Consider the following 56,356-nt stretch of genomic DNA (forward strand, 5'->3'; position numbering starts at 1 on the left):
CTTCAAAAGCTTCAAATGGTCATCCATCATCAAATGGTCATCAAAAACTTCAAATGGTCATCCATCAATAAAAAAACATTAAAAACCACTGAAAAACAATAGAAAAGAAGTGGATTGGATTGGAATGGGAAAATGCATTCTGTGTGAATGAACACTGATTTGCACAATATTTTTAATAAGAAAGTGTCTGATGCATATGGAGAGGAGAGAGTGTGTCACCTGCAAATGGTTTGTGAAACCTATTGACCAGAGTGAAGCACACTTACACATGCTTCCCTAATGGCACACTATACACTATGTGCATTTAAACACTGAATAGCATAGTATTTGAATTTAGTGTCATTCCAAATGGAATCGAACTAACCGAAAGTTTTAATTGTTTCCCAGACAATGTTTGATGGCTGCCATGAGTTTAACCACATTCACAATCGGGAGGCGGCATAATCACTCATGTAAGAGAATTCTGTATGCAAATTACAGAATAAATAAAATTTGTCAACCTAGACCCCTGATAGCTCCGTCTCTTCCGCTATATGAGCAAAATTGCAACTGGTGACTGCGTCAAGTTTCCAACATTTAACACTTTTTTTTAAAGATTGAATTAGTGCGTCATTCTATGATTTAAAGCACATTCTTTTTAGAATAAAAATAATAATTCAGTGTGAATGCACTACTTATACTATTTGCACTACAAAATGGTGTAGAATAGTGAATTAAGTATTAGGTTTGGGACACACCTTAAGAACTGTACAATGTTTTTCTAATAGACAAAATGATTTTTATACTGTTTGGATGCCAACCTAACTGTAAGTAATCTGTGTTTTTACATTTTTTAAATACTTCATTTTAAGATTTCACAGCCATTTTCCTCATGGGGATCAAAAAAATGTCCCCACAAGGTAAAAATTTACTGGTACTGCTATACCTGTAAAACATACAAAAATACACAGACTCCTCTAAGCAATTTTATAATGTCTCTTGCAAAATCACAATAAAATCACATTTAGGTTTTACACAAGTAAAAGTTTTATCTGTAATATTTAAAAAATAAAAATGCTATTAGAAATGAGACCAACAGGGGGTGCTCAGCCCTAAGGGCATTCTTTGTGTGTGTGTGTGTGTCTACAAAAATAAAGAGGGAAGGGCAAAATTTGCATTTCATTACAAATGACATCTTAATTTACAGCAGCTTGTTTATTGTTGTCATACATGTTGGTTTTTTTTTCAGAAACTGCATCAACAGCACGAAGCATCCAGTAAGGACAACCATCTATAGAGATCCAGGAGCAGCTCAGAGCACCGTAAGGAAAGAGTTGACACAAACAGAATTCAACCTGCGATGACAGCTGCAAATGTACATTATAAGAGTTTGGAATTCTTCACTGACAAGGCTTCACTTCCACCTTGACGACACTTACATAACATGCATCATGTTCATCTTTAGAGGAGAACCTCTGGGAAACAGCATGACAAGTAGACCGCTAACTATTACAGATAAATCCCAGAGAGCTTGTAAAAATTCTTTTTGTGATTTACACCACATTTCTTTTAGTGAAATATTTCTCATCATGACACATAAAAATACTTCACGTGGACTGTTGTCCAATAGCTATTCCATTACAAGGTACTTGATGGATTATGAGAGTCCATGTTTGTCTAACATTCCTTTGGAATACCACACAGACCTTCAAGTTCACTTCACTTGTTAACACAGAACGAGATGAAGTGATTCATAAGTGCTTATTCAAAGTGCTTCAATATTTCCACAGCTTTTCCACAGGATGTCTTCAGCAGATGTGGAAAATGTCCAGAACACCATTTTAGCAATTATGGGCAGATGTAGAATAAATGTTAACCTTTTGCAAAGCAATTATCATTCATTAAAGCCAACAAAACACCTTGAATTGGTTTTCACCATAAGCGTTACAAGGCAAATATATTCTAATATCATTGTAGCACTACAACATACACTAAACAATCGTGCGTGTACATACATACATACATATAAATTCGACTTGACATCTCAGTCACACATTTAAGCCAAGTATGAACAAAAAGAGCAGCAATAAAAATGATCCCAAAAAATATTTTACTATCTGCCTTGTAAGAATTTTGGAATATGATGATTATGGAAATACAACACAACTGTGTTGATGTGATAATGTAGTTTGGCTTGCCCTCACTGGGCAAAAACCATTGTGCTCTTAAGACGTCAGAAACAGCATCTTCCGAAGCTTTGCTGACTCAAAGTGTATTGGTTTCAGTCGTTCAGATATTCCTCATGGAATCAGATTAAGTAATTAAAAGAAAAAGACCAAAAAGTATAGTTGTGTTCATATATATATCACTCAGAAATGTCTGCCGCTTTGAAGTTTTTTGTAGTAGTTGTCCTGTTCAGTGTGGTTCTGATTGCCCTCCCTATCCAGTAGAACTAGAGGGGTCTTGCGGCGCAGACTGCGAGCCTCTGAGGTGTGCCCCACAGGTGGGAGTTGAGGGGGAAGTGGTGGCTGGGGAGGTTGTGGGGGTTGGGGCGGCCCGTGGTCAGCCTCACTGGCAGAGGAACAAGGAGAACCACTCCTGACATGACGGTAAATGCGGGAACCCTCACGGTTTACATTTTTCAGCTCGTAAGACTCAGCCATGTTTCCATCAGAAGACCCTCTCCACTCCCAGGGATTATTGGGGTTGGAGGTCATACGAACTACAGGGTGATGGGGAGCATGGGCATCAACGGTTATGATGCCTGGACTGCCGTCACGTTCCGAGCGATTGGGCGATGATTCTGTGCCCGTGATGGATGAAGTACCAGAAGAGGATGAAGTTTCTGAGGATTTTGCAGATCCAGACAGGAGTCCCTGTTGCTTTGACATGGCGATGACCTGCATGATCCGAGGCTGATTTCCTGCCTTGAGAACTGGAATATTGGCACCACTTTTCTCAGTGATGGATAGCCATTTGGCTCTGGTGCTGGCACTTTTAGGGGATACAGGAGGGGGAACTGAGGGCTGTGCGGGGGGACGAGGGGTCATCACTGCTTTTGGACCTGTAGGCGGGTTAGCTGGTTTAGACATATGTGGAACAGATGAATAGACTGAAGAATGGATGCTATCTTCCTCTGTGGTTGTGTCATCTCCACCGTCTGAGCCCTGATCACTGGTGTCCTCATCAGGCAAGCTCCCACCTCGCATCTCCATTGACTTTTGTTTCCATTCAGACACTAATTGTTGTGACCGCATTGGGTCCAGTGGTACAGGAACAGGTACTGTCACCAGACGCCTTGTTGGCTCCTCTGGAGCTGTAGCACGGGGTAATGTGTTACTGAATGTTACCATGGTCTCTTTTCCCATTGGGCTGCGAGGCGCAAGTAGCTCCACGTCCACACTGGCCCTCTTTAAGCTTCCCAATGAGGTTTTTTCTCGCTGCACAGGCCTGTTCAACCCATCTAAAGATGCTGGTGATGTAATTTCCTCATTGCTCTCAGATGCATGACCTTTATTATATACAGAGTCATGACCTCGCTGGGCCAGAGCCCTCAAAGCATCTTTCTGCTGAGGAGGAGGTTGCAGAATCACAGCGTCCTCTGGAGATTTGAAGTTGGCAACAGCATGGAAAGCCTGAAATGAAATAGAGTTTTATGCTTAAAGTGGCATGTTTATATACAATAAAACATTAGTGATTTCTAAATATACTTTGACTTGTATTTTATTGCAGCAAGTACAACAATCATTATTTATTGTGATTTTTCTTGTTTTATTCCCAACACATTTTAAAATAGTAAAAGAAGAAAAGCATTCATCACTTTGTAATGTTGTCAGTCCTTTCAACAACACTTAACAGATGTTAAGGGACTGAAGACACCAAGTGATGAAGTGTTTCAGGTGTAATTTTGTCCCATTCGTCCTGCTAACAAGTCTTAAGGTGTGCAACAGTATGGGGTCTTTGTTGCTTTGTGCTTCAAAATGTGCCACACATTCTCTATTGCAGACAGGTCAGGACTGCAAGCAGACCAGTAAAGTACCTGAATCATCTTCCTCCACAGCCAGGACTTTGTAATGTGTGCAGAATGTGGTTTTACATTGTCTTGTTGAAATATGCATGGGTGCCCATGGAAAACATGGCAGCATGTTGTGCTCCAAAATCTCTATGTATTTTTCAGTATTAATAGTGCCATCACATAAGTGCAAGTTACCTTTGCCAAGGGCACTGACACAGTCCCATCACAAACCCTGGCTTTTGGACTAGTTGCAGTAGCAGTCTGGATAATTCTTTTCTTCTCTGGTCTGGAGCACAGCGTACATATCTTCCAAAAACCACAGTACACATTTCCACTGTGTAATAGTCCATTCCATATGTCTCAGAGCTCACAGCGCTTCTGGACACTGTTAACATAAGGCTTCCATTTGGCACAGTACAGATTTAACTAGCATTTGTGAATGTAACTACGTATTGTGGTACTTGACAAAGGTTTGCTAAAGTAGTCCTGAGCCCATGTAGTGATATCGGTAGTTCTTCTGCCCATCTTTCCTCCTAAAGGACTAGACCTTTCTTTGATGCTTTTGTACCAAATCATAATTACAATCATTGTTGACGTCACCTGTTTCAAATCACATCATTATTTAACCAATTTACCTGCTTTCTAGCCCTAAATTGCTCCTGTCTGAACTTTTTTGGAATGTGTTGCAGGTTTGAATGACAGGAAAAGATGTATATTTCCAAATGAAATTAAGTTGACCAGACAAAACATGAACTATTTTGCGTTCATATTGTCTGCAATGAAATACAAGTCAAAGTAAATTTGAAAATCAATATTTTTTATTTACCTTTTTTTAATACTTTCCAAACTTTTTCTCATTTGGGGTGGTAGTTCAGTAATACATTAAAAACAATTCTTATTAACTGGTTTTGGCTTAATATGGTATGGTTTCTGAAGGGCTACATTTCTAAAGACTGTTTCCAACCCTGCTCTAACTCTAACTGTGGTCCAATTAGGGCAGGATATGAATTCTGCAGGATGCAGCGTTCCCACCACTGTTCATTTTTGGTGTACATAACCCAGATAAATTCACTTTTCACTCAATTTGTGGAGTAGTCTATGACTTAAACAGTACTTCCTGACTGAATCTAAAAGTAGATATGGATCAGTGCTGTTTGATGTAAAAGATCATACACAAAAAAGTGTTCATGTAGCTCAAATAGTAGCGCATGACATTAGCAATATTTTCATGAGTTCAACTCCCAGGCACTAATTTTTCCAAACTTATATCTTAATAGGTACACTGGCATCGTTGTCCTATGTCTGTCGTCGCATCATCCAAGTGAATGCTGCACACTGGTGGTGGTGTGGGGAGACCCCCCTCTCATGATTGTGAAGTGCACAATAAATGCACTATATAAATGCACTATATAAATACACATTACTTACTTACTTAAAGGCAATATTCATTGCATCCTGTTTTAGTGAATGTAAACTCTTACAACCTTGTTTTTGCCAACTGTAAACTCTTACAGCCCTAATTTCGAGAACAGATTTGGAACAGAAATTTTCTGAATGTTGTTGATGCTCCTAAAACTCAGATAAAGTCTCTTCACAAACCCTAAAATAATAAAACCTTGTTGTAAAAGTTGCTCTAGAACAAATAAATAAATAAAAAACACACAATATGTGCTTAACATCAAAATGACTAAAGCCAAGTCATGACGGACGGTTTTCAAAAAACACGTCTGCCAATATATATCAGCAAATAAATCACTCACCAGGTACGCTGCAATCCCGGCACCAATACAGAACCCAACATAAACATCGATGGGGTGACTGCGGTACTGGGTGATCTGAGTGAGTCCTGTCAACGCAGCCGCAATGGCAAAGGCGAACACCAGAACAGGCTTGAGCAGCTTGGTGCTATCTGAGATTGTTGAATTGAAGTACATCTAGAAAAGCAGAGAGAAGCAGAGGTCTTCAGCTGTCATGTGCAAATTAATAACATGCTGCCTTGCAGCTACTTACAGTCTGACAAGCACAAAGTGGGAAGCAGTAACAACTTATCTTCATGTCTTTCGCTTCAAGTGGATCCTGCCAAGTACCTAGACATGTGAAGCGCTTACCTATTATTAGATGTTCACTAATCTAGTGAACATATAATGCAACTGAACATATTAAATCACACCTTTCTGAAAACAAAAATGTGTTGAAATCTATTACTTGTGCCAACGCATAAGTGAAATCTAATCCATGCAGATCTGAATAATAATATAATACTTTAATGCTTGCTTATTATTTCTATTACTTTGAATACTCTCCGTTTATACCCAGATAGCATACGAATGTGGGCCACTTTAGGCAGTTATGCGGCACTGGTGGTATTCCTTCGGCCCAGACAAAATGAATGTGAGCCTGAAGTGGCCCACCTGTACATTGGCAAAGGGGGGCCAAAGATTCAAAATCATATATGGGCCATTTAAGGCAAAGATTTGGCACTTATGGCAAAAAGTAATCTGAATGTGAGCTTAATGTGGCCCATGTGGAAAGTGGCTCACATGTGTAAGTGCAAATGTGGCCCAGTTATTTTAAGACATATGTGTGCCACTTTTGGCAAATATTCGGCACAGTAAACTCTGGCTGATGCAGCCGTTAGCCTATAGTGGCCCAGAGAAGATATGGAAAATGTGGCCCAGTTATTTTAAAACATATGTGGGCCACTTTTGGCAAATATTCGGCACAGGAAGCTATGGCTAATGTGGATCTGAGCCTATAGTGTTCCAGAGAAGATATGGCAAATGTGGCCCAGTTATCCTAAAACAAATGTGGGCCACTTTTGGCAAATATTTGGCACAGTTAGCTCTGGCTAACATGGCTTTGAGCCTAAAGTGGCCTAGAAAAGATTTGGCAAATGTGGCCCAGAAAAGTGTTTGCTTTAGTTGGTCTCATAGCCCTGAACCTCTTAATATAAATTTTCTTTGCAAACTATGGCCCAGAATAGCTTCAGTTCTGGTTCATTTGGTTGAATTCTGGGTAATATGTGGTATTGCGTTGCTTTATTTGTGGCCCAGATATGACAAACAGGAGCAGACCGCCCAAGAGTCATCGTTCCATTTAGTATGTGGTCCAGATGTAAGTGTCTGGTGTGAGCCGGATCTGGGCCAGAATAAAAGCAAACTGTGGCCCAGAATAGCTTCAGTTATGGTTCATTTGGTTAAATTCTGGCTGATAAGTGATATTGCTATGGCTTAATTGTGGCCCAGTTCTGGCAAAGAGGAGCAGACCGCCCAAGTGCCATCATTCCATGCGCTATGTGGGCCAGATGTAAGTGTCTGGTGTGGGCCGGATTTGAGCCACATGAATTTTGCTAGCTGGGTATAGAGGAACACACCACAAAAGTCTATTAGGTTTATATATAAATAGTATTTTCTGTTAACACACATTCAGAAAACACACACTGAGACGGTGTCGAAGAGACTTACTGAAATATAAACAGCAGCAAAGGAAGAGAGGGTTGCATGCTGGGAAGGGAAGGTTTTCCTGTCACAGAGGAAAGCAAACATCTTGTCTAGACCAGAAATGCAGCAGAAGTCAAAGTTAAAGTCAAATGTTTACATTTTCAAAATGGGGTGAGTAGGAAGTGATTTACAGGAAGAACGTCACAAAGGGAGAAAGAAACAAAACGTGATTGTGCAAGGCTTTAATCACAGTTAATCACATAATGACATGTTATTTAGTATCTAAACATTAAATTACCTGGCGGATAGAATAGCATGCTGATCCTGCCCAGCGCAAATGTCTTTGGTGATGTAAGGGTTCTTGTCACAAGACACACCTGGGACAGTGTAATTGGGTTTGCACACTGTGAGAAAAAATGGCGTGTGGTAGCCAGTGGCTAGCTGGATGACATCAGTAACCAATGCTGTTGCACAGAGCCCAAACACATGAACACCTAGAATGAGAGAGAGATCATGAGGAAGAATGAAACACTGGTGACTCATTTCATTCGTTTCATGTAACACTGTGCCTGACTCACGTTACATGTTTATCTGCATCATTTTGTGCTGCAGTTTTGTTTTGCAGTTTCAATATTAATAGAACTACAACTTAATTTAAAAAATCTCACAATAAAAATGCTATAGCCATATAATTTCATGTTCTCCCTGTGTTGGCATAGGTTTCCTCCAGGTACTCCGGTTTCCTGCACAAGTCCAAAGACATGTTGTATAGGTGAATTGGGTAAGCTAAATTGTCCGTAGTGTATGTATGTGAATGAGTGTGTTTGGATGTTTCCCAGTGGTGGGTTGCAGCTGGAAGGGCATCCGCTGCATAAAACATAAGCTGGATATGCTGACAGTTCATTCCCCTGTGGCAACTCCAAATTAAGAAAGAGACAACTCAAAACTCAGATAAAAATGAATGAGCTTTACATTTCAGCTTAGTTCTAGATAGTTTCATCAGTGGTTTTGTTTGAAATGCCAACTGACCCAGCCAGGACTCGAACCAGTGATAGTGCTAACCACTGAGTCACCAACATTTATATTTTGGTTATATATATTTAGTTTCAGTTAAAGTTTTAGTATTTCTAGATTAGCAGAGTTTAACATGTCCTAACGAGCAAGGGTTATTGTTTGAACTGCTTACACTAACTCTTTTGCAAACCTCTTAGTAATAAAAATTTAGTATTGAACAAGCATTGAATCCAAAACCACACAAATACAATGCAGACAATCTTCTTCATATTAAAGCTCATACTGTATATGTAGTTAAACATGCCTACTTCACTTTTTTGCAAATGAAGAAAAGTTTCAACGCTTTATAGAAAATATGTTTTTGTATAGCGACATGGAGGTGTAGTGGATAACACTGACGCCTCACAGCAAGAAGGTTGCTGGTTCGAGTCCCGTCTGGACCAGTTGCCATTTCTGTGTGGAGTTTGTATGTTCTCCTCGTGTTTGTGTGGGTTTCCTTCGGGTGCTCTGGTTTCCCCCACAATCCAAAGACATGTGCTTTAGGTTAATTGAATAAACTAAATTTTCAGTAGTGTATGAGTGTGTAAATGAGTGTGCCACTAGAAGGGCATCATTTGCGTAAAAAAACATATGCTGGAATAGTTGGTTTATTCAGCTGTGGCGACCTCTGAAATAGAGACTAAGTCGAAGGAGAATGAATGATGTTTTTGTATAATAATTTGCTTGACTGATGTGTTAAGCTGTAAAATCTGTTTTTCTAAACAAAGATCACAAAATTAGTGCTTATTAATTCTGAAAAATGTATTTATTTTTGATAATCATTATTTTATTTTAGTTCGTTTTTAATGACTGTTCTTAGTAAGAGAGTAAGTAGTAAGTAAGTTATGTGTATATATATAGCGCATTTATCGTGTAAGGCCATACACCCAAAGCACTTCACAATCGTGAGGGGTCTCCCCACTCCACCACCAGTGTGCAGCATCCACTTGGATGATGCATAGGCAGATACAGGACAACGACGCCAGTGCCCTCACCACACACCAGCTGTAGATGTAGTGGAGAGACAGTGATAGTGCCAATTCGGTGGATGGGGATGATTGGGAGGCCATGATGGGTAAGGGCTGATGGAGGAATTTAGCCAGGACACCAGGGTACACCCCTACCTTTTACAAGAAGTGCCATGGGATTTTTAATGACCACAGAGAATAAGGATCTCGGTTTAACTTCTCATCCAAAATATGGTGCTCACTGAAAGAATAGTATCCCCTTCACTTTACTGGGGCATAAGGACTCACACAGACACAGGTTGAGCACCCGCTGCTGGCCTCACTAACACCACTTCTAACAGCAACCTAGTCTTCCCATGTGGTCTCCCATCAAGGTACTGACTAGGTTCAGCCCTGCTTAGCTTCAGGGAGTAACCGGTCTCGGGCTATAGGGTGATATTGCTGTGGCTGTTAGTTCTATTTAATTTTTCATTTATTGTGAACTTTACATTTATTTTAGAAATATTTTTTTTTACCAATAGTTTGTCTTAGTTTTCATTTACTAAAATAACCTTGAATCCACCTTAATATTCTTAGTTCACAGTTCTTATTTGTGTAAATCTGAGATGCCCAAACTAGGGCCTGCAGGCTAAAGTTGGCCCATGGTAACCTTTGATTTGGCCCATCTGAGAAGAGAGGGAGAATGATGGAGATGGTTTAGAGTTTGTAAACTCAAATTTAATGTAACCTTTTAGTGGTTTGCTTTATTGTTAAGCTACAGAAAAGGCTAACTGAAAATAAATGTTTCAATTTAAATGCTGTTATTTAGTTTAAAATGTACATACTGTCACCTGACAGATAGAGGACAATGCAGAGACTTTGGTGAGGGAATCAAGGCAAAGGCAGATTTGGCTTGATTCGTGTATGTCGCACAGAACTTCATTGTGTAATAAATGTGATTGTTTATGTTTTAATTGCAATAAGTTTATAATTTAAAAGGTTATACTTCATTAGTTATTATGATTCAAAGTAATGTTTTCTTGTTATTTTTAAATATTATGAAATAAATGAGGAAATTACCCATGGCAACTTTAATGTAAAATAGTTTGGTATATTTATCTTCGGCCCACACCTCTCAATGATATTTAGTTTTTGGTCTTTCATACGAAAAAGTTTGGGCACCACTGGTGGAAATATACATCTTATATAAAATTGCCTTGCAATAAAAAGAGTGTTACATACCAACAAAACGAACAGTTCTCCGCAGGAAAGAGTTAAAATTACATCCACCAGCATTGATGCTTCCCTCAATCCCAGGTCGAACCTTAAGTTTGGACTGCATACAATACAGTAGACCTTCACCCATCATAATCTGGACATAAGACGATGAGAAATGATTTTGGATGGTTCAATATTATGCACCTTTTTCAGATATCAAATGCATAAAACTCAAGTCTAAGACCATTATTATTATAGTATTATGATTATAAGGATAGCTGTCATCTCACAGAGGCAGCAGGGCCAGCAAACGCCAGACTCAGGAGCATGAGCAGAGGTATAAGCTCATCGCCGCTGTCCACGTAAGGCATGCTGAGAGATCTGTCATGGCAGCGGAATCCCACCTGCGCTGGCTGAAGCACGTCTGTCAGTTCCAGAAAGTACAGCGAAACCATGGAGGATGCCACAATGGGTAACTAAGATTTACAAGGGAAGCAGGGGTGTATAATTTTAGGTAATTTCTAATTTATTACATTGAAATAAATGGAAAAGCCTTTATCAATTTTAAAATGTACAAAACCGCCTGCCAATGTTAAGTACAAAAAGATATAAAAGATTGATAATACACAAACATATCAACATCTGAGCACAGTTTAATTACTGCTGAGCAGTTGTAGCAGATGGCTGTTAAATGTCAACGGAGTACTATATTCCAAGACTAACAGTGTGGTGAAAGGTATACTAACATAGTCAAAATGACTGCTATTATGGATTTTCAATAGTGCATTTAAGAAATTTAGAAGGCTCAATTGTATAGAACTTAATTTATTTAATCTTTTAACAAGCATCATAACCACACGGTCGACCTTTTATCCATATGCTATCATTATTTTTTTAATAGCTTATTACTATTTATCAGAGTTGTGTCAGTATATTACTCAATGCAAGCAAGGAGTGCAGTATTAAACTAAGGGTTAAGTATTAAACTGGTAATGAATGATGATGTACCTCTACGAAATAGAAGCAGGGTAGCAGTGTCAGACTGTCTTTGGGGGGTTTCTTCTTGAGTTTTTCACGTGCAGTTATCATGGTGGTGATCTTCCGAAGATTTTCTGTGAACAAATGCATTTTTTAATGCATCATAGCCATAAACAATGATTTGCTACTTAATTTTAGTCACACTGAAAATAAAGATTTCTGCAAAATGGTTGCAATCAATTTATATGGGCTGATTATATGCTAACAAATCAATTTTAGGCGCGTCACGATGGCGCAGTGGGTAGCACAATCACCTCACAGCAAGAAGGTTGCTGGTTTAAGCTAAGCTAAATTGTCCATAGTGTATGTGTGTGAATGCAAGAGTGCATGAGTGTTTCCCAGTGTTGGGTTGTGGCTGGAAGGGCATTTGCTGGGTAAAACATTTGCTGGATAAGTTGGTTCATTTCGCTGTGGCGACCACTTTTTTATAAAGGAACTAAGACCAAAAGAACATGAATGAATGAAATTAATTATAGTAATGTTCAACTTAATTTGTTTGTTTAAATTCAGCCCAAATCAATTTAACGTAAAACATTTAGTCTAAATCCAAATAATCATCTTTCAATCATTATTTCAGTGCATGATGGTGGTACTAAGAAGAAGGACAATCTCATTCTAAAGAGTATTTGACTGCACAAAATTAAGGTGATCAATAATTTTTTTCCAGAAAGATCACTATATTATAATGTGTGTGTGTGTGTGTGCGTGCGTGTGTGTGTGAGACAGAGAAAACTTTTGTTAAATACTATCCGCAGGAAAAGGACTGCGCAAAAATGTTCAAATTATTATTTTCTTATCTGAAACAAAATGAAGTCTCCTTGAATAAATGGATAACAGACGGTGTGCCTGAGGAAAAAAAAATTAAAATTAAATAAACAACTCCTCTCAGAATAGTCTCAAACCAGCATAATGAACAAATGTTGATGTGGGTTACTGTTTGAGCAGGCATTGAGAGAATAGTGTTTCGTGCTCTGCCAAATCAACAGTGACTAAACAAGGCACTTGTCCTGAAGACACTCTCCCAACTCTCGAGTGGGAGTGAGCGAGGTTCAGCTGAAATTAGCAGAGAGCCTGTTTTCAAGAGTGGGAGCTCTGTTTATCTCGAAGGAGCCACATATGTCTCACAGGCAAAGATTTCTGAGAAGAATCCATAGGCGCTGAGATCTCTCCTAAAAAGGCTGTTTGTGCTCACACATACTCACAGCGTGAGGCTCTGACTGAGGATAAAGTTAATTAAACTTGACTGGGTTTCTCACACAAATCTGTTCCCCGTGAAAGTGGGGTTAAATAGTGTGCTGTGCGACACAGCTATTTTTTTGACTCTGGTTTGTCTGCAGAAATCCAAGCAAAACTGACCCACCATGTTCCAGAACAACATGAGTCAAGAAAAAATTTAATGCCGCAACAACCAGTCAAATTATACACTTAAAGTGAAGAGGACCTGCAAAAATCAATAATGTAATCAGATAAGAATGAGCTAGTTCAGTCTCACTAATGGTCACACATGAGAAAAGTCACTGATGGAGAGATAACTTTATGATTTCAAGTACACTGACAATTTCTAGTACACCGACATTGTATCACTATGATTATTGCTCACAGAATAGACTTTAAAACCACAGACAGATCAGATCAGATAAATAGATAGATAGATCAGATAGATAGATAGATAGATAGATAGATAGATAGATAGATAGATAGATAGATAGATAGATAGATAGATAGATAGATAGATAGATAAACAGTAGCCTATAGCCTATACATTTTTAAGTAAATCAGTGTTATAACCAAACTGACTGTATCAAATGAAGTAGGCTTTTAAATGATTAAATAACTAGGCTAAAGGGTAGCATAATAATAATAATAATAATAATAATAATAATAATAATAATAATAATAATAATAAAAATAATAATATGATGATGATCATACTAATCATAATAATTTTAGTCACTTAACAGTTAGCAGTTTTTCAGCTGTTGACTCACCGAGTAGGTGTCAATTTGAAACAGTGCTTGAGACAATCACTTCATATCACTGTATGCTGAACGACCTACAGTCGATAACAACATCCATACATGTTCATATAGATTTCACCGGCCAAATCAATTTAATTAATCCTGTAGAGTGACACTGAGGTGGCGTTTATTATGTAAGACTAGATTTGCGTCCGTACAGCAGCATCACTGCGACATTCTCAGTGATCGTTTATCTTAATAATACCGCATCTTCGCAGGACGCGACGCGACCGTATCCCTCCACGTAATTAATTGGCAGCGTTCTGGTCGTGTCGCGTCATGTTGTTTATTCAGATATGTTTGCTGCTCACCGTGTAGGCAGAGAAGTGGAGAAAATCTCACCTTCACTGTAAAAACAGGCGATTCCCTGTATATCCCAGTTGAAAATTCTAGTGTATTCCTTCCTCACGATTTTAGACTGCGGCTCTTTCAGTTCATATTCCTCTTGCTGCTCACGTTTTCCACGGAACAATCACGCAGCCGTGGACTCCAGTTATGTGGAGCCAACCACAATATTCCTCAACTCACCGAGCTGCTGTTACTGCTCTTCTACAATCAGGGGTCTGATATCTGAGGGGCTTCGGTAGCAGAAGGAGCCCACAGTGAGATATAAAATGATTTGTCAGTGCTGCATCCACTGATGTAGTGTGTATAAAATCGGTCAATCATCAGCAGTCATCAGGTGTGGCAGCATTCCTGAGCATCTTCTGAGAGTGATTCGCACTGATCTCCTCCAGCAGTGGAAACATGGTACTGCACAGGTAACGTGTGTTTAGATAACAGGGTTTTGGGGTGGAGATTAGATTTTTGGATAATTTATGGTCAATAAAAACGCTCATGAACATCCCATGCATATCATAATGTCCCGCCCGCTGTAGGTTTGTCGATTGTTGCCTTTACAGCCTTTAATGCAAAATAAAAAAAATAACTAAAATAAAATTATAAAAAAATAAATCCATTATTAAATACATAGAAATAATTGTACATTGTAATTTTTATTCAATTGTATTTATTTATGTTTTCAAGATGTAGACAAATAAATAATGTAAATCTGGATTAATCATGTAATTAATATAATTTTTTATATTTAGATTTGCTCATCAGCAGTCACTAAATAAAACACAATACATATTCATCATGGCAATTATATATTAAATAGATGGAGATTGTAAAATTTGTAAAAGCAAACTCTCTTGGCCTAGTATTTTTATTTTTCATTAAATACAAAATTATATTTATAAATTTATATATTAAAAATATTTATGAAATTATTGATATATTAAAGACCTCCCCTATTTATAATTACATTTCAAGTACTTTGAACAAACTACACAAGTTTGTAGGCAGTAAAATTTATTCAAAAAATTTTAAATACATTTTCTATATATGTTTTATTAACAGCTGTTTTAATACATCCCATCATACTTCAGACATTATATACTGATAGCATAACTAATATTCTAACTTAATAATAATAATAATAATTATTATTATATGCACTCACCAGCCACTTTATTAGGTACTAGTACCGAGTTGGACCCACTTTTACCTTCAGAACTGCCTTAATCCTTCTTGACAGATTCAAAAAGGTACTGGAAATATTCCTCAGAGATTTTGGTCCATATTGACATGATCGCATCACACAGTTGCTGCAGATTTGTCAGCTGCACATCCATGATGCAAATCTCCCATTCCACAACTGGGTTGAGATTTGGTGACTGTGGAAGCCATTTGAGTACAGTGAACTCATTGTCATGTTCAAGAAACCAGTCTGAGATGATTCGCGCTGTATGACATGCTGCATTATCCTGTAGGAAGTAGCCATCAGAAGATGGGTACACTGTGGTCATAAAGTGAGGAACATGGTCAGCAACAATACTCAGGTAGGCTGTGGCATTGACACGATGCTCAATTGGTACTAATAGGCCCAAAGTGTGCCAAGAAAATATCCCCAACACCCTTACACCACCACCAGTCTGAACCGTTGATACAAAGCAGGATGGATCCATGCTTTCATGTTGTTGATGCTAAATTCTGACCAATTCTGACCCTACCATCCGAATATCGCAGCAGAAATTGAGACTCATCAGACCAGGCAATGTTTTTCCAATCTTCTATTATCCAATTTTAGTGATCCTGTGCGAATTGTAGCCTCAGTTTCCTGTTCTTAGCTGACAGGAGTGGCACTCGGTGTGGTCTTCTGCTGCTGTAGCCCATCCGCCTCAAGGTTTGACATGTTGTGTGTTCAGAGATGCTCTTCTGCATACCTCGATTGTAATGAGTGATTATTTGAGTTACTGTTGCCTTTCTATTAGCTCGAACCAGTCTGGCCATTCTCCTCTGACCTCTGGCATCAACAAGGCATTTGCGCCCACAGAACTGCCGCTCACCAAATATTCTCTCTTTTTCAGTAGATCAGCAGTTTCTGAAATACTCAGACTAGCCTGTCTGGCACTAACAACCATGCCATATTTAAAGTCACTTAAATCACCTTTCTTCCCCATTCTGATGCTCGGTTTGAACTGCAGCAGATCGTCTTGACCATGTCTACATGCCTAAATGCATTGAGTTGCTGCCAGGTGATTGGCTGATTAGAAATTTGCATTAACAAGCAGTTGGACAGGTGTACCTAAAAAAGTGGCCGGTGAGTGTACACATTTGAAACAGCTGTGCTAGTTAAATTCTTATGTGTGTAAAAAAAAATATTGTAAAAATAAGATCCTCTGATTTTGAAATGAATTTTCTTTGCTTGCCTCCAGATGGTCTGAATAAGGGTAAACACTCTGGTTTCATAGAGGCGAAAAGTGTGAACCTCCTGCAAGCTGCTACCACTGAAGGTCTGGAGAAATGCCCAGCGGCCCACTGGCCATGTCTCTGCTGAGCAGCCCGTGCCGTGATGACCTCTTGAGTCATAGCCAAAGCTCAGCGGCTGGCCAACCAATTTTCCTCTCGATTTCCCATGCACACATCCTCATACTGTCTTTACAGTTAAATCACGCAGTATTAAAATGGCTGTCAATAGGTAAGTGGTCATTCTAATGAACAGTTGTAGACAGAAGTGTTATGTATTAACAGAACTAACACATGATACTGTTTTATCAGTGAATAAGGACGATGTATTATACACCAGAGCAGGTTTGTCAGGTTTCGCACCTCCTTATGGATGTCCAATGATTCTTAATTTTATAATGACATTTGTCATTTTATTTATTTCAAAAAACCATATCACATATTACAAAATTACAAAACAAAACACAATTCATATTTACAATTGCAAAAAACTACACTCTCAGACAAATTGACTGGAAAATATTTCTATATGTTGGTTTATAATAGGAGACCCATGCTGCTTTAACATTTCTAAATGGTGCGGTCTTTAGCTTAACGTGGAGGGGATTCTTCTCCAGAGACCTCCACACAGACAGTTCTTGATCCAACGCTGCTCCCATTGTCTCGTGGCATTTGTTTTATTTGGAGATCTTAACATGGTGACACAGCCACACCTAAACAGTTCAGAGAGACAAGAGCTCATTGGCTAATGCTGCTATGCTAAATATAGAGTCTTCAAGACAGTCTCTCTGTACAAGCATTATATGATTATTACAGTTTCAGTATAATTTACAATTCTTAGAATCAAGCCAAACTCTATTCAGCAGTGCTATTTTTTGTTGTTGTGCACACAATAACTCAGAATGAAAAATATACAAAATATTACAATGTTGACATCACATCCATGCATATTTGCAGAAAAATCATCACAGACATTAAAACCTGAAGCGTTAAATAAAAAATATTAATGAATTAATCTAAATTAAATCAAGGAATTCTAAAGTGATACCTTGTGCAAGCTTTGCTATCCTCTGTTGGAGAGATGCCCAGATGTAAACATCGCAGGTGATCCACTCTCTGTGACGCTGGACTTCTGTAAATACACCACCAAAAACGACACTGAATTATCCAGTAACCACTGGCAACAATTAAACTTTCAAAAATCTTTTTCACTGTCCCAAATAGTACTGCTTTAAAAGACTTGCACAAGTGCACAAGCAAGTGAGTACTGACAAGTATGGCTTTACCCATGCTCGAAATTGGTCCTTGTTTTTGAGCCAATCAAAGTGCACACACACATTATGGGTGAGTAGTGAGAGCACACAAACAAACTAGGAGCAAACAACCAGAGCAGTGGGCAGCTATTGCTTTTACCACCCAGGGAGCAATCAGTGGTTAGGTGCCTTCCTTGTGTATTACAGATGCAAAGGATTCTTATAGTTAGGAAACTTAAATTGTGTCATCAAGTTTGACAATTAACTGTCAGGTCTGTTTCAGAGCAACAGGCATGTGATCAGCTGAGGACAAAAAAGAAGGAAGACGAGTATGTATGTGTGTGCGTTTAAATAGTAAATAATAATATAATTAATAATTAAAAAAATATTAATAATATTCATTATATAAATATTTGTTATTAGCCACATAATTTAACTTAACTTTTTTTTTTTGGTTTTATCAGTTTAAATGTTTAGCACAGTTTAATAGTCACCTAAATAATGTTTAATAGGTTTGTAATTGTACCGCAATGTCGGGACAGATTCACACACTGCAGCTAAATGGCGCCACTGATGCGGTTAGTTCTCTTGTGTCCAAAGAATATAATTTTCCCTGTAATTTAGTCAACTCTTTATTCCACGTAATAAATAAAATACTAGTCAGTCAACAATTCGAACTGTAAAAATATTAAGTTCAGTTGAATTGAGCAGCCTAATAACATTCCACCCTGAAAAATATATCATGCATTGCTAACAAGAGTTTATCACTTTCACTTTCCTTCGGCGTAGTCCCTGCTTTTTAATTCATTTGCTTTAATTCATTGTAAAATATATTTTTATAAATAGATATTATTATCTAAACAATTTCATGACAATTTCAGGTATTACATTTCAGGTGTTAAGCTGTAGCACTGAATAAATGAAGACATCTTGACAGATGACTTGCAGAAAATAACAAAAGTGCGTCCAGGTTTTATTTATAATGTACATAAAGCGCATGTGGTCATGACATGGAAATGTAAGCGTGGAAAAAGTGCAGAGCCGAGCACACATTCAAAGCTGTTTCATAATCTTGCATAATGTCAGAGGCTTTGTCATACGAGCACATTATAAGACTACACAATATCATTATGCCTAAATGACATCCGGAATGAAGCAGTTAATGCTCCTTCTTGTGCACAATGATGAACAATGAAGGTGCAAACCATCAATCAGGTCTTCTGCTTTGATGACGATGAACCCCGCGGAGACCCCCCCCCCCTAAAAAAAATAAATAAATAAAAAACTTCGGAAGAATCACAACCCTGGAGCAACTAAAGGCTGATTTATACTTCTGCGTCAATCGCACACATATGCTCCGGCGCAGCCTGTGTGAGGTCGCATTGCCCTCGCCATGGCTGTAGCCACGCACCTCTCAAAAAATGTAACTACACGTTGCAAGAGCAACACAAACAGCGTGCAGAAGAATAAACGCATGACAACGTGCAAGGCATGCACCGTGGGTCACGCTGATCACTCAACGCAGAAGTATAAACCAGGCTTAAAGGCTGATTTATACTTCTGCGTCGAGCACATGCGTATGCTTTGGCGCAGCCTGCATGTGGACGCAAAGCCCTCGCCATGGCTGTTGCCGATGCACTCCTCTCAAAAAAATGTAATTACATGTCGCAACGACGCATATTGCAAACTCTGTGATTGGTCGGCTTGGTAGCGCTGACGAGTGTGGGCAGAACTGAGAGCTGCACGAACCCGTTGGAGCGAGTTCCATGAAGGAGCTCCAGATGGAAAGTTTTGATATGCGTTTACCTTGTGTTAAGTTATTGCACGGCGGCCGGTTCCCGCCTCAAAATGAGCGAGATTGAGCTACATGTACATTAAGGTAGTTTTCAGAAAAAAACAAAACACCAGCGAAAAAACTCGACACAGAAACATAAAAAAACTCACTGCCAACTAGAGTTTTGGAAGTGTTACTGCAGAGCAACATAAACAGTGCGAAGAAGTATAAATGTACAGCAATGATTAAAGGCTGATTTATACTTCTCCGTCAAGCGCATGCTCCGGTGCAGCCTTTACATGGACGCATAGCACCAACGCTGACGCGCACCTCTCAAAAAATGTAACTACACGTTGCAACGACGCATAGCGCAAGCTCTGTGATTGGTCGGCTTGGTAGTGCTAATGAGTGAGGGCAGGACAGAGAGCCGCACGTAATATAATACATTAGGTTAGTCAGTGCTGAAGCCAAATCTTGAGCTTATCTAACAAAATAACTTACGATAACAGTCCAAAAACTAGTACACCCAAATTTATGTGTTATAGAAAAATATTAAATACAAATATTGAAAGGGGAAGAATCAAGAAAAGCCAAAAAAAAAAAAAATTTGTAGGTTTAAATTTTATTTTTTTGCTATATTTTGCTTGAATTAAATTGTATTATCTTTTAATTTCTAAATATATTTGGTGAATAAAATATTCTTTTTAATAAATATATCCGTTTAATAAATCTGATTTGTTTAAATGCACCAAAAATACTATATTTTGATTCCTACTCAAAGTTCAGTTTTGCATCCCTTCCTTGTAGGTAAAGACTTTGCAAGTTTTATATGGAACACCAGACGTGTCTTCGGCAGTTTGTAAATCTTCAAATGGAACAGTGTACTTTATTACATTCACATCACCCTGGCTATGTTGTTTCACTATCTCATCAATAAAATGAAAACATGATATAACCTCCTAGGGCTTGAGTGTCCACATACGTGGACAGCACATTTTAGCTCTTAAGTTGCTATTTAAAATACTTTGAATGTTTTATATTTTGTTACAGACATACAGTTTGATCCAGAAACTGTTTTGCAGCATATGAAATGTCCCAAACAATATTTTCACTGTCCAAAATGGGAAATATTTTTTTCGACTCTCTGATAGTCAAAGCAAGTTAAAAAAATGTTGCTATGTTAAATATGCATTAAAAAATTCAGGAAAAAGTGTTATGTAAATTCGGACCACGAGTCTACATATATGGACAACATAATTTTTCTCTAAAAGTACATCATATCAAAAGATGATACTTTAGAATAATTTTATTCTAATGAGGTTCTAGTAAGCCCAAATAGCAAAAAGAAATAAAAATACATGTAAAAAAACACCTTGGGCCTTAAAAGGATAAGGAACTGCCTATTTTCATTTTGCTATTAACAACTTAACAGACACCAAAAATGTTTGTGTAGCTACATAGGCTATTTATATGACCGTTGTCATCACTGTATGCATTTTTATAACAGAAAACGGAGCCTATAACATAACTGCCTCTCATTTTCACAGAAAAATACGAAACATACCCCGGCTCTTTTGCTGAATATCAGTTTTAAAAATCAATAATGGCAATCAATAATACAATAAGTTTATACAATATTCACCTTATTCTCCACGTACGAGCGGGCTCAGCCATTTTAACCTGTTTGGCTTGATACTTCTGGCCTCATTCACTTCCATTGATTTTTAGACAATAAAAACAGTTTGTTTTGCTGCTTCATGTTACAAACAGATCTTTTCTTATTATATTATTATATTCTGTGTGTTTAGTCATGGACACACTTGTTTCTAGAGCAAGCGGTTTGACCGTTTTCTGACGTTTATTATTCCTAGTCATTTCTCCCATAGGCGACTGAATTGGAAGTTCTAAAACTAATCGCAAAAATGAGGCAAGCAATCGCTCAATATGCAGAATCAGTTTACATGGTTACATGAATTAATATATTAAAGGGCACATAGGTTACCCCTTTTTCCAGATTTAAGATAAGTCCTTTGTGTCTCCAGAATGTGTCTGTAAAGTTTCAGCTCAAAACAACCATCAGAGTATTTGTTATAGCTGTCTGAAGTGACTGTTTTATAGCCAGTAAAACTTGGTTGCTGTTTTTTTGTACTGGGCCTTTAGTCCTAGTCCTCCCCGCCCACCGTTCCCACGTGCCTGTCAGCAACATTCCTCAATCGGCGCCCTCAGCTGCCTCACAAGCAGATTTCACGTCGCGTTTGTGAGAAATACTAAAGTAAGAACTTTAACAATCAGTATTTGATGCATTTTTGGTGAGTTGCAACCATGAGTCACACACAGTGTCGTTACAAAGTTCACGCGCACACACAGCGAGGACACGCACACACACACACACCGCAGACACACACCAATAGCGCGGACACCCACCCACACACACAGAGAGAGAGAGAGAGAGAGAGAGAGAGAGAGAGAGAGAGACAGAGACAGAGACAGCGACATTGCGCGTGTTTAGCGTCGCACTCTGTTTGCACGCATATGTGACAGGATACAGGTTAATCTTCACTGCTGTATGGATATCGGTTATGTTAATGAACAAAATAAACCTGATTTAATGTCCACAAACCGGGATTGAAGCATCTTCCTTTATAATTGTTCTGATACACGGCTGTGCTGATGAAGTAAAGCAAAGCTAAATCACTGTAATTCATAACACACATGCACTGTTTTAAAACATTTTAAACTTGTAAAACTCACTCTTCTTGATCACATTTGATGATGTTTGATGAGCCTAGTGAACTGAAGAGACCTTTTATTCCCAGTTGCTTTGTGCTCGTCTGGTCTTGTTGATATGATTATACACGTGACTACAGAGACATGTTAATACGCACAGCTGTCAATCAATTCGGTGGGCGGGGGGACCGCACTCCTACGTCAAGTTGCGGTCGATCTGAAAACCGATCCAATTGGTCCACCGTTTTTAAGTTGTTAAATTTGAAAAAAAAAGGAATGGGTGTGTTTATATCACCTCAATATGACTGTCTATACACTATATCTTTACACATGTCTGTGCAAACAGCTTGAAAAGTACATTTTTCACCATAGGTGCCCTTTAACTTATCTTTGCGTTCAGGCAAAACATGTTCCCTAAGTGACAAGTGATAGATTCAAAATACAGAAGAGTTGTTAGATAGAAACAATATCACGTTTAACAACTACAATGAGATGAGGGTCCAGCGATAGATCCTTGATGAACTCTCTGACGTGTGCTTCTCTCACCTTGGGAGGTGTGCCCAAAGCACACGCTGACTGCCTGGAGCTCAGACCTCTGCATACGTTGCAGTGCATGAGCATGATCAGAGCGTGATGTGCGTTTTCAGAGGTGTAGTGTAGACAGGGAACTTTTCAGAAACGCTAGGTGAAACGCCAGTGTGTACGTGGATCGTTTTCATTCTAAAACGGCATTTTAAAACTAAAACGTATTAGTGTAAACGGGGCCTAAGGAATTTTTGGTTGAATACTCGTCAAGTTGGTCATGTTCACCATTATTATATATAATTGAGTTTTACTATTGAGAAGCAATTTGCGCATTGTAACATTCGTTTACATGTTCAGATAAGGACACTTCTCAAATCTTATGGTTCAAAAGCATGCAGTTTTATGTTTTATGAAGTATTGTGGCATCCATAATTATTAAGGTACTGTGGTTCAGCTGTGTATTTAGAAAATTGTCATTCTCTATGAGCCAATATCATTCAGCAGCAAGTCTGACTCCACGCTTTTGGTACCATACTGTTGGCCTAGGTACCCTTACAAAAGCATCCTAATATAATGTTATGGTACAGACATCGGAAACAGAAATAAATGCATACCATACTGTACAGAAGCATACTACTCAGTGGAAAAAACAAGCCATAATTTAGTTTCTCCAGTTGACATCTCTACAATTACAATAATCTCTTAGTTCAAAGCCCTTAAATATCCCTTTATGACCCTTTATCACTGACCTGAACATCTCAACTTGTGCATTGGGGTTGACCCCAGGCAGGGTGTATGGTTTGCCGAACTGCAGTCTGAGCTGGTGCTTGCTCTGGATCTTAGTAATGACACCATCATTGATGGGCAGCCAGTCCATGCAGGGTACAAGGAGCTGACTGGGCAGCAGACAGCACTCATCAATCAATGTCTCATCAGGGTCCTGTGGGTGACTCTCATCTCGAGCTGTCATCCAAAGAAAACAAGAAAACAGATGTACATTTTAAGGATGTGAAAAAGCTTGGTGAAAAAAGTGGAAAAAGGGCAAACTCACAGCAGAGCCAGAGTTTGGTGAGCAGGCGGAAGAGCAGAAACATGCTGTCCTGGTTGTCAGATGTGGCCGTGTAAATGGGCAAACAGCCTGGTTTCAGAAGGCCCCAAATACGGATCATCACCAGCATCTCTCTCAGCATACCGAGAGATGCACCGTCACGCAAGAACCCAAACCCTGGACGCACAATGGAGCCCTGAATAAAAGAGAATCCAGTATAAAGCATCAAAGTATACTTAAAGCCACAGTCACACTGCACTTTTTACCCAATAGACTTTCATTCATACTCATGTGACAATATTCACATGTCGTTGGTTCCCAAAGTTCAAGCTTGGTGATGGCATCATGTGATTTCGAGACCAACAGAAGATCAAAATGTGACCTCTCTGTACTGAAATACTGTGGTTAAGAGTATACTATTCAATTCACCTTTATTTGTATAGCGCTTTTACAAGGTAGATTATGCCAAAGCAGCTTCACATAGAAGATTATAATAAATTGAAACAGTGTCGGTTCAGTTTTCAGAGTTTTAGTTCAGTTCAGTTTAGCTCAGTTCAGTATGGCTTAATAATCACTACTGAGAGTCCAAACACTGTAGAGCAAATCCAACGATGTGCAGCTCTACAGATCCCGAACCATGCAAGCCAGTGGCGAGGACAAAACTTCACCAATTGGCGAAAGTGAAGAATTAAAAAAACCTCGAGAGAAACCAGGCTCAGTTGGGCACGACCATTTCTCCTATGGCCAAACGTCTTGTGCAGAGCTGCAGTCTAGGCGCTGGGGAAGCTGGACGTCAGTGAGACTCGTCTGTCCCCGGAGAGTCACAGGAATCAGTCTCATGCTCTCCACTCCTCTCCACTATGGGGTAAATGTCTAACCATCTTGTTTTATCCTGCCATGCTGTACAATAGAATTTCACATGCTCAAAGTATAGTGTGACCATAGCTTAAGGCCTCATTCACATTGAATGCATCTTTGCTTCTAAATATGCTTGATGCTGCGCTCAGGAATAGGTTTTTAAAAAAGCACAGCGTAGCACAAGATCCATGTGACGTGATATTATGAATGTGATATAATAACAATAACAGACCCATTAAGCCACCTATCCACCGCTCATGACATTCAGACACAACTTGCGGACTTGTGGCAGTCAGAGAGTTTTCAGTTTTGTCGAGCACAATGGGAGAGAAGCTGATTCTCATGGTGTCTGAAATAAAGGAGTGCAAAAGCAAGAGCCTTCCATACATTCACTATGGCTGAATGAATGAACGAATGAATGAATTAATACTAGAAATTCATAGATCACTAAAAATTTTAAAGGGAAAGTGGAGAAAGCATTAAAGAGCCCCTATTATGGGTTTTTGAAAATGAGCTTCCATGCAGTGTGTAACACAGCTCTAAGTGAAGTGAAATATTGAGCTTAAATCTGAAAGTGCACTGCGTTTAAAACTACGGACTCATCTATAAAAGAGTCGACTCATAGTGGTTTGAATGAATCTCAGCGGTAACTAATCTTTAGCCGTGTCGGCGCAACGTCGATACTGAAACCAAGCCCTGCCCAGTTGTTCCACGTGCAAGGCCCAGCCATTTGTTCCAGGAAAATTAAAACCCCTGGCCCCACCCACAAACACTGTAGAAAGAAAAGGAGAAGATCCCGGTTAAGTCATGTCACATATACGCTGTGCTCTGAAGTGTGAGGGAAATTTAGTGTTATTTTCCCTACCCAAAGATGAAACTATGACGAGTCAGTAGTTGAAGTTTATTTTGCAAAAATACTTCAGCATTATAGCCCCAGCCTTGTGCTGTGTTCCTGTCATTTTTCTGACGAGTGCTTCAGCAATCTACATGTTTACAACAGGGCATTCATCAGCCATATGTTAAAGGAAGGATCAGAAAAGACTATTGATGTATGGGACTTTGTCAGAGCTTCAGGAACTTTACAGTACACAGTTCATGGATCAGGTACTTTCTCCATTTCGCAAGTGTAAGTGCAATTAAAATCGTTACCACATTGTTTTCTCTAGCTTGCAAATTATGTATTTAATTGTGTTTTGTTACTTGTAACGGCTTCACGCGGCTTGTACTGTATCTGGATACTCCATATATTAACATATCGCGTCTAAAACCACGATGAAAACGCGACGCGGGCCACTTTTTTTACGGATTTAAACACGTGCAGCTGTCAAGTTTCAAAATAGTTCAGCTTTTGCCACTGTATGGATTAATACTGAATGTGTGTCACTGTTTTACTTATGGTTAAGAATAGAGCAATATGCTGGTGTTAAACTACATTGGGCTCACTCATACACTCTGCACTCTGACTACTTGAAAATTGTTGACAAGCCATGGTGGGCATTTCTCTCTGTCTCGCGCTGAATGCAGTTGACCAATCACAACAGACTGGGTCATCAGACAAATAAGCACAGATTAGCATCACGCTAAGGAGGGGTTTGGGGAACAAATGAATTGCTGAAAGAATCATATGGGAGTCATTGAGACAATTAGGTAAAAATAAATGCTAAATGCATATTATGACAATGAAATAGTTTTTTGACATTGCATGCATATCAGATTGTTGTTGTCAAAATATGACCTTTTTGAATGAATAATAGGGGCTATTTACAAAATAAAATTACTATTACTCATTTATGAATAAAAATGTGATGAGTTTAGATTCAAAAACTTCAAAATGCCGTCTGAAATTTTCTTCTAAAATAAGCATTTTTTAGGCTTCTGAATGGAGGTTCAGTAATATAATTTCCTATGGCAAAGAATAATTCCCTTTCATGGTCCTTAACGTAAAATAACTCAAACAAAGGAGGCTGAGAAAAAAAAAAGTTAATTTTCAATGTAAATTTCAGACGGCACTTAGAGGGTTTTGCATCTGAACTCACTTTATATATATTTTTTTTATTTAATACAGACATTTTCTCATTCAAAAAGTAAGAAAAAAAAATATTTAAAAAATTATTTCCATGAAAAAATAATTCTTGCACACACACATCTGATTGGACAACACTGGAATACATCACATCCAGAAGGCCAGTCATATATGGTCTAGTCACAGAAATTCTAATATTTTAACAGATCTGCAGCTCAAATCATATCTGAATTTTTTACGCTCACGTGCGTGGTGCTTTAAAAGACACGAGACGCGAATACAATGATCAAACATGTCTGTCCAGTGCGTGTTTACATTGAAAAACAATATAAAAGTAGAGCGTTGGAGAGGAAAAATGTATTCTGTGTAAACGGCCCCAGATCATCAGTAAAGGCCATCACAGCTGAGCTCACCTGGTTGGGAAGGTTGGCCAGCAGGTACAGAACAAAGTCTCCGACCCACTGAATAAGCTGCTGAAGGGACTGAAGGGGAGGTCCATCCAGAACAAACTCCTCTGTCTTCAGGTTGATCATCACCTTATCAATGTCTGAACACATTATTTGATTAAAAGATGCACTTAGTTTCAAAAAAACAATAAAAGCATGTGGATAGGAGAATGCAAAGATTCGTTCTATGAAGTAGGCCTGTCATAATTGTTAATTTGGTGATAGGGCTGTGCGATTTGGGGAATATATCGAATTGCGATTTTTTTTGACAGATATTGTGATTTCGATTTGATTTGCAATTTAATTTTGTAGTCAAGCTTGAGCTCAATAATCTGTATAGTAGCATCTTACTGCTAAAATGCAGTAAGGTTTGAGATGCCACAGATACTTTGATGTCCTTGACAATACAAGCATGGGCTGGCTCCACAGTCCACCAGGTGGGAATGTGGGAAAGTTCACTCCTCTCCTTTCCTTCATTTACATTTGAAGCATCTTCTGCACTCCTTTCTGTTCACTCACCCTCTTCCTCATCCAACTCACACAGAATGGCCATCTCAAAACATGAATGTTCTATATCAATCTAAGTGACTTTATCTATCATGTTTGATATCCAGGGCTTGACATTAACTTTTTTTGATCACCAGCCACGGTGGCTAGTAGTTTTCCAATTTTACTAGCCACAATTTTGTTGTTGGAAAATATATTTTATATGCATAAATTAGACTTTGACACGCTAAAATGACTTGATTTAGATTTTGTGTTATGCCCACAAGTCCAAATTCATTTCACTCATTGTGTGTCATGTATGAGCTTATTCAATGAGCATAAGCAAAGGGTCATGGTTTCATAGTGTCGTATTACAATTAGTTTTTGTTTCACGTGACTTTTCAGAGCTCAAAATGAAGGATTTACCAAATGTATCTGTAACATAAATAAATAATTATTTCTTAGCCACAAATTTTAAATGTGTCAAAACAAGCAAAATATAGCTTTATACTATACTTTTCATTTAACGAAACATTTCTTTTAAAAAACTAAAAAACAATTGACATTTAAAAAATTAATTATTATCATGTATCTAAATTATGCACAGTAATCAGTCCTGGCTAAGGGTACCAGATCACCATTTAACTACACATAAATGTGTTAATCACAAGCTAATCTCCCATTAAAGCAATGCTATTGTAAAAAAATTATAATTAAACCATATTAACAAAAATAACTGTAAGCAAAAGAAAACAGGTGAAAAACATACCACATGTGATAATGAAAGGATGATCACATGCACACGGTTAATAATCAGTTCAAAGAATGGTTAAAGCGAAAGCAACTGGTGTTGCTTACAAAAGACAAATCTGGAGCTCTTAAAAGCAGCAGGACTGTGGGTGCATGAGCATAACTTTTTGTCTAGTTTATTGGAAAGGGAACCGATCATACCACTTGTGCTTCTAGGTACGGTTGCTTCACGCAAGGAAATAGGAGCTCGTTTTAAACAGTCGATCGCATCACATCAGCTCAGCTGTTAGCTTGAAGGACCATCCTCTTATTCAGTATTCACCTGCTTTCTTTTGCTCGCACGAACACATTTATTTTTGTCAGTCATGCTGCTTCTCGATTCTAAGATCGCATATTGTACCATCCTTATTGTCGAACCCTGCTTTCAAGAAAACTACAATTAAAAAATTATTTTCAACCGGCCAGAGTGGCTAGTGGTGGTGTCTGTCTAACTCGCCACAGCTAAAATCTACCCGCATTTGGCAGGTATTATGTCAAGCCCTGTTGATATCATTTGAAACTTCTCAGTGCGACTGGTATAATGGTCTCATTCCCTCAGAAATAAACAATCAAAACAATAGATGTATAACGTCAGGTATCTTTTGAACCACTGCTAAAGCTGTGCCTTTACCTAGGGGGCTTCTATTTAAATAACATTTGTTTCCTATCTGCAGTCACTCTTCAGATCTAACATGCCACTAAATGCAAATGCATTTTGTTGTTCCACACACACCCCTCCTTAAAGGAGATTCCTAGTCTGACTATTTAAGGGAAAGTGTCAAGAGGTTCCGCGCTATTCTTTAACCAGATCAGCCCATAGTGTGGAGCTCTCATGCTCTATTGGCATAATACATATTGGCATAATACATATTAACCTGACTTTAAAATTGTTATGTTTGAATGCATTCTGCTTACGCTGTAATTATTCATTTTAGTAGATTACGCTGTATCCTTGTTTCCGCACTTCCTGCGTCAGGTAAGTAGACGGACTAAAGTCCTGTTGAGATGGACCATTGGGCACACGAACCGTATTTTAGGCATCCGACTGACTCTGGATATTGACTCTTGACCCTTGTTTGAAAGTAATGTTGTTCTAAATGAAGTGTACATGGGAAACCATGAGCTTGGCTAAACCAAAATTATTATAGAGAACAGTAGTCGCCGGTTACATTTATATTAATGGCCTTGACCTTTAATTAGAAATAATATTGTCTTTACTCAAGGGTGTACATCCAAGGGGACTAATCAAAAATACTTTAGAATGAGCAAGAATATGAGCCGCCATCTAAAAGTATGTCAATTACCTCTGTTGAATAATCAAGACTGACGAGAGTGTGACCATGAGGGAAGCGACATGAGCACCCGAATGAACAAATTTAATAGTTACAAGTGAAGTGAATCTAAATTATATATTGATATAATCTTCTTAATGTTTTATGATTGGAGTCAGATATAACAAAAGATAAATATATTAATATTCTAAACCACCTCATATTCAAATTGGAGTCAGATATGAGTTAAAAGTTAAACTGAAACAACATTGTGCACTGGAAAGGCCGAACACACAGTGAACCTACATCCACCAGTGGACACCTTCATTGGGAAAACTGGGTGGACCTTACAATGCAATGAGTGTTAGTTAAAAACGTATATAAGCAAACAACTCTGAAATTGTACTTTGCTGTTGTTTGCAACTAGATTGAGTGTCACTGACAGTACTTTTAGTTGATGTTTTAACAAGACGCTCCTCATATAGCCACCTGTGGTGCTTTTTTACGTTCTGGTTGTTTTATTTCCTCGTGCTGTGGCAATAATTCTGTGACAGCTCTTACAAATGACCAGGTATTGTTTGGTGTCTGTGACTTTAAAACCAAAGCATTCCCATATTACCAACTTGCTGTTTTATTTGATATTACTTAGTCTATTAATGCTTCTGAAGTGGTATATGCCATCATCCCGCACATTCGCTGTTTTTTTATTTGTGAGTGTTCTGCATAGTTTGATTGCGCATTTCTGATTGGGCAGAACAAAAGTGTGCTCACTCAATTAGTGGGAAGTTAAATAATATTCATTTCATATCGCAGCCTCACGACTGCGATTCGATTAATCACACAGCCCTATTTGGTGATAAGGAGTTGTATTCATTATATACTAATTCATGCTGTCACTTAAGGCTTTAAAAAAAGGAAACATTATGGATGCAATGTATATACTGTCCACATTGATGGAATTCATCATATGTCCTTTGTGTTTTTTGTAATGCAAATACCCATCTATAAAGTTTGAAATCCCCTCAATACTGTATACAAGGACACAAATTATTCATGAAATACTATTTTTTTATATAATATAATATAATATAATATAATATAATATAATATAATATAATATAATATAATATAATATAATATAATATAATATAATATAATATAATAGTCTTATTAAACCCTCAAGACCTTTGATTTATTTCCTTCTATATTTATAATTCTTTTATATTTAATACTTCATCTCCCTACAACCACAGAAATGGAAACAATGCAATGTTACAATACAATTTGTTGGCATTTCTTTAAGTGTTTATATTTCCTTTATTTAGATAGCTGAAATGTAAAATATGGAATTGCTTCAATCAAACAACTATAAAATATCACAAATGACCACAGTTTGGTGATTACTCAATAATTGGAACAAGCCTACCTGAAGCATTAATTAGGGTGGTGGATACTTACCAGTGTCAGTGTTTTTGGCACAGATCTCAGACAGTCTGTCCCCAGGACTCTTATCTGGGGTGTTGAGCACATGAGGTCTCAGTAACGACTTGAGTGTGGAGCTGATGGCAATAAGGAGCAGTTTTGCATGGAAGTCACAAGCTCTTGCTGCAGTGGCAGATGACAGCTTACACAGAGATGCCTTCACTGCTACTATACGGGTGGACAAAACCTGCATTGTCAGACAAAAAAAGAGAAAAGCCACAGAAAAGTCAAAGTTATGTAGTGACAATTTCTATTGTTGTCATTGCAATAAAAGTTACTTTACCAATTAAGGCATTTACCAATTAAACCAAATTAACTACAGCTATAACCAGTAATGCTCTGTGATGCTTTATTGGTTTCTGTAATGCTTGTTGCAGTTCCTGTGCTAATTGTAATTTCATGCTGTATGGCAGTCTGTGATTGGTATAAGTGTACAGAAACATTTGTACAGTTAAATACATTAAATCAATTAAATAAGCTTTGATTTATTTGATGTATTAAGTAATTTTAAGTAAAAATAGATAATGAATTACCTTTATTTTTATAGAGCTTTCAATACAGAATCTACCTGGCTTTAGCAAATATAAACGTTGTCATCATTCAAATATTGCACAACATTAAAAGTCTAATATCAAGGAGATTTCAAATAAAATCATAACGGAACTGATCAGGAATTTTGATCAGCAGAAAAGACAGAGGTTCTAAAATTCCAGTCCCTGGACGTTGCTAATAATTATTAACATATGTATGTATGTATGTATGTATGTATGTATGCATGTATATATGTATATATATATATATATATATATATATATATATATATATATATATATATATATATATATATATATATATATATATATATATATATATATATATATACACACACACACATACATATACATACATACATATATATACATATATATATACATATATATATATATATATATATATATATATATATATATATATATATATATATATATATATATATATGTATGTATGTATGTATGTATGTATATGTATGTGTGTGTGTGTGTATATATATATATATATATATATATATATATATATATATATATATATATATATATATATATGTATATATATATATATATATATATACGTATATATATATATATATATATATATATATATATATATATATATATATATATACGTATTTATATAAATATATATATATATATATATATATATATATATATATATATATATATATATATATATATATATATATATATATATATACATATATATGTATATATATATATATATATATATATATATATATATATATATATATATATATATATATATATATATATATATATACATATATACGTATATATACATATATACGTATATATATATATATATATATATATATATATATATATATATATATACATATATACGTATATATACATATATACGTATATATATATATATATATATATATATATATATATATATATATATATATATATACATATATACGTATATATACATATATACGTATATATATATATATATATATATATATATATATATATATATATATATATATATATATATATATATATATATACACATATATATATATACATACATACATATACACATATACATATACATACATACATGATCTGAGAGACCTTTAGCCTGGACAGACTAGGCTACTGTGCATAGTTTTAGATAGCAATTCTTTTTTTTTATATAATTTTGGTTGAATAAAAAGAGCTTGCATACAGCTATATTTTGCATGTTGTGACAGATTATTTTACATTTGTGGCTAAGAAATAATTATTTATTTATTTTTGGTGTGGTCAGAGATAAATTTGGTAAATCCTTAGTGTTGAGCCCTGAAAAGTCCTGTGAAATAAAAACTAATTGCAGTGCGACATTATGAAACCACAACCCATTTGCTCAAATTGTGGTTAGTGAAAATGGTGAGAGGTTAGTATTGTTGGAAAACTATATATATATATATATATATATATATATATATATATATATATATATATATATATATATATATATATATATATATATATATATATATATATATATATATATATATATATACACACACAGGATAACGGATGATCCGTGATTTGTACGGATCACAACGGACGGTTCAGAACACACATGATTAATAATTTTTTTAATCGTAGATTAATTCTAAATTTGCAATGATCACAGAGAGATTGCCTCTATATGGTGAGTTTCTTAGGTTAAAGGTGTTTTCTGTCACTGCTTGTTTAGCCTGCATTAATGCATTCAATGTAAGATGCACGATTAATCCTTAAAAGATCGGGATCTCAACACCCACGCAACATAACCCTTTGAATTGCTGAATTCAAATCTGTGTTTGAAAAACACAAAAATCAAGAAAGTGGTTCAGTCTTTAGTCTTTTGAGTTAGTTATGAAGTTACAAATAACACAACAGTACTGGGAGAACAGTTTATAATTTAATGTAAAGATTAAAATCATGTGAAAGTTGTAGGCAGCAATTACATTATTAAACCAAAAGGCGACAATCAGCCATCAAAAATATGCCACTGAATAATTCTTCAAAAATGATTATCTAGCAATGAAACAGTTTTATGAGTGAACAACTGAATCATTCATTGAAAATGAGACTTAAAATCTGGGTTGTAAAAATACATTCAGCTTTATCAGCAACAGTAGTAGTAACTGAAATTTTCACAGTATTGAATATTTTACAATTAATTTTTATTCAGCTGATTATATCTTCATTTTTTTGTAATCAAAAGCACAGGTTCTAAGTTCTGTTTGTTAAAACCAAAAGTTTCTTGTAGTACTGCTTTTGTAATAAACGGAAACAAAATTATATTTGTCGTCTCCTCTTTTTAGCTAATCCGAAAAATGGTCCGATCCGGGACTAAAAAACCATACTGTGACGCGAACTGTGAGATTTGTGATCCGTTACACCACTAATATATATATATGAATGTGAACGAAGAAAACAAAAAACATACATTTTTCTGAACAAACTTGTAGAAAATATATTTTTTGCTTTGGAAAACTATTTATTTTTTCTTATGCCTTCAATACAAACTTGCGTAAATCATCAGCTAAGTTTAGATCTGTCTAGCCACTACCTTTGAATATGATTGAAAGTGGACAAGCTCATTTCACACCTCGTTTACACCAGTACTACTTATTGTTGTCCACTTGTGATTGGATCAACAGAAAATGCATCTTAATTCTAGGTGTACTTAAAATAGGCCCCACAATAGCAGGCTAACCAACCTGCTGCAGTGCTTGGTTTTGTCTCATGTATTCCTCATGAAGCTTCTCCAGAAGGTTATGCACCATGCCAGGCTGTGCATGAAGGAGCACGTCCCACCAGTCATATCCCGTCACCATGCAGTACTCCAGGAGAAACAGTAAATGGCGAAGGAGGGTGTTCATGTCCAACATTTGGCCCATGGATGGGGACACTCGAAACATGTGCAACTGAAATCAAAAAAGTTGAAATGTAAGGGGCAGTTTATACTACAAAGTTTTCAAACAAAAACTGGAAACTTTATATATATATATATATATATATATATATATATATATATATATATGATATAGTATGATATTATGTATACATACATAGAGGGCAAAATTATTAGCCCTTTATTCTTTTTCAACAACTTCTCAAGTAATATTTAATATAAATAAAATTTTCACAGGATTTCCAATATTTTTTTTCTTTTTTATATGTTTGTCTTATTTGTTTTATTTTGGCAGGAATAAAAGCAGGTTTTTAAAAATGCATTTTAACCAAACTATTTAACCAAGTTAAGCCTTTAAACTGGACTTTAAGCTGAATACTAATATTTTGAAAAATATCTAGTAAAACATTATGTCCTGTCATCATGGCAAAAATTAAGATAAATCTGTTATTAGAAATTAGTTATTAAAACTATTATGTTTAGAAATGTGTTGAAAAAGTCTTCTCTCTGTTAAACAGAACTTGGAGTAAAATATAAAAGAATTAAAATTTAACAGAATGGCAGTATAGTATCATATATATTTATCAAAATATATATATTACCAAAGCATTGCAAATAATGTGATATTAATGACATGATAAAATATTTTAAATAATAATACTATTATAATAACCAATATAGGCTGTTTCTTAGTACACTACCTGACAAAAGTTTTGCCTACTATCCAAGTTTTTGGAACAACAAATAATAACTTTACGTCTTGTTGATCATTAGGTATCAGTAGTTGAAAGGCAAAGGCCTCTAGATTACGCTTATTTTACCTAAACAAAATATGATCATGCCTTGATTTTTAATTATTTAATTAGACAGTAAGGACTGACAGCAAAGGTCCTTGCTTGGACAAAAATCGTCACTTATACAGCATATAAATATTATACAGCATAGAATATAAAGTCATGGTGCAGTGGAAAAATAGTTAATATTGTGTATGACTTCCATGAGCTTGGACGACTGCATCCATACATCTCTGTAATGACTCAAATAACTTATTAATAAAGTCATCTGGAATGGAAAAGAGTTCAGCAAGATTCTTTGGATTCATCTTTAATGTCTCCTCCATTTTACCCCAGACATGCTCAATAATGTCCATTTCTAGGGACTGGGCTGGCCAATCCTGGATCACCTTGACCTTCAATTCAACGACAAGATGATCCCAAGGTTTCCATATCCTGGACCAGGCCGTATCCTGAGCAGCTACTATGGAGGTCATGGAGTAGTGTGACGCTCTTGTGACGCTCCAGGGACAGACAAGTCTCCGCTGAGGCCAGCTTCCAGCCTCTGCCGCTGAGACTGCAGCTCTGCACAAGACGTTTGGCCAGCGGACAAATTAAAATTGTCGTGCCCAACTGAGTCTGGTTTCTCTCAAGGTTTTTTTATTCACTTTCGTCAATTAGTGAAGTTTTTTTCCTCTCCGCTGTCGCCACTGGCTTGCATGGTTCGGGATCTGTAGAGCTGCGCATCGTTGGATTTGCTCTTCAGTGTTTGGACTCTCAGTAGTGATTTTTAAACCACACTGAACTGCGCTAAACTGAACTGAATTTAAACACTTAAAAACTGAACTACGCTGTTCCTATTTACTATGATCTTTTATGTGAAGCTGCTTTGACACAATCTACATTGTAAAAGCGCTATACAGATAAAGGTGAATTGAATTGACCTTCTTTCCTTCCAGGAACTTTGATGTGGAGGCTGAAGTATGAAAAGGAGCGCTATCCTGCTGAAGAATTTGCCCTCTTCTGTGGTTTCTAATGTAATGGGCAGCACAAATGTCTTGATTCCTCAGGCTTTTGATGTTGCCATCCACTCTGCAGATATCTTGCACGTCCCATACTGAATATAACCCCAAACCATGATTTTTCTTTAACCAAACTTAATTGATTTCTAAGCATAGTGACAATTTCTGAAAAAAGTCATGTTTTTATGTGATGAAAGTTCATGTTTACTGTTGCTTAAAACTAATCAATCATTCTAACAATCTGCTTGCTTTCTGAGAAGTGTGTTGACATGCAAGTACACTGCCTGAAGTGCTGAACAGTCTTTGAGAGGGTGTGCTTCTGGCAGGCAGAGATCTTTTTCTAGTATAATACTCTTTTATTGCGAACTACTGCAGTATGCATATCACGATATGCACATTTTTAGCCAAAACTAAAAAAAAAACGCATTTTGCCTGTTGGTTTACACAACATTGATTTTGTGACTGAAAATGCACAAATCTGAAAACAAATGGGATGCTTTTGAAAACACTGCTGTTGTCATGTCCATGTGAAACGAAGCAAACATGAAGGTTATTGAAAAAGATGATATCATGCACAAGCACAGTACATGTTTAGGGAGGTGTAGGTTAAAGGCATGCATACTGTTGATGTTTACTTCATTAGCAAAGTGTGGACTTAATGCATCTTACACATGGCAAGTTCTACGGTACCTGCAGATTTTGTTTTATTTTGTTCTGGTAAGTCATTTGCTGAGAACTTCCAACAATTATGACTGATGTCTAGCAGAATGTTTTTCTTCATCCAGCAAACATTTGAAAAATAGCTTGAAAGAAAAATGTTGTGGTTTAAACTACATTTTAATTGACCAGATTAATATGTTAATCATTAAGCAAAAAGGTCAAGATAAGCACTCTCTGTCTGAATTTCATCATGCACATCATCATTGTGCATTTAGGTGAAGCAGTGGTAATTCGAGTTTTGATTAAGCTTGTTTTTTTCAAACATATATTCATCATCTACAACATGTTATATGTCAAGCTGCCATACCTTGCCATGATTGTCTACGCCCACCAAAGCTAGAGATGTCCAAGAGAACTGAAGGGCTTTGAAGTGCAGTGTTGGGCCTCCAGCTCTCTGACGCTTAATGGCAGGTTCTTCTCCAATACGTTGAGAGGAACCAGAGGAACCATAGAACATTCCCACTGTTTGCAAGGAAAGGCGATGGAGAATCTGGATACTGCCATCATGGAATGCCAAGGCAAGACCTGAGGACAACAAAAATAATTGTTACCATAATGCTGAGTTCAGACTGCATGATTTTAGCCCCAATTTTGACTAGCCGTCAGGTTTTAAGAAATCGCTAACAAATGACTGAAATCACAGGCAAATCGGTGCTCGTTCACGTGAGTAACAATCACAGTATCAAACTATTAATTATCAAACACGCAATCTGAGAGAATCGGCGATGAGTTGCCTATGCTTGTGAGATATTTGGCATGCTAAATATCTGGCCCTGTTGGCGATTCAAATCATGCCGTGTGAAATTAGTTTTGACTAAAAATAACATCGGCGATCACCTACAGCCAATGAGAGAGCAGCATCCACTAGCATGGGTATCTGCAGGCCAACGGGAGGTTGGGGGAGAAGTTAAAAGTGCTCATTTTCCGTTTATTTGGACCCAAGAAATGGTGGAAAAACTAGTGTATATTTGGCAGGAGCACCTGTGTCTGTTTGACGTGTCATGTGATCAACATCACCACCAAGAAATTGCTAATTCCCTTCAAACCCAGGTGAGAAAATAAGTACATTTTCTAATCCATTAAAGGCTTCTTTCTCATTATGTAGTTAGTAACAAAAAGTATACTACGTGTTTTTGGTTGTGAGACATAGTTTGGACAAAGTTGTCGGCAATTCTTCCTATTGTACATCCTTATATTATAGACATTATAATTTGAACGTCATCTACGCTTTTGTTAGTCTTTTTATTATTCCCGAGGTTTCCATAATCCTGGACCAGGCCGTATCCTGAGCAGATGCTGTGGTGGTCATGGAGGAGTGGAGAGCATGAGAGTGATCCCTGGAAGACCCCAGTGACCGATGAGTTCTCACATTGATTCTGAAAGGACAGGCTGTACACCAGCCGGTGACCACTCCCACCTGCAGCTTCCTCACAATGGACGTCCAGTGCTCTCCAGCCTCCGAAGCCTAGACTGCAGCTCTGCACAAGACGTTTTGCCATCGGAGAAATGGTCATGCCCAACTGAGCCTGGTTTCTCTTGAAGTATTTTAATTCTTCACTTTTGCCAATTGGTAAAGTTTGTTCCTTGTCACTGTCGTCACTGGCTAGCACGGTTCGGGACCTGTGGAGCTGCGCATTGATGGATTTGCTCTTCAGTGTTTGAACTCTCAGCAGTGAATATTAAACCACACTGAACTGAACTTTAACTGAAAACTGAACTGACACCATTTCAATTTAATATAATCTTCTATGTAAAGCTGCGTTGACACAATCTACATTGTAAAAACGCTATAGAAATAAAGATGAATTTAATTGTAAAGTCATGCAGGGTGAAACCCCCTGTCACTGATCCATCGAAAGCAACGACAAGACGCTACCCCAGATAGTCAGGCAGTGTAAAAACATCTGTGACACAATAACTTTGAAAATCATGCAGTCTAAACTTGCCTGAACAAGATTTATGCTGTTTTAATTAGAATAAAAGTTGTTTAGCCCTTACCGAGGCCTGGGAAGAACTTAGTATCTGAGGCGACTTTGAGATCAGTGTTTGAGATGGAGATGGGAAGTTTAGGCAGAGCGACAGCAGACACTCTGTCCAGATCATTGGTCGTTGAGAGGATTCGCCACTTCAGAGTCATTGGCTGCTTTTCACCTACTGACGATGACAAGAAAACAAACAAAAGTTTATTTTTGGATGGCATTGCCAAATGGGAAATAATGCACCATAATGACGCTTTGCAAAAGTGTATATAAAAAGAAACAACACTCAAACAAAACACAAAAATTATCATAAACATAATTATATAAAATAAATGTAAAAAAGGTAAAAATGTTCATTTGGCATAGAGGTAATTGTTGTATTAACATTAAAAAAAATTGCATTATGGTATAAGTCAACAATGGGTGTGTTATCATAACAAAACTCATTTTCATTTATGTAACTTACCCACTGGTGATCGGTGTTGAAAGATATTATTAACTGGAAGACCCTCCTTGCGCAAGGACCAGCACTCTACAATGCTGCCCATCTGACTAGATGCACAAAGCAGGACCTTCAGAAATAGCAAACACAAACCAATGTACGCATGTATATAAAATTATATTAAACCTACGCTAACGCAATATGTACATGTTTTCCTCTACATTCATTATTCCATGGCGGGGCGCCACACCAAAATTCATTCCACCACGGCTACATTACAGCCTATTATTCAAAACATTCAGTTGTTTTTTTAAATACCAGGTTATAAATCGCACCAAAACGTATTAAAAGGTATGTGAATTATAACAGCGCAAACTTTTTTGTAATCGTAGCAGTGCTATTTGTTTAACCCTTAAGGTGACGTGCTGACTGACTGACAGGTGCGTGATGCGTGAGCCTAGCAAACACGATGTAGCTTTCAGTTAAGATGAACACAGTTTCCAATATATTTTATTTATAGTTAAAGCTCTATGGCTCTGCATACAATGACTTTATCTTGCTGGAGTTTATAACCGTTTCACTTTACTTCAGGATGCATTAATGCCGCTCTGTAGGTCTATTGGAGACATTCACAAATATTCCTAGCAAATCTAATAAATGTTGGAGACCTACTCGTTACCTAAACGCACTAAATCTGCACTTGAGCAGCGTGTTTTTGAGGGCGCACAAGGAAATTTGTGCTTAAGCATATTTGAGGGGGCGTGCAAGAAATTTTGTGCATAAACAAAGGAAATTGGCGCTCGAGAAATGGTCATGCCCAACTGAGCCTGGTTTCTCTTGAGGTTTTTTAATTCTTCACTTTTGCCAATTGGTAAAGTTTGTTCCTTGTCACTGTCGCCACTGGCTTGCATGGTTCGGGACCTGTGTAGCTGCGCATTGATGGATTTGCTCTTCAGTGTTGAACTGACACGATTTCAATTTAATATAATCTTCTCTGTAAAGCTGCTTTGACACAATCTAAATTGTAAAAACGCTATAGAAATAAAGATGAATTCAATTGTAAAGTCATGCAGGGTGTAACCCCCTGTCGCTGATCCATCCAAAGCAACGGAAAACAAAGAAAATCGGCGCTCGAGCACAGAGATTTGCATGCTTGTATTACATGAATGCGATTTCGACTTGTAAAACTGTGCTCACGATATTTATCAATGAAATAACGCCACAGGTAGTTGGTAGATCTGTGTAAAAGGCTCAGAGTTTGCTGCCAAAGCTGGAAACATCCTAGAGGAAACACTGATATACTATATACACAATTACTAAAAAATATTTTTCAACCAATAATCTGTGTAGATATTTATAGTCTTACAAAATGATGTTGAAATGACTGCTGAAAAATCTTTTTTTTTTCCCAAATGTTAAATTATTAAACATTAAATTGTAATCATTCACAATTGTATAGTTTTTACTGTATTCTTGATCAAATAATGCAGGCTAGGGTAGGATAAAATAAGGAACATGAATATTCTGTATGTCTACAGTGGTGTGAAAATGCGTTTGCCCCTTTATTTGCATGCGTCACATTTTAATGTTTCAGATCATCAAATAAATTTAAATATTGATAAAAAATAACACAAGTAAATACATCATGCAGTGTTGAAATGAAGTTTTTTCATTATTATTAAGAAAAAAACTACATAGTCCAGCGTAAAAATAGTGTTTGACTAGTGTTTAATTTATTTTAGTTTTTCTTCAACAAATCAGAAGTGGACTTGCTGGTGTGCAGCTTGAGGTCACTAACAGATGGCCGGACATTCTCCTTTAGGATATTCTGGTACACAGCAGAATTCAAGTTTCCATTTATCACAGCAATTCTTCCCGGTCCTATAGCAGCAAAACAGCCCCAGGCTATCATTCTACCTCCGTCACATCTTACTGTTGGTGTGACGTTTTTTTTCTTCTGAAATGCTGTGTTACTTTTACACCACACATAATAGAACACATACTTTGCAAAAAGTTAACATTTTGTCTAATTAAGTACAGAATATTTTACTAAAGCTCTTCAAGATGTTTTCTGGCAAAACTGTGACAAGATTTTATGTTCTTTGTGCTCAGCAGTGGTTTTCGTCTTGGAACTCTCATGCAAACCATTTTTGTCTAGTCTCTTTCTTATGGTTTCATGAACACTCACCTTAACTGAGGCAAGTGAGGTCTGAAGTTCATTGGATATTATTGTGGGGTCTTTTGTGACCTCTTGGATGAGTTGTTGCTACACTATGCGGGTAATTTTGGTCAGCTGATCACTTCTGAAAAGGTTCTCCGCTGTTCCATGTCATTTGTAGGTAATTGCTCTCACTGTGGTTGGCAGCAGTCCTAACTATTTATGAATGGTTTTACAACCTTTTTCAGTCCGGTAAATTATTTTCTTTTTCATCTGTTTTTGAATTTCTTTGGATTTCAACATTGTGTCTAGTTTTCTAGCTGGTCCTATTTAAGTGATTTCTTGATTGCAAACAGGTGTGGCTGTAATCAGGCCTGGATGTGGCTAGAAAAATTGAAATTTGTAGTCATTCATTCATTTTCCTTCAGCTTAAAGGTCTTTATTATTAAGAAAAAAAAAACGGCATAGCCATGTGTGAAAAAGTGTGTAACCCCTAAATTTAATAACTGATTGGGCCACCCTTAGCAGCAACAACTGCAATAAATAATTTTTAATAACTTGCAATGAGTCTGTTACAGCGCAGTGGGGGTATTTTGGCCCATTCATCTTTGCAGAATTCTTGTAATTCAGTCACATTAAATTGTTTTTGAGCATAAACTGCATTTTGAATTTGGTTTTTCTTCAGCAATTCACAGGTGGACTTGATGATGAGCTTTGGATCATTGTCCAGCAGCAGAACCCAAGATTGCTTCAGCTTGAGGTCATGGACAGATGGCCGGACATTCTCCTTTAGGATATTTTGGTACACAGCAGAATTCAAGTTTCCATTTATCACAGCAATTCTTCAGGTCCTGATGCAGCAAAACAGTCCCAGGCCATCACACTACCACATTTTACTGTTGGTGTGTTTTTTTCTGAAATGCTGTGTTACTTTTAAACCACACATAATGGGAAACACACCTTCCAAAAGGTAAAATTTTTGTCTCATCAGTCCACAAAAGGTCTATTTTCCTGAGGGTCTTCAAGAAGCTTTCTGGCAAAACTGAGACAAGCTTTCATGTTTTTTTTGCTCAGCAGTGGTTTTCGTCTTGGAGCTCTGCCATGCAAACCATTTTTGCCCAGTCTCTTTCTTATGGTGGAGTCATGAACACTAACCTTAACTGAGGCTGAAATGAGGTCTGGGCTGCATCCGAAAACACCTACTACTCAGTAGGTACTGCATTTGAATTTAAACGTACTACTCGGCAGTTAGAAAAGTACGTTCTATACAATATGAATGTAAGAAGTATGAATGGAACTTGGACGTACTACATCCGCCATTTTGTCATGGTCATGTGACCTACCTGCGTCAGTTCCGTCGCTTCACTCCCATTCATGTATTCTCATGGGGAATCATGGGATAGCGCAGCATGCATGTGATGCGCACTTCAAAATCTCGCCGGATGTAGTAGGTCATCCGGGTACTTCTCGCATACTGATTTTTGTATTCGGACATACTACTTGGCTCGCATACTTATTTTAGCGTAATGTATTGTATGGAAGTATGCAGTTTCGGATGCAGCCCTGATGTTTTTTGGATGTTATTGTGGGGTCTTTTGTGACCTCTTGGATGAGTTGTTGCTGTACTATTGGGGTGATTTTGATCGGGCGGTCACAGCTGAGAAGGTTCTCCACTGGTCCATTTTTTTGCCATTTGTATATAATGGCTCTCACTGTGGTTGGCAGCAATCCCATTACTTTAGAAATGATTTTAGAACCTTTTCCAGTCTGGTAAAATATTTTCTTTTCCATTTGTTTTTCAATTTCTTTAGATCTCAGCATTGTGTCTAGTTTTGAGGATCATTTGGTCTACTTAACTTTGTCAGACAAGGTCTAGGTGTGGCTAGAGAAAATATTTTGTTTTTTTTTTATTCGTCATTTTCCTTCAGCTTAAAGGTTTTTATTATTAAAAGAAAAAAAACACTGCCCTGTGTGAAAAAGTGTTTGCCCCCTAAATCTGGTTGGGCCACTCTTAGCAGCAACAATTGCAATAATTTATTTTCAATAACTTGCAATGAGTCTGTAACACCGCTGTGGATGAATTTTGGCCCACTCATCTTTGCAGAATTCTTGTAATTCAGTCACATTCGAGGGTTTGAGCATTAACTGCATTTTGTTTTATTAAGCAAATCAGAAGTGCATTTGCTGGTGTGCTTTGGATCATTGTCCTGCTGCAGAACCTAAATTCGCTTCAGCTTGATGTCACTAACAGATAGCTGGATATTCTCCTTTAGGAGATTTTGGTACATAGCAGAATTCAAGTTTTCATTTATCCCAGCAATTCTTCCAGGACGTGAAGCAGCAAAACAGGCCCAGACCATCACACTACCACCACGTTTTACTGTTGGTATGATTTTTTTTCTGAAATGCTGTGTTACTTAAACAGCACACAAAACGGGACACACACCTTCCAAACAGTTAAACATTTGTCTCAACAGTGCACAGAGTATTTTCTTAAAGGTTTTCTGGCAAAACTGAGACAAGCTTTTATGTTGTTTTTAATCAGCAGTAGTTTTCATCTTTGAACTCTGCCGTGCAAACCACTTTTGTCCAGTCTCTTTCTTATGGTGAAGTTCTTTGGATGTTATTGTAGGGTCTTTTGTAACCTCTTGGCTCAGTCGTCACAGCACTATTGGGGTCATTTTGGTTGGCTGGCCACCCCTGGGAAGGTTCCCCACTGTTCCATGTTTTTACCATTTGTAGACAATGGCTCTCACTGTAGTTGGCAGCAGTCTCAACAGATTAGAAATGGTTTTATAACCTTTTCCAACCTAGTACATTTTTTTTTTCTCAAATTGTTTTTGAATTTCTTTAGATTTCAGCATTGTGTCCAGTTTTTGAGGATCAATTGGTCTACTTCACTTTGTCAGGCAGGTCCTATTTCAGTGATTTCTTGATTGAGAACAGGTGTGGCTGTAATCAGGCCTGGGTTTGGCTAGAGAAATTGAACTCAGGTGTGATAAACCAGAGATGAGTTATGTTTTAACACTGGGGAAGAGCCAACACTTTTTCACACAGGCCTACATAGTTTTGGATTTTGTTTTCCCTTAATAATCAAAACTTTCATTTAAAAACTGCACTATGTGTTTGTGTTATCTTTGACTAAAAGTTTTAATTTGTTCGATGAGCTGAAACGGTAACAAACATGCAAAAAAAAGGATAAAGAGTTCGGATGCAAAAACCTCTAAACCCCATCTAAAGGTTTTTTCAGAGATTTTTTCTTAGGCTCCTGTGTGTAAGTTTAGTAATTTCACTTATTTAGAGACGAATAGGTTTTCATTGCCTTTAAAGTAAAATAAATGAACATAAATATAAAAGGTTGAAAGAAATGCTCATTTGAAATGAAAATTTCACATGGCATTTAGAGGCTTTTGCATTTATATATAAATGTAATAAAATAAAATAAAAGATTAATTTCTTTTCTAAAATTGTGTCATTATGTTCGTTATCTCACCTGTTCTGAATTCTCTCGTGTGAGGAATTTAAGGTGTGTGACAGCAGGATACTTGTCTCTCCGCAATGGGTCGGTGGTGCAGCGCATGAACAGTGAGGGAAGCAGCTCAGTGTCGATGCGGCACTTCTCATTCACCACACTCACACACACTTTATAGAACTGCACTGGAGAGGAACTGCTGCCATCTGTGGCTGCCACCACTATATTCCCACCGCCAGTAAAGGCGATATCTGCTAGGGCCACGCGTCCCCTCAGCCTGCACAGGCTCTCACTTGCCGTCAACAAAGTCCCATTTGGCTTTAATAAGGACACAGTGACCAGACCGCTCACTGTCACCGCTAACCATCCCTCCATGGGTTTCCCGCCAAACAATGTCAGAGATGGGGAAAACTTAACCCGGGAAAATTTCTCTCCAAAGTTCGTAGAGCCAGACTGAAAAGCAAGAAAGAAATGTAGATGTTAGTTAGGTTTTCAATCATTCAGTCAACTCACCTTTATTTCTATAGTGCTATACATCGAAGAGTGTGTCAAAGCTGCAAGGATGAACAGGCAAATAACTAAAGTTAGACAAATAATAAACAAAAGTGTCACATATAGATTTTAAAAGGTATAATTCACCCCAAAATTTCATTTCTGTCTTAATGTAATGATGTATTCGCAGCCACGAAATCACACATCAGCTGATGCACTGTTTGTTTAATACCGAGAGGACACACATGTTCCTGTGAATGATGTCTACTTTAGTGAACAGAACTTGCATAAACTGTGAATAACAGTTAATAAAGTTGGAAATTTGATCATGACAAACCAGCGAAAAAATGGTCTAATAATGTGGTACATAACAAATGACAAGAATATGTCTCAATCATAATAATTCAACTTCAGAATTATGAATTGTTGCATTCTGATACTTTACTGTGAATTAACAACCAGCAAAAATGTAAAGTCTCTTCAAGTCCACCATACCAAGTCTACACAAAATGTAGCTTTTAACCAACAGTAGACCTACACATATGTCTAATATTATTATTGTTGTTTTACCATATGTTTGAGAAATAACAATAATAGTAGCATACTCATATTAACCTTCTTTTTTTACATCTACAGAATCATGAGAAAATCGTGATCTTTATTTTAAAGCAAAAAAAAATCGTGATTTTGATTTAAGCCAGAATTGTGCAGTCCTATGTACAATTATATAATAACAAACATAAATTATGTTTTATAGTATATCAGGGAAAAGCATTGCGACAACTTCTGAAAGTGAACAGTATGTTTTACTGCATATTTACTGCATAACAAATAGACATTTTAACAATCTAAACAAACAAAAAGAAAAGTACACCAGCATGCCAACTCTGGTTGGTTTTTGAGATGTGCATTGACCTGCAAGTACATTGCCTGAAGTGCTGAAGTGTCTTTTTTAAGAGGGTGTGCTTCTGGCAGGCACACAGTGATACTTTAGTACTAAAGTACTCTTTTATTGCAAACCATTGCAATATGAATAGCACGATATGCACGTTTGCAATATTTTCAATTGCAATACTCACTTTCCTTTGGCTTTTTCTCTGCTTCATCAGAGGTTGCCACAGTTTAATAAACTGCCATTACTCTGGCAGTTGTTTTACACAGCAAATGCCCTTCCGGCCACAACCTAACACAAGATACAACCATCAGTGCTGGGAAACACTGACACACTCCATCATACACTACGCCCAAGTTTGTTTATCTGATTATCCTTTACCACATGTCTTTGGACTGTGGGGGAAACCAGGGCACCCGAAGAAAACCACTTATCCTTATATTATGACTTATCCCTTTCAGAGTATTCTATACAAGCAAGGTTCCAAATGCACATCGCAATGCCATGTGCATTTCACATAAAATACACACAAGACCACATTCTTTGTCCTGCTTAGGTATAAGCTTAAATGGTGTTGTATCCAGAATGTTTAATGAAAAAATGTCCAAAAGCACGCACATCACATTTTATTGGGTGCTCAGCCAAAAATGCAAAAAGTGCAAAATATATATTTAAAAAGGTGACAACCCCAAAGCTCTAAAAATGCAAATTTATTAAATTAAAAAAGGCTGATAGAAAAGGTGTAACATTTCGAGCACATGACTTTTCATCTTCATCAAGATCCGATTCCCAGAAAAGATCCAAACTTCCCATCACTAGTGTGAAAATAACGGCAATCTGACGATTTTGAGAATCATATAGTGTGAAATCGCCATGAAGCTTTAACAATTATCCCAAAGCACTCATAGATCATTGGCAACTTTCAAGATCTATTAAGTTACGATACTTTTGGGAAGCAGACCATAACATTAAGATCAATCGTACAATTATTTTTTAGAATCTACATACTGTAGGCTTCCAAAGTTTTTGGGAAATGCAGCCCAGTTCAATAAGTATTTCAAACTGTAGTTGCAGGATGATAGACTGAAGATCAGTTTCACCGGTCCTAACCAAGCAAGCCAAAAGTAATAGTAGGTGGTAAGGGGATTCACATACTGTACCTTTTCAACATGCAGGGCCAGTTTGACTCCATTGTGTAACCATGAAAGTGCTACAATAGGGTCTCCATCCACTGAGCTGCTCTGTGCGCACTCCCAGCTGTTAACCAGGTGGTCTGTCATGCCCCAACACTTGATCTGACCATCACCATCAGCAGACAACAACCTCGAACCTGGCAAACCACACAACAGGCAAACATTATTGACTAATTTGAACAAATACATTGATCAGGGATGCTCATTTCGGTTAATTTTGCCAACAGACAACAGCTGCTCTTTAACCGAATATCAACTGTTAACTGGTCAGATTAATATTAAACTATTATTTAATTCGAAACAAACTTATCAACATGTCTATTTTGAGCCTGACACATTAAATATTGCATTTTAAAATACTGGTTTATTTTAACATGTAAACATATTAGCAAAAGCATTTAATTAATGCTCCGCTGTAATTCTTATATCACAAACCTCTGTCAACATTTTTAATAGTAGTCATAATTTTAAAGATTATGTCTTGAGCATCTGATTTTACCTTAGCTTGTGTGCTTTTATTTCTTTTTTTATCTCACTTGCGCTTCATGTGCACGTGCTGCATGTGATGAAAGACAATAGCTATGTTTCCATCTAAAAATGCGAATTAACTTTATGCGCAAAACTGGAATATTGCATAAAAGACTCGCGAATAAAGCAACGTTTCTATTCAATGACTTAATGCAAATAAAATCGTCACTTCCTGATTAACCGCCACCAAATATCAACAGTAAAAATGGAATTTGCTACGATAATAGAAGCTGCGTGAATCTTTCCTCATTTAATAAATGACTTCAGAAGACAATCCTGACAAGCAGTGAATGTGTGGTGGCGTTTAAAGAAGTGAGATGCGGAGCATAGACGCTGTTGATACTGGAGGTAATTAATAAAATAGTAACACTAATACTGAAATGGTTAAGGCATTTTAGAATGACCAAAACAACATTTCAGATGTTTTACACTGTGATCAGCCAGTTGGTTTGTCCACTCACACACATTTTTATCATCACATGATCTCTTATAACAAAATCAAATGACTTTTTAATTCGCACACTGGAATTTGCTCCGTAAAAGTGTTTCCATCGCAGTTTACACGCATATTTTCTTGCCGAATAAAAAGTTTATCCCACTCAGTTATGCGCATGTTTTTTATGTGCATTTTCAAAATACATATAAAAATAGGTGGATGGAAACGTAGATATTGACAAGGCTCATATGTTTGTAAAGTATAGGCTACTGTAGCATTTAACAATTTTGTTGTTCACATATGATATTGCATTAATTTGCGTAATTTTTTTATAAGCTATAAAATGAAAGCCTCAGTTTGGAGCAGAGTTATCATTATACAAAAATCAAGAAAATTTTTGATTAGATTATGTAGGCTATTTTAAAAATTGATATTTTTAAAACAAGAACTATTAAAAACTGCAATTTTCCAAGTGGAAAAGGTTGGTTTATTGGTTTTACACTAAATCATCACAACTATAGCCTATTTGTTGTGTTTATAAGAGGTGCCGGAGCATGCTCTGATGGAGAGAAAACCCTGAGGCTCTGACTTGCAGTCGGCTTGTTTCCAAAGCAACGCAAATTTCAGAAAGCTTTGTTTTGCGGCTTCCTTCTCCAATTTTCTCCAAAAATATTTAAATAATAATAATAATAACAATAATAATAATAATAATAATAATAATATGTTCAAAATATATATAAATAAAACGTATGCAACCTGCACTCCAAAATAAAAGCATAAAGACGGTCACTGGGTGGCTCTCCTTAAGAGAACATTTATTAATATAGACTTTTTAGAGACAAACACATACTATTTTAAGGAAACTGTTTCTAATTAAAAAACTTGAATAGGCTTAGGCTGCTACAATAAACAAAATCTAGATGTAAAACTAAATCAATGCTCTTGACCCATGAAAGTGTAAAGCCTGCAGCCCACAACAAAAGTGGAAAGTTATTGTTTAAATTATTCAACAAAATATTTAACAAAAATGAATTATATGTAATTTGCTCACATGGATAATTGAATATTAATTGGATGTCATTACGCTGTTGTGCCGTCAGCCAATCGTTACATTACTGATCATGATTTTGAGGATCAATAGATCTGTCCTTCACAACACACGCAGCGATCTCTGATCAGTTCATCCAGATATTTTAATCTGATTCTCGAACTTGTTTGAAGAACCAAAATAGCCAGAGAACAGTCATCAAGATTAAAAGATCCAGGATCTGCCAAATTATCTTAGATAATTAAGCAAGGTATGAAAAACGGTCCCCAGGACAGAGGCAATCAGCATCAGCGCTGGTTTGGCATCGACTCATCTGTGTCAATCTGTGACCAGCATCATAAATCTGTGGGCACGTGTGGTTGCACGTTCCCGTTCGATGAGTTAGCAAATATAAAAATATAAATAAAGATATACTGGATATACAAATTTAAAATAAATATAATATTTTTTAATCGTTTAACTGATACCATTAATCCGTTAAAAACGCACCCTTTAGGTCAGGGGTGCCCAAACTCTGTCCTGGAGGGCCAGTGTCCTGCAAAGTTTAGTTCCAACCCCAATCAGAAACACCTGGGCTAGCTAATCAAGCTCTAACTAGGCTTTCTAAAAACATCCGTGAAGGTGTGTTGAGGCAAGTTGGAGCTAAATCTGCAGGACATCGGCCCTCCAGGACCGAGATTGGCCACCCCTGCTTTAGGTTAATGGTTAATCGGTTATTATGAGCATCCCTAACATTGATGGATTTAATGAACAAAGCTTTTTTTGCTTCATATTAGATTTGGCAATTGTATTATTTGCACCACTGTTTTTATTTGTTATAATAATACATTTTTTATTTGCATTTTAGGTTTATTTTCATTTTAATAAACTATATATATATATATATATATATATATATATATATATATATATATATATATATATATATATATATATATATATATTCCTCTTCTGTTAATTGCTTAGGCAACATTTGTAATTTTCATTTAATACAAGTTTTTTCTTTAATTATCAGTTTTGTTTTTATATAGTTTTTTAGACTTTTTTACATTTTTTACATTACATTTTTTACATAGGTTTTACATTGTAACTTTCCTCTCTTCAAATGTTTTTAACACTCTATAATGATTCAAATGTCAATTATAAAATAATTATATTAATATCAAATGTAAATAAATCCATATTTCATCCATATTTTATCCATAATTCATAACAAATAAAAATCCATAATAAAAAATAAATATTATTCTAGCTAAATGTCTAATCTATACTGATTTAAAACCATTACATTACATTAATTAAGTAAAATGAGGCTTATTCTTACAATAAAGAGACTACCCACTTAAAATAAAGTTGGCATGTTACTGTTATTCTATTTGTTCATAAATAAAAATAGTGAAATAAGATCTGCACATTTTCCCAGATGAATATGGAGCTAATAACATGCCAAAAACAATCTGAATTTGAATTGTGTTCGTTTGAATTATTGACAATTGTAATTTAATACATCTAAATTTTTATATGCTGTTAAAATTGTTTTGAATTTGAATTTCTTATTTGAATTTGATAACTTGAATATTGAACATCTGAAATTTAAGACAACAGAATTTTTCACGGCTGAATTTTTTATAGACGTATTTTCAAACTTCAGATTTTTTGTATTCTGAATTTGTAGACTGCAGACATCCAGTTTGTAAAAAGACAGTTTTAAGTTTTCAAGATAAAGAAATTAAATTCACAACAAATTTAAATTCAATATTCTAAAATTCAAAACCAGAAATTCAGATCATGAAATTCAGATTTCGCAGAAAGTAGGTAATGGGTGATCAACGGAGAAGAGTAGACGCTCACCGAAAAGTCAAACTAAGCAGTGTTGGCCAATCACAGAGCTGCGTGAGTTTACTGGTGTATGTGAGGCTCAGGAGGACACAATTCTTCTGCAACCTGACTATCGGGGGTCAGCTATTTTCAGTAGTTTGTGTAATAAACATAAACATGCTTTCATGCATTTCATTCATTTATTTAACTCAATTACATCTCATTGGTTAATCAATTTTATTTATGTTTTTGGTGTTTTGAGGGAAAAAGAGCTGAATCTGACCTATACCTCTAATGGGTTATTTCAAAAGACACAGGGCTCTTACACCTTTACCAATGTCAAATTAAGAGACTTTTCCAGTTCTATCCGTGTGCATTTTCAAACTGTCCCAGGATTTCACAACTGTGGTAAACGACATATTTGCATGCGTACACTTCTTCATCACATTATATAAGATGCTATTTGTTAAAATATTCTATAGTACAGCATAGCATATAGTATAGTATTTTAAGAAAAATTTTAAATACATGTTTGCCAAAATCCCATTATAAGCACTAAAATGCTGCCTCTTTTAAATATCATCTATTCACATCTACGATGTCATATTTAACCTTACATTTATATTTATTTGAGTGATCTGATTTCCCATACATCTAAAAAATATTACATTATTTTTGGCTAAAATACATTGAAACAAAAATGTCCAATGGGTGGCAAAGAATCTCAATGTTTATCACTGAATTGTTCATTCAAGATATGTTCAATCAGCTCGTTTATAAATGAATTAAGTGACTAACTATGAATGACTCGCTCAGAGATTTCTTGTTAACCTCATTTGTTAAGTGCTTAAAACTTTGTCTCAAATGGTAACAACATAAGAGTTGTTAAAAAGTCTATATTGTTGTGAAAAGAGTACATGGAAAGCCACTTGATGAGTTTTCAACATGTTTATGTAACCCGAAATCGAAAGCAGCCTTCCCTACACATAAAGCTACAATACATAGGAGTTTAATTTTAGGCTACATGTAGATTAAAAAAAAAATTCTTTTTACCTATTTTCAGACCCCCACCACGAACCCTTGTAATTCGCCCCCTGTAATTCGTCCATAACCATAAATCAAGCAGAATCGAGTGGTTCTTAGATTTACTTTTCGGTGATCGTATGAATTTCTGGTTTAGAATTTTAGAATATTCAATTTGGTGTTCTGAATTTCTTCATCTTGAAAATTTGAAACTGTATTTTTACAAACTGGATATCTGCAGTCTATCAATTCAGAACACAAAAAAAAATCTGAAGTTTGAAAATACGTCTATAAAAAAATTCAGCTGTGAAAAAATTCTGTTAAATAAAGCCATAAATTTCGATAAATTTCAGATGTTCAATATTCAAGTTATCAAATTCAAATAAGAAATTCAAATTCAAAACAATTTTAACAACATATAAAAATTCAGATGTAATAAATTACAATTGTTAATAATTTTAATGAACACATTTCAAATTCAGATTGTTTTGGCATATTATTAGCTCCATAGATGTATAGCCCATTTTATCGTTATCATCATGGTGACTGACCAGACTGATCCCATTCTAGGCAGGAAATGATCTCATTGTGACCAGAATTGATGGAGTACACATCCCAGGGGTGATCAGTGTCGATGATGTGTATCATATGACTGAGATCTGCAACAGAAAAAAAAAGATTGTTGTTGCTGATATGTTTGAACATAAATAAACACCGTTGTTCTGTGTATTTCGGATTCAACACGAATTGAAAGTGTGTGCTTTTCTCATCATCCATTCATAACTCACCAACAGGTGTGGTAATATTGGTAATAAAGGCATTGTCCAGACCTTTGTCATCCTCCTCATTCTTCAGGTCAGTGGTGAAAGCGATGAGGTTTCTACATGACCAGGCGCACACCAGAGGAATTGAGGGACAGTGGTTGCTCTTGGGTCTCTTCTCCCACTCGCAAACATATGCGATATCCATCATATAATGAAAGAAACTTACTGTTAACAGCACAGATGCCCTGACTGAACAGCTTTGAATGTGTTCACACTCACTGCGGGAGTCAACAAAAGCAAACACCTATACTGTACAAAACAGAAGAAAATTATGGGAATGGCAGATACAAAACTACATGCTCCTGCTATTAAGCCAGAAAAAAAAATTGCTCTGGCGTTTCAAAGATATTCTAATTCTGGAAATAGCACTTTGAAGCGGCACTTCACGGAGCGCCTGTATTCGTCGACTCTTTCCGGATTAAAAGACTCATCTAAGACTTACCACCCCCTATTGGACTGGAGCTCCGATTTATTTGCGTATTTGTTTAACTAACGACACTTTTAGAGTATAAAAGCGTAAACAGAAATGTTTACTCGTGCATAGTCTGCACCGAAGTATTTTACTAAAGTATTGTGTATTATGTATGTATGACTGTAGGTATGTATGTAAGTATGTACGTATGTATGTATGTATGTATGTATGTGTGTGTGTGTATGAGTATGTATGTATGTATGTATGTATGTATGTATGTATGCTATTTTTATTTGTTTATTTTTCAAATTTTTTTTGTTTTTTGGATATAAATGTTTTATTGGTTTTCTTTATACATTTCCTCCGGGTGAGGAAAGACATGAGGTATAGGTGAATTGGGTAAGCTAAAATTGTCCATAGTGTATGTGTGTATGGATGTTTCCCAGTGATGGGTTGCAGCTGGAAGGGCATCTGCTGCATAAAACATGTGCTGGATAAGTTGGCGGTTCATTCCGCTGTGGCGACCCCAGGTTAATAAAGGGAATAAGCCAAAAAGAAAATGAATGAATGAATAATTCATATGTTTAAGTTAATTTTTTAAGTCTATCTCTCTGTGTGAGTGTGTGTGTGTGTGTGTGTGTGTGTGTGTGTGTGTGTGTGTGTGTGTGTGCGCGTGTGTGTGCGTGTGTGTGTGTGTGTGTGTGTGTGTGTGTGCGTGCGTGCGTGCGTGTGTGTGTGCGTGTGTGTGTGTGTGTGTTCGTGCGTGTGTGTGTGTGTGTGTGTGTGTGCGTGTGTGTGTGTGTGTGTCTCAGACGGTAAAGTCTAGATAGGATACAGCTGCGGATACGCACATCAAATTAAAACATGGTGATATTTACAGCCAATAGCTTATCAATTTTAAGTAAAGCTAAACTAATTCATTCCTTTTCTTTTCGACTCAGTCCCTTTATTAATCAGGGGTAGCCACAGTGGAATGAACCGCCAACTTATTCAGCATATGTGGATGCCCTTCCAGCCTATACACTCCCATTCACACACATACACAATAGACAATTTAGCCTACCCAATTCACCTTTACCGGAAGTCTTTGAACTTGTGGGGGAAACTGGAGCACCTAGAGGAAGCCCACGTGAATGTGGGGAGAACATGCAAACTCCACACAGAAATGCCAACTGACCCAGCCGGGGCTCAAATCAGGGACCTTCTTGTTGTGAGGCGATCATGGGCCTGCCGTAAAGGCAATGCTATAAAATGTTTTGCAAATATAGTTTTTTAAAAAATTGCAAATATTTGAGTTTTTTTTTTTTTTTTTGCACTGCTTGTTTTTTTATTTTTTATGTCCCAAAACTTAATTTTCCCTTTGCAGTTCTTCGTTTTTCTAGCAAAATTCATTTTTTATTTCTCAAACATTTATTTTCACATTAATTGATTTGGAGATTTGCATTTATTTATTTATTTTTTTTCTCAAAACTTTTTTTTTGTTTGCAAAACTTTCTTTTATTTTGCAAGTATATATGGCCCTAGATTTACTTCATATATTAGATACTTTTGAAGAATATACGCGTACACAGAAATGTGTTTTACTAAGGCTTTTTTGATCCTTCGCTTGTGGCTGTACGTATGTATGTATGTATGTATGTATGTATGTATGTATGTATGTATGTATGTATGTATGTATGTATGTATGCACATAGGCTACTTATTTATTTTTCTCACTTTTTGTATATAAACGTTATAATTCATACATTTAAGTTAACTTTTTAAGTTTTTCTCTCTCTTTCTCTCAGACAATTAGGGGGGAAAAAACATAATATTTACAGCTAACAGCTCATCAATTTTAAAACTGAACTTCTGATTTCAAAATCACAAATAAGGGCTTGAGGTGACACAATGGCTCTGGTACTGTCGCCTCACAGCAAGAAGGTCGCTGGTTTGAGTCCCAACTGGGTCAATTGGCATTTCTGTGTGGAGTTTGCATGTTCTCCTCAGGTTCTCCCCATGTTCACGTTCCACCGGGTGCTCCGGTTTCCCCCACAGTCCAAAGACATGTGGTATAGGTGAATTTGATTAACTAAATTGGCCGTATATGAAAATAATGTCTTACAACATTAGCTGTACTTGAAATTATTTGTATTAAACTTGTTAACAGAATGAATACATTTAGCTAATACTATGAGAATGTTCTTTGTAAATTATATAGTAAATTAAAAAGCCAAATAAAGCATTTTCAAAACAAATTGCTGAATATAATATTGTCTCTAATAACATAGCAGAAGGCGGTTCATTCCGTTGTGGTGATTCCTGATTAATAAAGGGACTAAGCCAAAAAGAAAATGAATGAATGAATAAAATTAGCAGAAATCTATTAAAATTTATGTAAAATATGCTTACAGCGTATTTTGAGGTCACCCCCACCGCAACATGGCGCTATGGATGTTTATCTTTACTT

General features: G+C 36.6%; 2 protein-coding genes across 2 annotated transcripts; both read right to left on the bottom strand.

Moving 5' to 3' along the window:
- Window positions 1–1,190: 1,190 nt before the first annotated feature.
- plppr3b (phospholipid phosphatase related 3b) lies at window positions 1,191–14,450 on the bottom strand. The gene is made up of 8 exons (XM_056468855.1): window positions 14,051–14,450; window positions 11,661–11,764; window positions 10,943–11,128; window positions 10,677–10,806; window positions 7,733–7,928; window positions 7,459–7,516; window positions 5,755–5,928; window positions 1,191–3,614 (listed from the first exon to the last, which is right to left on the bottom strand). Exons 2-8 carry the CDS (start codon window positions 11,739–11,741, stop codon window positions 2,349–2,351), a joined length of 2,091 nt encoding a protein of 696 aa, XP_056324830.1. The 5' UTR covers window positions 11,742–11,764; window positions 14,051–14,450; the 3' UTR covers window positions 1,191–2,348.
- A 2,432-nt stretch (window positions 14,451–16,882) lies between these two features.
- Window positions 16,883–53,929, bottom strand: med16 (mediator complex subunit 16). Its single transcript, XM_056468231.1, has 14 exons — window positions 53,460–53,929; window positions 53,223–53,330; window positions 47,786–47,955; window positions 45,263–45,694; window positions 39,636–39,741; window positions 39,189–39,344; window positions 37,498–37,715; window positions 34,482–34,688; window positions 31,157–31,367; window positions 27,120–27,253; window positions 23,829–24,021; window positions 23,527–23,740; window positions 17,547–17,630; window positions 16,883–17,211 (listed from the first exon to the last, which is right to left on the bottom strand). Exons 1-14 carry the CDS (start codon window positions 53,641–53,643, stop codon window positions 17,085–17,087), a joined length of 2,544 nt encoding a protein of 847 aa, XP_056324206.1. The 5' UTR covers window positions 53,644–53,929; the 3' UTR covers window positions 16,883–17,084.
- Window positions 53,930–56,356: the final 2,427 nt, after the last annotated feature.

Source organism: Danio aesculapii, chromosome 11 (assembly GCF_903798145.1).
Source record: "Danio aesculapii chromosome 11, fDanAes4.1, whole genome shotgun sequence".
Classification (NCBI taxonomy): domain Eukaryota; kingdom Metazoa; phylum Chordata; class Actinopteri; order Cypriniformes; family Danionidae; genus Danio; species Danio aesculapii.

Bases quoted from the DNA above. Each gene is read 5' to 3' on its own strand.
- plppr3b (XM_056468855.1), bottom strand. From the start codon at position 11,741: ATGATAACTGCACGTGAAAAACTCAAGAAGAAACCCCCCAAAGACAGT. The intron at 7,929-10,676 runs GTATGTAACACT...CTCTCATTCTAG, and splicing joins GAGAACTGTTCGTTTTGTTG to GTGTTCATGTGTTTGGGCTC. The intron at 3,615-5,754 runs GTGAGTGATTTA...ATTTCATTTCAG, and splicing joins CCGGGATTGCAGCGTACCTG to GCTTTCCATGCTGTTGCCAA.
- med16 (XM_056468231.1), bottom strand. From the start codon at position 53,643: ATGATGGATATCGCATATGTTTGCGAGTGGGAGAAGAGACCCAAGAGC. The intron at 45,695-47,785 runs GTACAGTATGTG...CTTGCTTTTCAG, and splicing joins TGGCCCTGCATGTTGAAAAG to TCTGGCTCTACGAACTTTGG. The intron at 39,742-45,262 runs GTGAGATAACGA...CTATTTCTGAAG, and splicing joins CACGAGAGAATTCAGAACAG to GTCCTGCTTTGTGCATCTAG.